The 55,074-nt window shown below is 36.6% G+C and overlaps 7 protein-coding genes across 11 annotated transcripts; 4 read left to right on the top strand and 3 right to left on the bottom strand.

The window, feature by feature from the left end:
* Nucleotides 1–11,343: 11,343 nt before the first annotated feature.
* LOC103943914 (protein IQ-domain 26-like) lies at nucleotides 11,344–13,366 on the top strand. Its single transcript, XM_048567123.1, has 3 exons — nucleotides 11,344–12,000; nucleotides 12,092–12,298; nucleotides 12,580–13,366. The coding sequence occupies exons 1-3, from the start codon at nucleotides 11,587–11,589 to the stop codon at nucleotides 13,252–13,254; spliced, it is 1,296 nt and encodes a 431-aa protein (XP_048423080.1). The 5' UTR covers nucleotides 11,344–11,586; the 3' UTR covers nucleotides 13,255–13,366.
* A 4,421-nt stretch (nucleotides 13,367–17,787) lies between these two features.
* Nucleotides 17,788–21,333, bottom strand: LOC125469606 (probable pectinesterase 53). Its single transcript, XM_048567157.1, has 5 exons — nucleotides 20,722–21,333; nucleotides 20,359–20,551; nucleotides 20,063–20,269; nucleotides 19,161–19,396; nucleotides 17,788–18,047 (listed from the first exon to the last, which is right to left on the bottom strand). Exons 1-5 carry the CDS (start codon nucleotides 21,084–21,086, stop codon nucleotides 17,900–17,902), a joined length of 1,149 nt encoding a protein of 382 aa, XP_048423114.1. The 5' UTR covers nucleotides 21,087–21,333; the 3' UTR covers nucleotides 17,788–17,899.
* Nucleotides 21,334–24,306: 2,973 nt separating this feature from the next.
* On the top strand, nucleotides 24,307–29,004 carry LOC125469704 (probable glutamate carboxypeptidase LAMP1). Of its 3 annotated transcripts, none has more exons than XM_048567418.1 (14): nucleotides 24,307–24,448; nucleotides 24,532–24,625; nucleotides 25,121–26,106; nucleotides 26,240–26,307; nucleotides 26,424–26,505; nucleotides 26,594–26,686; nucleotides 26,787–26,939; nucleotides 27,119–27,187; nucleotides 27,413–27,500; nucleotides 27,601–27,684; nucleotides 27,798–27,886; nucleotides 28,003–28,119; nucleotides 28,199–28,342; nucleotides 28,505–29,004. In XM_048567418.1, the coding sequence occupies exons 3-14, from the start codon at nucleotides 25,156–25,158 to the stop codon at nucleotides 28,685–28,687; spliced, it is 2,121 nt and encodes a 706-aa protein (XP_048423375.1). In that variant the 5' UTR covers nucleotides 24,307–24,448; nucleotides 24,532–24,625; nucleotides 25,121–25,155; the 3' UTR covers nucleotides 28,688–29,004. The 3 variants fall into 3 exon arrangements, with proteins under 3 accessions (XP_048423375.1, XP_048423376.1, XP_048423377.1); XM_048567419.1 differs by having other exon boundaries at nucleotides 25,079–26,106; XM_048567420.1 differs by having other exon boundaries at nucleotides 24,532–24,629; nucleotides 25,123–26,106.
* Nucleotides 29,005–30,700: 1,696 nt separating this feature from the next.
* LOC125469703 (probable glutamate carboxypeptidase LAMP1) lies at nucleotides 30,701–34,680 on the top strand. Its single transcript, XM_048567417.1, is given in 13 exon segments — nucleotides 30,701–31,398; nucleotides 31,401–31,702; nucleotides 31,938–32,005; nucleotides 32,211–32,292; nucleotides 32,380–32,472; nucleotides 32,555–32,707; nucleotides 32,888–32,956; nucleotides 33,087–33,174; nucleotides 33,276–33,359; nucleotides 33,455–33,543; nucleotides 33,697–33,813; nucleotides 33,895–34,038; nucleotides 34,139–34,680. Coding segments are annotated over 13 exon segments (2,127 nt in total). The 5' UTR covers nucleotides 30,701–30,743; the 3' UTR covers nucleotides 34,322–34,680.
* Nucleotides 34,681–36,592: 1,912 nt separating this feature from the next.
* LOC125469667 (arginine--tRNA ligase, chloroplastic/mitochondrial-like) lies at nucleotides 36,593–42,795 on the top strand. Of its 3 annotated transcripts, none has more exons than XM_048567310.1 (18): nucleotides 36,593–36,729; nucleotides 37,117–37,191; nucleotides 37,398–37,534; nucleotides 37,703–37,778; nucleotides 37,922–38,023; nucleotides 38,208–38,423; nucleotides 38,767–38,847; nucleotides 39,012–39,095; nucleotides 39,235–39,339; nucleotides 40,045–40,223; nucleotides 40,388–40,472; nucleotides 40,665–40,851; nucleotides 41,042–41,099; nucleotides 41,423–41,492; nucleotides 41,651–41,740; nucleotides 41,835–41,903; nucleotides 42,027–42,128; nucleotides 42,429–42,795. In XM_048567310.1, exons 2-18 carry the CDS (start codon nucleotides 37,183–37,185, stop codon nucleotides 42,537–42,539), a joined length of 1,761 nt encoding a protein of 586 aa, XP_048423267.1. In that variant the 5' UTR covers nucleotides 36,593–36,729; nucleotides 37,117–37,182; the 3' UTR covers nucleotides 42,540–42,795. The 3 variants fall into 3 exon arrangements, with proteins under 3 accessions (XP_048423267.1, XP_048423266.1, XP_048423265.1); XM_048567309.1 differs by having other exon boundaries at nucleotides 36,597–36,729; nucleotides 37,102–37,191; XM_048567308.1 differs by having other exon boundaries at nucleotides 36,600–36,729; nucleotides 37,121–37,191.
* A 463-nt stretch (nucleotides 42,796–43,258) lies between these two features.
* Nucleotides 43,259–44,179, bottom strand: LOC125469668 (protein OXIDATIVE STRESS 3 LIKE 2-like). Its single transcript, XM_048567311.1, has 2 exons — nucleotides 43,789–44,179; nucleotides 43,259–43,691 (listed from the first exon to the last, which is right to left on the bottom strand). The coding sequence occupies exons 1-2, from the start codon at nucleotides 44,073–44,075 to the stop codon at nucleotides 43,436–43,438; spliced, it is 543 nt and encodes a 180-aa protein (XP_048423268.1). The 5' UTR covers nucleotides 44,076–44,179; the 3' UTR covers nucleotides 43,259–43,435.
* A 1,920-nt stretch (nucleotides 44,180–46,099) lies between these two features.
* On the bottom strand, nucleotides 46,100–49,352 carry LOC125469701 (mitogen-activated protein kinase kinase 6). Its single transcript, XM_048567407.1, has 8 exons — nucleotides 49,145–49,352; nucleotides 48,677–48,761; nucleotides 47,925–48,065; nucleotides 47,073–47,297; nucleotides 46,816–46,998; nucleotides 46,510–46,733; nucleotides 46,377–46,422; nucleotides 46,100–46,282 (listed from the first exon to the last, which is right to left on the bottom strand). Exons 1-8 carry the CDS (start codon nucleotides 49,228–49,230, stop codon nucleotides 46,190–46,192), a joined length of 1,083 nt encoding a protein of 360 aa, XP_048423364.1. The 5' UTR covers nucleotides 49,231–49,352; the 3' UTR covers nucleotides 46,100–46,189.
* Between the last annotated feature and the right edge of the window lie 5,722 nt (nucleotides 49,353–55,074).

The raw sequence follows: 55,074 nt of genomic DNA, 5'->3' as shown, positions 1-55,074 counted from the left end.
GTAGTGTGTGCATTATCATGGTCCATGGATGATGAAAAAAAAAAATCAAATTTGCTAAATAAAATGAGATAAGTAGCATGCATTTTGCAAGGATTATATATTCCTTGTAAATTGAACTAATAAAGAAAGGAAAAGGCTGAAAAGCATGGAACGTGTAGTTGGTAGTTCTTATATCTTTGTGTCCATTAAGGTTGAGGCTAACTGTACCCTAACCCTAGCATGGTCCAAACTTCCTCAGACCTCATGGCGCGCCTGTCCCTTATGATGCACCTAGAGCTAGATGTTAATTACATAAAAATTTAATTAGTGACCCTAATCCTCTCTTAATCATGGTGGTATTGCTCGCAAAATGAAATAACAGTTGGATGCATGCCAAAACTTTATTGGTTGTGGTGGATATGATGAATGATCTTGAAGCAATAGCTATGGTTTTTCCAGATTTTCTTCAACTCTAAATCACATATTAATTTGATCTAAATAACATCTAAAAGGCTTTTTGAGATGAATAGAATCTTAAACTGTATATGTCAACTGGGTCATCCAGATATGTCCCAGCCTACGGTGATTGGGAAGACTCAAATATGTGGCAACCAAAATGCCAAATGAGTACTGCATGCAGTTTCTGTCAGTGATTGAAAACAGCCAAAGCATCAACTCCCACTTGGATTGTTACATGTTCCTGGCACAAAGCCAAAGTCTTTTACCCCACTCGACATATCTCGCTTTCACCGTAAATTGGAATTTGGAGTCTCGTACGTGGACGTTTACTGTGCCAAAAACTAAGCAGTAAAAGTGAATTATATTGGTTGGTTTTTCATGTTAAATGTACTTCCCGTTTCAACATATCCACATATGCAAGGAGCCTGTCATGCTACTAGAAATTAGGGTTTTGGCAACACTTCATAGACAGTAGAAAATTAGCAAAACTTCTACCAAAAATAAAAGAAAATTAGTGAAAAGGGTTGATAAACATCAGCACATACGCATTCTTGCACTTCCCTTTAATATGTAATTAGTGGCCCTATATACACTGAGAGATTATATATGTAGCTTCTAAGACAGGTTGTACTGCAATTTAATCAACTCGATCTCTAATCAATACTCTCTAGTACAGGATGAGAAATTATGATGTGGAAACGTTGGTCGTGAAAGAGTGTCAACAACATCATTCTATATTATCATGGAATTCTCATCACATGACAAATACAGGATGAGAAATTATTATGTGAAACTGAAGCATTACTCGTGAAAGAGTGCCAACAACATCATTCTATATTATCATGAAACTCTCATCACATGGCAAGTGCTTTATTTCTATGAGCAACCACCCCATTTCTTTTGAACAAGCTCTCATTCCTTTCTATCTTGTCTCCTTATCCAAAACTTCAAGTACTAAACAAGATACTTCTTGCTGGTATTGATCTCATTTCTAAATAGTAATATCCCAACAAAACAATTATGGAAAAATAAATATTTAATACACCAACTAAACCAACTCCATCATGCCTGTCTCTTTTGTACACATGAACGAAACCCCATTGCCCATTAGCTCTTACCCACATGAAACAGATAGCTTGTAGCTTAAATTAGGGCATAGATATAGCCTTTATCCACCTTATAAGCAACAAAGAGCTAGCTAGAGCTAGCACATTAGTGTCATGCACTTTCGAATATTCTAAAATTACAAGGCTTTTTGCATGAGATCTTACGGTCTTTATTTTGCAAAACTGCTTTCTAAGGCCATCTCCAACTGAGGGCTGGTCAGAGGGCTCATTTTAGCCCTCTGACTCTCCAAGATATTAATATTTTAATAAACAGTACATGGCCATATTTGCCTCCGTCTCCAACTGATGGCCAAATGACCATAGGGCTCGTTTTAGCCCTGTCACAAAAAACCTTCTCCAACCAAGAGTCATAGGGCCAAATATAATTTATTATTTAAATTTAAAAACTACAACAACTTAAATTCAAATCCAACAACAACTTAAATTTAATGAATGGTTTAGGTATTTATAGGGAAAAGAAAAATTAGAATTTTTAAGAATTAAAAAAAAAAAAAAAAAAAAAAAAACTGAATACAACGATTAGCTGACTAGCCGTTGTATTCAATTTTTTTGTAAGCAATCCTGTTGATTATAACCGATAGGATTGCTCTATTTTCTGGCCAGCCCCGGGCTGGCTGGCCCCTCCAGCCCTTTGGCTCTTTCAGATTCCGTGGGGCCCTTCAGATTCCACGAGCCCTCTGGCCTAGCCCTCGATTGGATACGGTTTTTGGGTTATTTTCGGCCCTTTGTCTCTCTGAACCCTTTGGTTGGAGATGGCCTAAGGTATTTTGAGGACCTTTAAGATCTCTTTTCATATGAGTCTTCAGATTAATTGCATAGTAAATTAAGCTATCAACTTAAATAATTCATGTTACAACAAAACACAATAGTTTTGCGAAGTAATTAAATTTGAAAAAAAATCTTGCTCGAAACCTTCCGTTTTCTTCCACTAATGTCTCTCTCCTCCACATCCCCATCATTTCTCTGTATCTCTCTCGATCGTCACTCTCCTTCTCTCTTCCGAGTTTTTTGTTTTTTCCTTTTCTCATATGAAAAAGAGAGAGGGACCTGTTTGGTCTGAAATTTCATACGAAAAGGGGTCACGCGTTCAAGAAAAAATGGATCTCAATTTTCGAAACCACACAATCTTAATCTTTTTGGTGCTTTAAACTAACCTGGTTTGAATATTATTGATAAAATATTGGATTTGAAAAGTTATTAGGGTTGTACACAATTGGATTTGTTGGGTTTAAATATTTGATGAGGAGACTAAATTTTGCAAATGAAAAAGATTCGACATGAGAGGAAACCCACTGTAAGAAAACATGCTATAGGACACCCTTCTTTGCACGCTGATGGGAGCCTCTGGGTTTTATAACTTGTCATTTGCCGAAGTTAGTTATTGGTGGGCTTCACAATTGGAACACGAACAAACGGTGTGGATTACACATATTTAATTTACAATTTAGATATTTGTATTCTTAATCTCTTTTCGGTGCCGACTTGGGATATATGAATTGGAGGTTGTGCCATTGCACACCATTTCTTTACAAATCTTTTCTTTTAGTGTTAGATTTGCTTATATATTGTAGATTTGTTATTTATAATTTACACACCGAAGAGTCCAAAGCTTGTATTTTCCTTTTCTAGGTTGAACTTTTTCTTTTCTAATTTGATAGGAGTTTGGAAATTAAAACCTTTCATTTACAAGGAGGGTCAAATGATGTGGATAATCGAGCGGGAGGAATTCCCACTTTTAAACATCAATTAGGGCAGCATAAAGTATACTGATATATTGAAAATTAGAAAATCAAAGTTTTAAGAGGTAAGTGGCAAAATGGTGCTTATCTTGTTAACTATATATCTAAATATCTCCTTAGCTTGCAGCCTGTGAACCAAAAGAAAAAAGGGATCTCGTTAGCAAAAAGAAAAGAAGTTGCTCTGCCAAAACAGAAGTTTCAGAATTGAGGACTACCAAGGTATTTGTTCTAATCCCTAAACCCCTTATCAAATGAAAATTGATTGTCAAACTAAATTGATGCAGAGGTTTATTTAACACATTTGTCTTATGTCCTCAGGAAGGACATTCAAGAACCAGAGAGTAGTTAACTTTGAAATTGTGGGACATGATAGAGCCTCCGAAGAGAGGAAAGGCAAATGAATATGTGCTAACACAGCTGAGGAAAGAGCAGACAATTCAGTGGTTGCATGAAGTGGAGACCACGCAAGATGGGAAATGCAGAAGAATTTTGGAAATGCTGATGGAGCTAGTGTTAAAGTCCCACATCCGTGGGTGCAAGAAAACCAAAGGGTTTAAATATGATTACCGCACTCTAACTAATACCGAGGCCTTTTGTGGTAAAACTCTACACCTAACGGATTGGATAGGTAGCAAAGTTGAGGACAGTATCAGTTTCGTTAGAGTGGGGCGAGCCCGATGATCCAAATATGCAACAGCTAGGCATGGCAAAACCAAATGGAGTTTGATGTCTAGCCGGCAAAAATATTAAATTGAACTAAGGGTTGCTGCAAATGGTCAAGCAAGTGGAGATGTTGAAGCTGAGGATGATAATGGTTGAGAGGATTAATGATGAAATTGATAGTATAATAATCTATTGATCATAAAACGTTTAATTATAAATACACCAAATGGAAATCTTATACTTGGATTGGTGTGCATATGAGTATGATAGACACTCATGTTAGTGAGAAATGTAGGCATTGATAAGACGGAGAATGAGTTTTAATTTGATAAATAACTACAAAATATAGAAAAGTTTTTACTATTCATATGCACACCAATCCAATAAGGGTTGCTTTTGTCACATGTACTCTTATTTACTATTCATAGGACATGTACTCCTATTTAGTGGTTGCATGGTGGCAATTGAGGTTTGCCACCAATGTTAGTGTTTAATCTTTGTAATAGACATCAATGGCAAAAGTGTCCTCTAGCCAAAATTCTAGTAGTGACATTCTTTTCTCTTTTTATTATTTTTTGTTTTATCAATTATTATTTTATTTCTGTGTGACAACTATATATGTTTGTTGCTTTGTTTCTCCAATTGGCATGGCATGTCTCCTCTCTGGATGTACTCAACTTCTATCCACACATGGGCCTGTGCCACCATCTAGGGTTTTGTAGCACTGTTCAGGGTCTCACCTCTCACCCTCCCAAACCCATCATTTTCTAACCCTTTGAGGTCACGCGGGTCCAATCTTAAGATGTTGGTGGCCATAAAAGTAAAAACATATAAACAATATTGTCAATATATTGAATCACTTCCAAAACATGCAAACATAGCCAGCTATGTTCACAGCTATGATATTTAGGAGAATTGGCAAATGCATGATATTATTAGGATTAAGATTTACATGGCACATATTTACTATTACTGTAGCATTTTATGTTAATAAAATAAAAACATGTATACGTTTTTATTTACATTTCATTATTTTATTGTACAGAACATCACGTGATTGTATATCCGTGTTTTATAAGTTGTTCTCGACTTTAGGGATGCTCATTTTTTGGAAGGGGGGTTTTCTACTAGGCACCAAAGTAAGAAATGCATGGGGATTTTTCTACCACGCTTCCGCTGCGTCACTTTGATTATCTTATTTATTTTATTAATATGTGTGACACATTGATTATAAATTTTTTTTGACTTGGTGCAAATTTTTGGGCCGAAAAACTCAGTCCTACGTTTTGCTTCTCATTGAACTCAAACGAGAAGAAGCCCAATCACAATCCTACCACTGAAGTAACTGGACCTGTTACCTGCCAAAATGGTTGGGCTTTCTGGGCTTAGTTTAAATAATATGAATCTACAGAAATTCTCTCATGTAGACTCTAATGTTGCGTATCAATTGGGAATATGAATGGCCGATCGACCACATAAAAAATAAGAAAAACTAATGAAAAGGGTTTGAAAACTTTAAGTTTTAATGATAAGGACAAAATAAAGGGTAAAGTGAATAGTACCAGGATTGACTTTTTAGTGTAAAAATGTGATTTTTCGTTAAAGTGAACAGTACCGTAGGCTTTTCGTTAAAACTCCCTAAAAAATATTGTATTTCTTTTTCTATTTTGCTCTTGAAATATCTTCGTCATCGACATAAAAAGTGCAGAAGTGTCAAATTTTGACTGGCCAAATTCAGCTTGTAAAATACATGAGTTTCTTTGAACCCATTCTGTTTTATATGGTCAGTCTATTTCACTCTTCTTCATAAGTACATTGCTCTCTGACTCTAGCCATACCCATCATTCATCATCATGGTTCCAAATTGGAAAGAGGATATAATGTTTATAAGCCAAAATAGGGTACCTTGACAACTCAAATGTTACCACAAACTTTCGTGTCTTGTTCATTTCGTTGTTCTCCTTCACAACAATGTATTATGAACCCGAGCCAAACATCGAGCCTCAACTTCAAAATAGTCAAAACATGTTTTCTTGGATGTGGACCTATCAAGTTGCTTCATAATTCAATCGGCTAGTTGTTCTACATGAAAGTACATCCATGCATTATTTACCACGTTATGCAGTAAAACGTGGTAGGTGTAGCATTGTCGATGCTTTTAGTCAACATCTAGCATTGTTCATTAGTTTGTTTAGTTTGCTATTCTCACTTCATGTCATTTCTTTTGGGAGAAGGCTATGATTTATGAAATCCATAACTAACCACTGTACAATGACAGACTGCATAATATTGAATGGTAAACCTACTTTGGGATTCAAATTGAAATTGAAATCTATATACATACATATTCTGCAGTTTCGTTCTCTTAGACTATGATTTAAGAAAAATGTGATCTCCTACCGTTTGATCAATCTTAATTCAACGGTAGATGGTCATTTATTTTTTGTTATACTACTTTCTCCTTTATCGTTACATTAAGATCGAACGATGAACGAACAAAATTTTCTTAGAACATTGAGTATAGAAGAAGAGGACTCTATATTCTGTTATGCAATTATATTTATGCAAAAGATTGGGTTGAGGAACTGCAGAACCATTAATTCTGAGCTGCAATCATAATTCATAACTGTTGTTTTCACTTTTCAGCATGATTTGCATAGCCCTATCTACTAGTTAGGCATCAACAGCTTATTGTAACTTGTGACACTTAAAAAACGGACAGGGATCGATGGTCCTATTAACTCATTCTACTGACCCATCTCAAACAAATCAACTACTCTAAATTTCACTTTCATACAAACAAAGTGCTCAGATTTCTTGATCCTTAAGCTCCAAATACTACAATTCGAAGAGAATTCAAATTCATTAAAAAGAAACTTTGTAGCTGCACAAGAATGTAATTTAAATGAAATAGGGCAACAAAAGGAAGGAATCAATAACCTTTTTTTTTTTGTGATGTAAGAAAAAGTGTATAAAATTTCAATTTTCCATGTAAATTCAAACAAAAACGTCACCCTTTGGTTCCCCACTTCCCTTCGTGATGCAGTTACGTACCGATCAAGTCAATCTCTTCATCCCGCCATTTGCATGATTAAACCTTAAAATCCATGAATTGAAAGTTGAAGGTTCAAGCACCATCGTAGACAAGATGATGAGCCTCAGCCAAATCCAATCCTATTTAACCTACGGCCTATAATTTTCTGTAGCATTTCTGAAATATACCAATTTCTTTACCTCACTTTGGATTTTGCTTTTTCATGGTACATATGTGTGGCTCCTACCAAACATTTCCAGCTAGAAACCTATGACATCTCAAATCAGCCACAGTTTACCATTTAACGCCATCAGGTGTCCAAAACCTTACCAGCGAGAGAAACGTACATGCAATTGCGATAGAAATGTGTCAGGATTCTGAACCAATTATTGTAAAAAGACTTACATTTGCCCCTTGGGATGAAGAGATGTTCTCTTATTACAAATTCAGCACATGACAAATGTTTATTGCACAAGTGTTTCACGTTTTGAACACATGATAAACATCTATTAGATGAATGACGCCACAAAGACTATGTTTTAGTTGCATAAAAGAATATTTCATTAGGATGCCACCGTGCGTCATGGAACAATAATTTGATGATATGTGTTTTCAGTTTTCCACAAAACTTTCTATTGTTGGTCTGAGACTCTGTTAACGAATGCACATAATTTCTCACATAACTATTTATGACTAGCGTGAGATGCCATCACACTGCCGTTTGAGTTGCAGTATGTTGTTTTCGTAATGGGGGGTTCCCCTACTATACTTAGAGGTCTCTAATTTAGCATATATTGACACCCAAAGGCTATTATTATTAGGTTTACCAATTTGTCTAATTATTGGTAATTAATTTGGTAGTGGACAAACTCTTTTTTAATCACTTTCATCTTAAAAACGCTATCACAAGTCTATTTGTAAATAATAAATATTCATACTCAAAACATGTTCGTGTTCTAAAAAGTTGTATTTCTAAGATAATTGTATCTCATGCATGAACATATATATGTATAAAGTTAAAGTATGAAATGACTCAACCCTGCATGGTACATTAACTATGATCCATAATCTGTGCATGGTCAGAAGAGAAGTTGCAGAGAAAAGGGTAAAAACAGATTGACAGAGAAGTTCAATGCATGCACGAATAATTGAAAGAAACAGGGTAAAAAGAATTCTGGATTCTCTGCAAATGCAACTGGCCGAATCATCTTTTTGATCCATCATACAGAGTTAAAAAAAGGGTGGCAGGCAGCACAATCCCTTGTCTATTCAAAAGAGAAATCATTCCGAATTTCATCTTCTAGAGATTAAGGACTAACAAATTCGGATCATTCAAGTTGAATTATGTGGTTTTTATTAACTTATTTCATTAGACCACCTCGTACAAAATAATTGCCGGAATCTCTTTTTCTCTCCTTTGAACAGCCATAATTTATTAGTCCCCGCATTCCGAATAGGAGATTCAAAGAAGATATCAACTTTATTCTAAACAACATTGGCCCAGAGAAACAAGAAGAAAGAAGAACAAAATCCACATGATCAAACAATCCCATTAAATTTCAATCGACCATGCATTCGTTGACGATCAGAATTTAACAAAAAAAAAAACAAGGAAATGAAATGATTTGCTTCACTTGTAAATGTTACTAGAAATTGGAACGAAGATAGAATATTTATACGAGAGAAAACTGTCATGCAATATGATATATGTTGAAAATGTATCTAATAATATGTCTAGGAGTTTTGTTTGACGTTGATATCCGTACATTCATTGCCGATTAGAGAATTAACAACATAGAACCGTGATGATTTGCTTCACTTGTATATATTACTAGGAAAGTAAAAGAACAAAAAATTTATATACATAACAAAGAGTAGTCATACAGTCAATATTATTGAAAACGCATTGATACGATACCTATACATTTAGTTTTCAAAATTGATATCACTATTAATAACGACGTACATTTTATAGGCAGACTAATTGAAATTTGTTTTTGACACTGATACCATTATATAACTGATTACGTTGGTTTCATAGGCGGAATAATTAAATGAAAGGTACAAAATGAGTTTACTTAAAAAGATGCATATGTTTTTACAAGTAAGAATGTATTGTTTATAGTTAGGGCATCACGAGGGTGTCAGAAGATGAAGACATTGAGGTATCTTTTCCTTTTTAGGACACGTCACTCCAGAAAGTTGAGAGAGAAGAAACGGACTTATTCTGCAGATAAAGAATAAGAGGTGTTTTTCGGACGGATCGACTTGTTCAATTTTTAATCCAAATTTATGGAATTGGGTTGGATTGGAACATAATTTAAAAAAAAAAAACAAAATTTTTGAAATAAAAAAGTAAATATAAAAATTTTAAAACAATTTGAAAATTGATGTATTGTGTCCGTGTTTTGCATATTCTTGATTTTTTTTATTGCATCTAATTGATTACATGTCATTTATTTGGTGTTATACTTGTATAATTAGCCATCTTAATATAGGAGTGTGATATCCACACACCTATTTTTCATTCTCACTCACCCCTTATTAATTTATGTCATTTGATTTTATTCAATTCATTCGATTCGACGCCCGAGATTGAAGAGGGTGTGTGAGAAGTTAAAAAATGAACAAATATATTTAAAACTAGGCTAAATGCCAAAATGGTACTTATTAGATCTAATAGAATTATTTTGTTGTGTTCAGCATGTACGTTCATCAATAAATATTTCTAGATCCCAATACACCTAATGCCAGAGCTGCCAAAAAGCACAAGTTCAAAAACACAATATGTTCCCCGGCCACACCTTTGTAACTCCAAATATTAATTATAGCCTCATGGCCAATTTAGTCCCCATATTTTTTTTTTTGGCTAATTTGGTCATCGTGTTTGTCTCTGTTGGGCAATTAAGGACATTTCATTCCATCATTTTTAAAAAAATCATAAGAAAAATTATATGAGATATAATTACCCTTTCTCTTTACACAAACATAAAAATCAATGAGAAATTACACATATAAGAGACAAAACTTCTAATTTGAAAAATGATTAAGGTTGTGACATAGAAAAGAGATGGGGTAATGTTAGGGAGGAGGTCCCGGGGGGGGGGGGGGTTGAGAGATGAGAATAATTTTTCTTTTAATTTTAAAATATTTTAAATCAAATAAATATTTTCATAAATAAGTTATAATAATTTATAATTTTTGTTTTTTACAGAAATTAGATGGAAATGTCCTTAATTGGTTAACGAAGATAAACAAGAACCAAGTTGGCCAAATTGAAAACACAGGGACTAAATTGACTCAATGACTAAAACACAAGGATCATTTCAACATCTAAGCCTTAAAACTAACACTAAAATACAAAAATACATAATTTGAGTACATAATTATTAGAAATCTGAATATTTCAAAAGAAAAAATGTCTGAATAAATTCAAATTCGGATTCAAAATTTTTACTATTGGAACCATTTCAACTTCACCCCTAGAATAAGACTTTCTTCTTCTTTTTCTTTTGTTTTTCAGAAGAAAAATAAGACAGAAACTTTTTTCCCAGAATTTGAGTTGTTCATTGGAGCAGTGAAAATCCCTTTCCCTTTGCCACTAGTGTTTTCATCGTACTTCTCATATCAACATTATAATACATCATGCAAAATACATAAAGTGATAGATAATCTCCTTAACATTTCTTTCTTTTTTTTAGTCACTTTTCTGGTGGGAATATGATTCTACCAAGGTGAGAGACTTCCTCTGTTTTATTATTATTTTAGTCTTTATTTTTTTGGATTATCTGCTGGATGTAGCTCCCTCAATTCATATTTTACTTGATTGGCTCAAAACTCCTCCTCTGTCTATATTCGGTTCAAATAAATTTAAAAACAAAAAATAATTTTGAACTTGAGATTTAGAATTAAATACATTTCACAATCTTTAAATTTAAAGTGATTTTTAAAGAGTAACGAAGTTTTAATTTTCTCATATTCTACTTTAAGGTTTTAAAATTGTATAAGTTCAAACATCCTATTTATTTGAGTGTCTAACTTTTCTAACGAGTTCTCTTGTTGCAATGTCGTAGAAAAAATGTAGCTTATAAGCTAACACATATAAGAATCTCGTTCTCACCATGCGTCAATTTAATGAGGATTAAAGAATCAATTAGACTGATGGCATAAGTTAATATAATTTCAATACTTTATGACAAGAAATTTTAATGAAATGTGGATAATTATGTCGTGTAAAATTAATGATTTATAATAAATTAGAGGAGAAAATCAGTAAAAATATAAGTCCCAAGGGATAAAACCGACAGTGGAGTAAAAGTTGGGAGGGAAATCCTTGAGAATTGAGAACTTGAGACCCATAAAGCAGCGGAAAGAGGGGAGAAAATTCCCCTGTTTTTTCAAAACATTTTTTTACGTATTTCCAAAGATGTTATTCTTTTAACAACTCTGTTTCACGACTTTCTGCAACAAGGAAACAAAGTAGCTACCATTTTCTCTCTGAAACTTCAACTGGGTTTTAATCCCTTTCACATTCAGTTTCTTCAAACCATTCTCTCTCTCCTCTCTCGGTGCCTAGAGTGAGAAAATGGGCAGAATAATTAGGTGGCTCAAAGGTTTGTTTGGAATAAAGACCAAAGACAAACACCAAAAACCAATTTCTGATTCCGGCGACTTCAAAGACAAGAAAGGCTCGAGCTTTGGGAGGGAGGATGCAGCCGCAACCCTGCTCTGCCACAGCCCCGCCACCATCCCGCCCAACATTTCGCCGTCCGAGGTGGCTTGGCTGAGATCCCACTACACAGAAACAGAGAAGGAGCAGAACAAGCAGGCAATTGCCGTGGCGGCAGCCACGGCCGCTGCTGCCGACGCTGCGGTTGCAGCGGCAAACGCCGCCGTGGCGGTTGTCCGCCTCACGAGTCATGGTAGAGGCACCATGTTCGGCGGCGGGAGAGAGAGATGGGCCGCTGTCAAAGTTCAAACTTGTTTCAGAGGCTATTTGGTAAGTGGGGTTTTGCTCATTTATTGCTCAAAGTTTCCAACTTTTTTGAAAAAAAGCACTTATTTCGGCTTTTGAATTGTGAAAAACGCAGGCTAGAAAAGCTCTAAGAGCTCTGAAAGGACTGGTGAAGTTGCAGGCATTAGTGAGAGGGTACTTAGTGAGGAAGCAGGCGACTGCAACTCTCCACAGTATGCAAGCTCTAATCCGAGCTCAAGCAACTGTTCGTTCTCATAAAAATCTGGGGCTGATCAGCATTGAATCCAGCAACAGATTTGAAATCCGTGCACGAAAATCCATGGTAATAATTACAATCAAGTACAAACTTTCCGGTGCATTGGAGATGCCCGAAAGACTTACGTTTGAAACTGGGAAGCGCTTTCCGCACAACCCTTTACCACCCTGCCCTCCTGTTTATTTCTGGCTTTCGAATTGAATGAATCGAAGAACATAAATAAACAGGAGTCCGCAGAAGGAGAAAGTGGATGTGCAGAAATTATTTTCCTTCGAAATAATAGATTTTTCTGTTTTTTATTGGCAATTAAATAATTTAAATCTATGGGAAATAATTGAATGTTGCAGGAGAGATTTGGTGACAGCAGGAGTGAGCATACAGCTCCATCCCACAGCAGAAGGCTCTCTGCTTCTAATTTGGGTGACAATAATTTCAACGACATTGATGAAAGTCCCAAGATTGTTGAGGTTGATACAGGCAGCAGGCCGAAATCCAGGTCCCGGAGAACAAACACTGGTTCCGCATCCGGATTCTCCGACGATACGACTTATCAACGAGCATTGTCTTCTCCAATCCCGTATCCGGGTACTCCTGCCCGGCTATCAATCCCCGACAGCCGGAACTACCAAGACTACGACTGGGCGCTTTCCGTGGAGGAATGCAGGATGATCTCTTCGGCACAAGGCACGCCACGGTTAGTGAATTCCTGTGGCGGAGGGGCTACCAGCAATGCCTCCGGCACGCCTTCAAAGAGTGTTTGTAACGAGAATTATTTTAGAGGGTATTCGCCGAATTACATGGCGAGCACTCAGTCGTTCAAGGCGAAGTTGCGGTCTCATTCTGCTCCGAAACAGAGGCCGGAGCCGGGGGCGAAAAAGCGGCTTTCGCTGAACGAAATGTTGGCGTCAAGGAATAGTTTGAGTGGGGTTAGGATGCAGAGGTCCTGCTCGCAAGTGCAGGACGCCATTGTTTTCAAGAATGCTGTGATGGGGAAGCTTGAGAGGTCCTCTGGATTTTGGTAGTTGCAGGCATGTAATGATCGGAAACAGGGGATGTAATACTAGAAAATGTGATTGTAGATTAAAAAAAAGGTTAACTGTTATTAATGATATATTATGGCAGGGTTTGATCTGATTTTGATGTTTGGTTATGATGAATCATGATGGTTTGATGATTAATATTAATTAATGATATGAATCAAATGCTTGAAATTGTGTAATATGATTGAAATTGTAATTTTGAGTCGTTCATGTCAAAGGCCAAGTCTCTTGAAAGATACTTAGTAATGTTTTCAATATATGTTTTCGATTTATAGAATATTTTCTGGCCCATATTTAATAAGGTATGTCTTGGGTTTGATTCCTGATACTGGTGAATCACACGATGGTGATCAAGAGAGGCTGAAATGACTTTCTGTGAGTCTTTTTTTTCTCCAAAAGATGAACTGCTATGATAAAATCATCAGTTAATCCCCTTTAAATATATATATATATATATATATATATATATATATTTATATGAGAAAGTGGCGATGATGGTGGTGGTTTGATGGCGGAAATTGTTGTAGTTGTTGGATGACTCAAGTTTTTGTATTTTCTGAAAATGGGGAAAACGGTAATTTAAAGTATTTGGCGTTTTCACAATTATAACGTGAAGTTTGATCTGATTTCATTTCTAAGAACGTTTTTTGTGTTTTAAAGAAAAGTGCAAATAATGATACAAATATGTGATAAAAATAGTATTTTTAAAAAGCAAATGAGGCTCTAAAAGTGTCACTAGACGAGACCTTGCATCTTCACCATAGATGAGAAAGTGGCGATGATGGTGGTGGTTTAATGGCGGAGGTTGTTGTAGTTGTTGGATGACTCAAGTTTTTGTATTTTCTAAAAATGGGGAAAACGGTAATTTAACGCATTTGGCATTTTCACAATTATAACGTGAAGTTTGATATAATTTTATTTCCAAAAACGTTCTTTGTGTTTTAAAGAAAAGTGTAAATAATGGTACAAATATATAGTAAAAGTAGTATTTTTAAAAAGCAAATGAGGCTCTAAAAGCGTCACTAGACGTGACCTTGCATCTTCACTCCTACTATAAATAGAAAACTTAAATCATTTAATGCTCAATCGAGTGTCATAACATGAAACTATCAATCCAAAAATATCAAATCATTAGTTGCCAATCAATTAGCTTCCAACCTTGGGATAGAAAATGTTGACAATAATTCTTCCATGATACAATATGTTGGCTGGAGAAGTTAGTCATTTCCAACTACGGTGCTCTGCAAAGATTTTGAAGACGTGCTTTATCAATTTCGGACAACAGAGCTCGACACTCTTCACATCACACGTACGATTCAAAATAATCATTTTGTATTGTTGTCATGTGAATCACATTGCAAAGTGCAAGTAAATGTTTGATATATATATATATATGTCTTTGATATGGATTCTCTAAATGAAAGAAAAAATGTTGAAGCTTTTTCAAACTAGTACAATTATTGACAACAAAAATGGAAAAAGTTTGAACCATGAAGCAATATGTGTCCCTTGTGATTTTCCTAGGTATGAGAATTGATTTTGGTTTGCTTGATCGTCAAACTCTCTTGAAAAATATGACACACTTGTTTTTAATTTTGTGCGCACTCTTCATTTACGGGATGACTTTATGGAATGAGTTTACTACTATTGTGGCATTGTGGTTCAATAATATAATCTCACATGTAAGTTTCTTTCTTTATGAAATTGCAGTATCAGATTGGGACGTCGCTTGAAGCTGTTTCATGTAAGTTACTTTCAAATTACAAAGCTAAAAGAGAAAGTAAACCAATTACACATTTCTTGGTTGCTAAAAAGTCTCTAATGTGAAGATAAGGACCAAGACTTCTACAGTAGTGAGTTACATGCTTCCATTTTGGCCAATATTTGAAAATTCTATTCTACTGTCCTTGTTTCTTCTCCCCTGTCCTTATCAATTATTCATTAAAAAAGACAAATAGTCTCACGTAATTTTCTAGTTCCTTCACCAGCTCAAACTTGTCTGCAAAAGAAGAACAATTAATAAAAATTCATGTATATAGTTTGTTAAGTACTATGCAAGTAATTTATCAAAGTGTCAAAAGATGATCTTGGTCCTTGTAGTTTTACCAAAGTAGCAATTTAACCTATGTAAATTTACCAAGGTTGTTGTCATTCAAGGAAATTTTCAACGGAATTAGCACGTGAAATGTGTATATTTGGTTTTTTTTTTTCTTTTCACCTCAATTTACCCTAACACACATATTATTCGCAAGCTAATTATTGTCGAAGAAATTGACAAAACCAAGTCATTGGTATTTCTTGTTTGAAAACATGATATTCTAAACAACACAAATGAAGATTCGAACTTGAGTACAAGGTAGGCGTAAAGAAAATTAAAGTTCCATTAGACTAATTGACAATTGTGTCCTGATAAGTACATACAAAAGTTTGATAAACTTCTAATGCGAGAGATTTCTTCACATCCTCACAAAGCAGGCACACTATGCAATCTAAATCATTGTTCTAAAAATAGCAAGAGTTAATAAACTATGAAGTTTAAATCGCGACAATTAAAGTTAATCAGCTGAACTAAACCCTAAATTGAATCTCCATGATATGTCATTCGCTCAAACTACATATATAGACCTAAAAATCATAATATTTGCCTTTTATTTTTTTACACTTTCCGAGGGGGATAATAAGCCAATGAGGACTCCCCTTCGACTTGTCGCGACTAGTATTTGGATTGGAAGGCCGAAGTCACATTCTTTTCAAGCTCTGTTGGTGCAGGTAAGTTTTGCAGAAACAAAGCTTAGCTGGGAGCTACGTCCTTTTGCTTGGGTTTTCATGAAAGGGGGCTTTCAAAGTTTGTTAGGTCAAGCAGAGAGCCTCAGTCATCACAGAGATCAGACAGAATGCTTCCCCACCAACAATTACATTGGTGACTGCTTCCTCCTCCTCCTCCTCCTCTCCCCACAGTTCTTGGGGGAAAGAATATTACAAAAAAAAAAAAATTCAAAAGTAAAAATGTGGTCCTTATTGTTATTTGTTATAACTTATAAGTCCAAAATGTGTAATAACATGCCTTGTAGATTTTCAAGCCCGGTCTAAAGGCTTTGGTCAATTGAAGACCCAGCTTCTAGGTTATGTAGCTCAAAAGCCAAGTCCAACTGAATTTTCTACCCAAAGTGGAAAGGAAAAAGCTTATAGCTTTGGATCAACACTACACCCTTTTCTTTTCTCATGCCAAAATTGCACATATCATTCATGTGGTGTGAGTCACATGCCAATATCGATCAATCATGTATTCATGTGATAGAAAGTTCTTAATATAATACTTTGTGGTTAAGTATGTTATCAATCTCAGTATAAATTGAACGTTCTATTCAAATTCTGTCTAATTTCACCAATTTAAATGTGCTTTTAAGACATTTATGTTAGTTTGATCCTTAAATTAGGCTTAAAAGTAACCCTTTACTTTTTAAAGTGATGCGTACATTGGTTCAAATTGAAGGAAATTTGGATAAAAAGAATGAGCTGGATCAAGGTTGTGACGAACATAACCACATCACTACTAACAAGAATTTTGCCAAAGAGTAACAATGACAAGTGACCTACACCACTTCATAACTTGTGTAACTTAGCCTGCCGTTTTCTTGTGACAATCATATTTTGCATCAATAGCACCTGGTTTCTTTTCTTTTGTCTTAATTTCTGTCGTTGCAGGACATGGACGGATCCATATAGGGACCCGAGAGGTCCCGGACCCTCCGGAAGCCTGAAAAAACACTTGTGATCGACTTTGGGATCCTCCAACAATTTGAGCAGGTGCAGCGGAGAGGCTTGTTGCCTTCATGGATGTGCATGTAGCAGTGCTTATAACGAAGAAGAAGAGGTTTCTAATTTTTGTTCCACCACCTTTAGCTGCCTAAATTTATTTCTTCCAAATTCATTTAAGTTTTTTAATCCTAGACTCTAGTCTCAACTCCTAATTGTAATATATATATATATATTACATTGAACAAATTTCCTCTTTGTAGAGTCATTAATTGATGTGTTATGTTGCTGAGGAGAATTTGTTGGTTTTATTATTAATCTTGATTATTATTATTTTATTTTATTAAAGGAGGGACAACTAGTGGCAATCCATGGTTATCCACCTCTTCTAGGGGCCTAGAAGACTCACAGAGGCATTTTAGCTTTCTCTTGGCCACAGTCAAGTAGACTCACCAACTTGGAACCTTGAACCCAGGACCTCTTTGTTTTTTGTATTTTGATAGCCAAAATCCGCGCCCTTACCACTGGGCCACTTGATGTGGTTGATTAATTTTGATTATTCAATGAACCAAATTCAATAAAAAATAGTGCTATGGAACCAAACTAGTATAATATTTTTTTTTTTTTGAACTTTTATCTTGGGATCCCCCAATCTTGAAATCCTAAATCCGCTACTGATTGCGGATAGGGAAGTTAAAGCAAGTTGCAATGATCATATAAAAGCCTTAGTTTGTGTGTTGAGTTACTCCTTGACATAGCAGTTATCTCAATCATATATATTAAGCAGGACATCACTAACATGGATTTTTGCAAACATTTTTTCTTTTTCTTTTGTTTGGATAAAAATTGTTGGTATTATATTTGATCATCATCATATTTTGATCCACTCAGAGCCATCAATGAAGGTAAGGGAAATAAAGGGCTTGGCTTCCTCATCAGTGAGTTCTCTGCTCCACGAAACCCTCCCTGCAAAGCGAGCTCCTGGTCCTGTGCACTTGTATTGCCCATAAAACACAGTCCTGCAACAACCAAAAACACCATATCCAACTATATCATCACAAAGCCCTACTCATCAATCTTCATGCGCATGCCACTACGACCAAATTGAACAATGCCAAAAGCATCGAAACCAAACCTAACTCACCAAACTATACACACACAGACATAAAATATATATATATATATGTATATATATTAAGCACACATATATAGGGACCAAGGACTAGTAAGTGGCTTATATGACGTTGGTTTTCTTAAAATATGCCAACATGAATGGCGTAATGCATGAGTAGGTAGATAGGGTTTTTAGGGTTTTTATATACATGCACTGGTGTTATGGTGTATTACACGTAGGGTTTGCAGCAGAAAAAGGCAAAAGGACATACAGGCATGTTTAGGTCGTCTGTGTAACCGTCCGTTTTGTGTTATCAAATGCCAAAGGTGCCCTACTTCTAATAATAATGAGCTAGCTAGAACACAACTTTGCTTAAGTTTTGTCTCATAGGAGCATGATCTATTTACATCTAAATCCACCTACTATACTCTACCTTATTGGTTGTGATGAGGCTTTATGGTTTTACAAGGGTACGTTAATGTATTGAAGAAGAACACCTAATAGAAATATCATCATTTGAGAAACCATTTGACCCACTGAATGGTGTATCTACCGCTTAAAGGGTCTACAACACCATATGATGGGTTTTAGTAAGTTTTCGTACTAAATATGCCAAAATTAATACCCTAGTAAAATTGAAAGTTTTAGAACATGGTTTTTGCTTAAGTTGGCTCATATGGACATGATCTAGATGCACCTTTACCACTTGCCACTAATTCATTGGTTGCGGTGAAGTTATAGGTGTGGTGCACGTACTATCACTTGAAGTCTTCAACATTTTACTACATTACCTGAGGGGTTATTTGTAGATGCTTTCTATTTAATACGTCAAAACACCCTAGAAAAAAATGAAGTTTTAGTTCTAAAAACTATCTCATGATCCTACTTTGAAAAATGAAAACTATTGTGTGTGAATGACACCATGTACCAAATGCACTATGCGACGTACATGTCACGTTGATATGATGTATTGAATCCAACAAGATAAAAGAAAAGTAAGGGAGAGAGAGAGAGTTACATTTCACGATTAGGGTCACCCCAGTTGTACCAGCCTTTAGGGATGATAATGTCGTCCATGTACGTGTAGGCAAAGACCACCCTGGAGAAGGGACCCCAAGCCCTACCAAGATAGAGAGCTCCTGAACCCGTGACCTTACAGTTTACAAATGAGAAGCCCGTTTCCTCCAACATACTGCTTCTGCCTTGCGCCGTGAGTGCTCCTGTGTTCTGTGCTATTGCATGCACGTGACATCCCTGTACAGTTGCACTTAGCAATTTCAACATTTACATATTCATGTGGCTATATGATATGAGACTGCAAGGTCAAGACATATAGAAGACGCCAATAAATAGAAAATGCTTTGATTTAACTTCATGATTTGACAACATCCACAGTTTTTTTTTTAGCATGCCAAGCAGTGAGCTGTAAGAAATGAAAATTAACAAAGAAATGAAAAGAGTAAGGGCATTGTTATTTGCAATTCGAAAATGTCGTTCAGTATTCGTTTCAGTGCAATTTTTCTCGTGTTTTGTAAGGGAAGATTTCACGATGACTTTTATGTGTAATTTTGGGAATAGAATTAAAATACATACGAAAATCAATCAACATGAGAAATGCAGAGTTTTGCATGTGGAGTGAGACTTATTTACACCCCGGTACATTACTATGTCATCCTGAGCCAATATGCAAGCTATGTGGGAAAGATTAACGCATCACATACAATTATTCATTCAGGATGCTATGATGGTGTACAAGAGTGTAGGTAAGTCCTTCTCGTCCATGTGTCATTGTACAAATTCTTACGATTATGCAATGATGCAAGAAGACGGTAAATTATAGGATTCTGGAATGAATAACTTTATTATATTTTTGGATCAAAAGCTAAAAGAACCCAAAAATAAGGTGAGAATTGATCTAACCTGAAATAGGGAGAGTCCATTTCCAAAGATGAAATCCACAGAACCTTCAATATAGCAATCCTTGTAATAATGCCTTCCCAAATGATCATAGAGTGTGTCTTGTGCCCCCAAAAAACTACACCCCCAGAAAGCTGCTGTATCAGCTGATATTCTAAACGCCACTGCCTGCTTCCCAATTGCTCCTGGTTTGGGGACTGGTGTAGTGTTCTGCACATTAATCGTACAATCATATATCGTAACAAGAAAGTTCTCTGTTCAGGACGTCCATAAAAAGAGACTGAGATTGAGAAAATTACCTTAAATGTAATGTTTCTGGCAATAAAATAAGGGGAATTGACAGCAAAAGTTGCAGAATTAAAAGTCCCCATGGGTTGTTTTTTTGGACCAGATGGTGTTTGAGCTGTGTCTCCCCATTGAACAATGGTTTTATCTGCCCCTGCTCCTTCTATGGTTATAAATGATTTCAATGGAGGTATATTTACCTTCTCCCTGAAAATTTTTACCATTCCACAACTTCGTTAGTTACCAATTCACCACATGACAAGAATGTATGACAATTAACAACATATGAAAAAGTGCAAAAAAATAAATAAAAAAGAGTATTTTTAGTCGGTAATGATTTTTACACTCTCGTGTTCTTCTTCCAAAGATATACTTACGTGTATATTCCGGCATGTACTTTGATGACAACTCTCACGAGATTGATGAAGGGAAGAGAATCAATGGCGTCTTGGATTTTTGTGAAGTCTCCTGCATTAGGATTCTTGTCCACATGCAGAGTAAAAGAAGGAGAGAGCTTGTTCTTTGCTGCTTTGAAAACAGAGTGTTTGAGGCTTCCAACAAACTTAACCCACTTCATGAATTGCTGTTCTGATAATTGGGCTCGAGTCATGTTCTTCGTTAAGTGCACGTTTCCGGCCGGATTTCCCGGTCGGAGTCCCTTCGAGTGGCACTGTGATGGGGTTGAATAGAGGAGGAGAAGAAGAATAAGAACATAGAAAATGTGTTGGAATAACGTTGACATCTAATTTTATGGCAGGAGGTAAAGTGAGACGCAAAATAAAAATTAGGAATGAGAATGAGAATGAGAATGAAAGGAGTATAGAGACTAGGGACTATGTTATTATTAGGGAATGGAATTCCAAGTGCATTATATATAGAGAGAACGAAGGGGTTTGATTTGGTTTGGTTTATATACAAGTTGGTAGCTTTTGTTTTTAGGTGGAAAGTGATGCTTAATTGGAATCAAAGACTGAGAGTCAGTCACGGGTGCTTCTATGGACATTCATGTAATGAGAGAGAGAGAGAGAGGGAGGGAGGGAGAATTTAAGCACTTTCTGCGTATAAAAATTGTTGTCAAATGTTTTTGCCCCTTTTTGTGTTGTAGTTGCTTGGTGGTGCCCGTGAGTGTCTCTCTTTCTGTTTGTGTGTGAGTGTGAATATATTCTTGTGACTTGTGAGGGGGAAATGGGTTGTTTTATGTGACTACAAATATTAAGATAATGTTTTGTGAGTTATAAAACCCACTTCCTAGCTTCTACCGACCTCTTAATCATGGCCGTCAATAGAACATGGGGTCCAGTTATGCACCGATTCGATTACTATCTAAATATGTGGTTATGGTTAATCAACGTTTTAAAAGACATTAAGAGCTAGTTGAGCGACATGTTAAGACCTAGCGTCTAGGCAGTTAAGGCTATCTCCAACTGACCCGGTCAAAGGGTCATAGGGCTAAAAATAGTTTAAAATGACACGAAAACCATCTCCAACCGAAGGCTAGGTCAAAAGGCTTGTGGGCCCCACCGCGCCAAAACCTTCAAATTAGGCCAACGAGCTGGCCATTTCTAGCCAGCCCTCCAGCTGCAGAATGTCAAGCTTGACTTTATGGCAAGTGCAACAATACCACGCTTTCTTCGTTATTGTGGCAAGTGGCACTCAAAATATGTTTGAAAATCTTATTTTAATATGATAGTTTAATTTAATTAACCTTATTAATTCAATTAAAATAATAAATTATTGAGGGGGTTATGTTTGGCCTATGACCCTTTGACCCCATCGGTTGGAGATTAGTTTTTTTTTTTTTTTTTTTTTTTTTTTGTTGGGCATGGCCCTTTGGCCCCTTTGGTTGGAGATGATATAAAATATGGTATGTCATTGTTTATTAAAATATAATTTCTTGCAAGGCTATAGAGCTAAACATGGTCCTTTGGCCCTCCTTCAGTTGGAGATTGCCTAAGCAGATTTAAGTAAATTTATTATATCAAATAAATAAGTGTCTGCTTATACTTAAAAAATACATAATTTCATTAAGATACAAAAACTGTAAAATAGAATGACATATATATTATAAAGTATTATAACATAATGAAAACATGGATAACAAACATGTAATGTGTGTTCATCTAAGAATTCAACAAGTCTCTTACCAAAAAAAATGCAATATATTTTTTTGTCGAAGTGAGAGTCGCGACCTGGGCAGGTTTGAGCAGACTAGACAAGCACCTAAGTAGGGTTAGGCGCTATTTCTTAATTTTTCAAATGCTTAGGGATTAATTGGGGCAGTAGTGAGCTGCCTAGGTGAGGATTTTTATAACAGTTCAGGAGTAGTTGATGGTGTGTTGAGGAGAAAAACTTACTTACAACATGAATAATTGAATTGGCTGTAGACTGCTCTAAAGGAAAATATTATTTTGAATGAGAGAAATACTGTGGGATTCTCTCAAAAGTGGAACTCTCTATTGATTCTCCCAAAATTGCAACTTATGCTTTTGCCATAATATTTTATAATTTTAACACATGAATTAACGTTAAACTGAAAAGTGGTAGATAATTTATTTGAGAATTTCACTTTCAAAGAGTCCCGTAACGTTTCTCTTTGAATGCTCATCATATTGATATTCTAAATCAATAATGTAATATACTATCATTCATTTTAACATTTAGCATGATAGTGTATTCGTGACTCAACATACCGTCACAATTAAAAGAAAATTCTTACCGAGCTGAGAGGATCGCTAGGCCCACATGCAGAAGTAGACAAACTGACTCCCTCAAACTTAAGGCCCTCTTGGAAGCATGCCACGTAAACAAACTTGTGTGGGGGAATTTTGGTGATGTGCAAGAATTTTATCTGCTCAACTTTTGTTTCTGGTCTTCTTTAGTACTTGCACTACAAGTTGGCTCTCCTTATTCGTGTCCAAAATTAATTTAGCTGCTTTCTATTGTTTGTTGATAGAATAAGACACTGTTTTAAAAATTTCCGGCTAACGGGGCCTAAGTTATGTTTAGATGTTAGGCAATTTACCACAGTTCTGATTAGTTTTTAGGTGTTTAAAATTAATAAAGTGCATCTAGATTCGTTTAGGTATCGTCTAACCCACCCGGTGGTCGTGGGTTGCCTAGCTTGAGGGACTTATCTAGGTCACAACTTTCATTTAAACAAAAAATATATAACTTTCATTTTGTATTTTATTAGTCAATAAAATGAAGAGACTTGTTAAATATTTGGATGAACACTCATTATATGTTTGTTCCCCAAGTTTTTAAAATGTTCTAATACTTTATAATCTTTATTTTATTTTATTTTACAATTTATATTTCTTAAAACAATTATGTATTTCTTTAAACATAAATAAGCACGTATTGATATAAACAATTTGTTTCTTCAATAATCTGTCTGTCATATCCTTTGTTCATAATCTATGTATTCATTCGGCAAGGTATGAGACAATAAGAAGGTTAAAAATTAGTATCAAATAATTCAAAAGGAATAAAGTAACAACATCGTATCATAGCAAGAGGCATTTTAGTCCAATTGTAATTTAAGTTGTAGACGAGCATTACTAAAGTTCTATGAACATTGATAATAATTCACAACTTTACAGTAATTCTTAATGATAGACATGTTACGCTATCAGACAATCGTTTTGTTGTTAGATTTAAACGTCAGTAACTTATTGTTAACCTCTCTCAACAGTTTGTAATCGTTGATGCAATCGGTCCTTGTGTTTCTGATGTTGTTGCCTCCATTAACACCGTAACTTTGAGATTTTGTGGTCTTGGATAATGGTACCAGTCCTGTGACTGTGATTATTGTTAAAGTGTTTTTGGATCTAAAAAATATTTTCTCTAAAATCTGTTTAGTCGTTTTAAAAACAGGAACTAGTTGTGAGGAACCTTTGACGGGGGAGACCTAGATTTACCCTTATTTACTAATTGACCCCACGGTTGTTTGCATGATTGCATTTACTTCACTCCAAACTATTTGAAAATTGCGTTTTAGTGCTTTTGCAGTTGAGAGGACATATTTAACACACTACTGTCAGTAAAGTCTTCGGCCTTGTTCGTCTTCTTCAGCTCCTCCTCCCAGCTTTCTTCTGCTCAAAGGTTTAATTTTTCTCGTATATTTTAGTAAATTTTGGTTCTTTAATTTTTTGTGAAAATAATTTGGGCTTTGTTTTTCTTGACAGGAAAAGAAAAATCATGCACTAGAGTCAGAGATGGAAACTGAATCATTAGCAGCAAGTTGAAGGGAAGAGAAGAGGTTGTGCTTTCTGTAAAAAAAAAGGTAATTAAACTTTGATCAATCAATTTGCAGAGATTTGTATTATAATTAAAGTAACAAGATGATATTAGTGAGAGATACTCTTAGTGTTAGTGTAACCAGTGCTTAAAATATCGTTATCGGTAGAAATGTTGATATGCAAATTTGTGGAAATAAGATGGATATATCGATATGATATCGATTTCAGTTGCCTTTGATAGAAATGATGGAAATTTGCTAAAGAAAGTGGAAATTTAAAATGAAACTTTAGGGATTGTCAAACTCTAGTTTAGACGAAATATAAGAGTTTTTTTGATATTTGACTGATATGTTAGAAATATCGACGAAATCTATTGATTTAAGAGTTTCTCCCATATAGGAACTGAAAGATAGCATTTTTCTCATTAATTATATAAAATGTTAACCTTTTCTGGATGATTATCTTGTTCTTGTCGTGAATTTCGATTCGAACTAGGAGGATCATTGTCTCATGAATGTGTATACTGATATACACTAGGACCTCTAACTTTGTACTGAAAGATTGGATTCCATGGTGAAGAAAACAGCCAAAGCCAATTTGCTAGCAATAGCCACCTCCTTCACTTTCCTTCTCTTTTATCCTACTCCAAAATCCTCCTACCACTCTCTCTTCATCTCCAATTCGCTTTCAGACAATGCCTCCATATCTCACCACCTCTACACCCTCACCCGCCGGCCCCATGTGGCAGGCCTTGAAGCCAACGCCGAGGCTGCAGCTTATGTCCTCTCCGTTTTCGCTTCCTCCAATATCAAATCCCACATTGCCTCTTACCGTGTGGCCTTGCATTATCCGGTGTCACGCTCCTTAACACTCACGCCGTCACCACAAGAATCCCCTATCAGTTTCCGTCTTGAGCAAGAAATCTATGAGGGTGATCCTTATGCTGATGTAGCACATGAAGTCCTGCCCACTTTTCATGCTTATGCAAAGTCAGGAAATGTCACTGCCCCTGTGGTTTATGCCAATTACGGACGTTCAGAGGACTATGCAAGATTAGAACAAATGGGAGTAAATGTTTCGGGTTCGATTGTGTTGGCAAAGTATGGAAAAATTTATAGAGGGGGCATTGTGCAGATTGCATATGAGGCAGGTGCTATAGGGGTTCTAGTGTATTCAGATAGGAAGGACTATGGCGGTGGTGGATGTGGGGCAAAGTGGTTTCCAGATGATAAGTGGTTGCCACCAAGCGGGGTTCAAGTGGGAACAGTTTACAATGGACTTGGTGACCCAACCACACCAGGATGGGCAAGTACTGAAGAGTGTGAGAGGCTTTCAGATGAGGAGGTGGAGAAGTCAGGGGATGTTCCATTGATTCCTTCACTTCCGATTTCAGCAGTAGATGGAGAAACCATTTTGAGGTCTATCGGAGGGCCAGTTGCAGATGAGGATTGGCAAGGGAGTGAAGATGCCCCAACTTATAACGTTGGACCAGGTCCCGGGATTGTTCATCTCAGTTACACAGTAAGTCTCAAATCAAGTTTTAAGTGAAGCAATTTCATGTGTTTTGTATATTCTTACACGCATTGTATGTATATATGACTGAATATATGATACAGCGTGCTATATTTGTATTAATTTTGGATATTGGTTTCAGGGGAAGCAAGTCATAGGGAGAATTGAGAATGTGATTGGTGTCATAGAAGGAGCAGAGGAACCTGACCGGTATGTTGAAAAAAATTCAGCTAGAAGTCTTGAATTTTAGTATCAGCATCATTCTGATTTGAACGTGAGCACTTCTACCTTAGCATGATTATTACTCCTTTTCCAAAACTATGTAGATTGGTCATTCTGGGTAATCACCGGGATGCATGGACATTTGGAGCCGTTGACCCAAATAGTGGCACTGCAGCACTGCTAGAGGTAATTGTCGATTTGAATTATGTATCATCATCAAGTTCCTTCATAACAAGGAAAACTTAGCAGAAGCTACTTCTGATGTGTGATGTAGGTTGCCCAAAGATTAGGGAAGCTGCAGAAAAAAGGGTGGAAACCTCGACGTACGATTGTCTTGTGCAATTGGGATGCAGAGGAATACGGCCTGGTCTCTCATTTTCTCCCTCTTTCTTTCTTTGTGTGTGCGTGTGTGTATCAAATTTATATCTTATTTTCTATATCTGAAGTTTTAAACTAAACACAAACAGATAGGATCAACTGAATGGGTAGAAGAAAACAGGGAAATGCTAGCTTCAAGGGCTATTGCTTACTTGAATGTTGACAGTGGAGTACACGGTCCAGGATTCTTCGCCTCCGCAACTCCGCATCTTGATGAACTGCTTAAACAAGCTACTCAACAGGTACGGCGAAATATTATTGATATGCTCACCCTACTTGTGCATATGGTAATGGGGTAGCAAAATATGGTGTGCTACATATACGTGGATGCTTAATATGATTTAGAGTTCCAATTTTTTCTTCTGATTTCTGTCATAAATTTCTCACCCATCTCAATCGTATTCAATATTGGCTGTTGAAGGTTAAAGACCCAGATAACTCATCACAAACTCTTTACCAATCGTGGGTTGGTTCCAGAACTTCGCCTAAGGTAAGAAATTGCTTCACCGAACTCCTCCATATAGAATTTCAATGAAATTCCAGAAGGGCATCATACCGGTGATAAAAAAAAAACAGTACAATTTCTGTCTAACCAGTAAGCAGAAGTATTGCACTAATTTACCATAGAAAAATGTTGGAAGATGATTTTCAACAAATGGATTTTAAAAACTTGATGAGTATGATACTGCTAAAAATCTGTATTTTGCATACAAAGATTGGCAGGTTGGGAAGTGCAGGATCAGATTTTGCAGCTTTTGTTCACCATCTTGGAATTCCGGCAACTCACATGGCCTTCGGCGAAGGTAACATATTAGACGTGACCTAAGCTCTCAAACCATGTTGCCACTGAAAAAATAGGAAAATTATGCTTTTAATTACTAAGAAACATATCTAACATTGCAGGATACCCGGTGTACCATTCAATGTATGATGACTTTATATGGGTGCAGAAATTTGGTGATCCGATGTTTCATAGGCATGTTGCAGGTCAGCCTTTACGATTTCTTTCTTAACTGAACACATCTCAGACAATTCTACTTACATCCCCCTTGACAATTTAATTCAAGCACCTAGATTGAATTGATTGGTGTCGATCACAGTTGCAAGTGTATGGGGTTTGGTAACTCTTTGGCTCGCAGATGCAGAACTTTTGCCTTTTAATTATCTCTCGTACGCAATGGAGCTACAGGTACGGAAAACATTTTCTTCTAATCAACCACTACATGCACTCTCGAATTATAAAATGTATCGGTTATGGGAGACACTTGTGCAATACAAAATAATATATTGAACTCTGAATGCCAGACTTATGCGAATGACTTGGAAGATGATATTTCGGACACAAACATAAACCTAACTCCTCTGTTGAAGTCCATTGAAGAGCTTAAAAGAGCAGCCACAGAAATAAACAACCAAAGAAGGGTATCGATTGAGTTTCCTATTACTCGTGATCAAACACTTTCATTTCTTATGATTACAGAACTGAACCATGATTCTCCAGGAAATAGAACAAAACAAAGGTTGGCAGTTGACATGGAAGAAACATCATTTGAAGGTGAGAGAGCTGAATGACAGACTAATGATAGCAGAGCGTGCATTTACAGATCAAGACGGACTATTTGGAAGGTCGTGGTATAAGCATTTGGTATGTTCCTTACAAATCGTCATGTAAATTGTACTAAAGTTTTGTTTCCGTTGCTCTTTCATTTGCGTTCAACCATCTCTCAAAAGCGTTTTGTTTTCCTCACATAGTAATCTCGGATTTTGATTGTTACAAGATGGACTAATTGGTATGGTACTTTTGCAGATTTATGGGCCTTCGAAGTATGACGACTATGCGTCGGAATCCTTCCCTGGCATATATGATGCTATTGCAAAGGCGAAAATTTCGAACACCGCAGAGTCATGGAAATTTGTACAGCATGAAGTTTATAGGGTCTCCAGAGCTGTGAAACATGCATCACAAGTCATCAATGGCGAACTAACATGACAAACATCAGTAACAAACAACTACATGTATTTCCCCTACTTCCAATCAAACACGTGTGAAGTTTTCGTATTTTGTAAATGTGTTCGATGTGTTTGTCACTGAAATATTGCAAACATCTTGTGAAAAATAATGAGAGGAGAGAGAGAGAGAGTACCACGCACTTTGAAGTGAGATAAAATGAAAATGCTACAGATCAATGTAAATATGTCGGTTGGAGTAGTAGTTGGCCTCCAATAAATATTGAGAGTTAAATATCTCAACCACACAACATCTTGATAGTTGGTTGTCTTCAATTGGAAAAGAGACTTTTCAGTGTATCTAGAACGAGTCAATGCATCATATTTTATAATACAAATAGAAGAGCACGAAAAAATATATTCTTTTTTCACTTATAATATAACTTGTGAAGTACTTACTATTACTATAACACGTAGAGCACCAGTTAGTGTTCTGTCATTGAGAACCAAATAACACGTGACATACCAGCTTGTGTTTTGCTAGGGAAAATATTACAAGGCACCCTCTGTCAGCCTTTCAGCATGCACATGCATGTAACAATGCATAATTTGCAACCAGTTTATTCTCTCATTCTCTTAGCGTAAATATATTGTTTTATAAAAAAAAAATTAGGAAAAAGTCAGTAGGTGCTATATGTTGTAAGGATTATGAATTGAATGAAGTGTAATTTTCTTTCTTTTATGTTAGTATCATATCACAATGTTTCTCTGTAACCCATATTACTTTACAACAATTCTCTAGACACCAAAATAATTTACCGATCTTTTGGGAATACCGTTGCTTAAGTTTGGAGTCGAACCTAAAACTATTTCATTTCTAATACGAATAAATGGAATACTCATTAACAATTAAACATGGTTTTCAAGCAGCTTTCCTGCATTTTGGAGCCCAAAAGAGTCAGCAAGTTTTTGTTTTGACAAAAAAACTATACAAGTTTTTGCTTTTATCGTCTAACTTTCATCTATTTGACCATCTCCGAATTCCAGCAACTCACATCAAGTTTGTAAGGTCTCGTGGCATGCGCACTTGTGCTTGGAGATTGATCGAACCATTATTTTGATCATTTATTTTTAAATTCATTCTTAACATTTATTAAAACAGGTTAATTTGATATTTTCTCTTAAATTCCATCAACTATTATGTTAGTGTATTGAAGTGGCACAAATGTAGAAATCACAAATTCAATAAAATGAAGCCACAAAAATTACACCAAAGGGACAACAGTTTATTGAATTTAATAAATAAAGGGCTAAAATGATTTAATAAAATTGAGAGTATTAATGTCATTTTCTCTTTATTTAACGGAAAATTTAAACGGAATGACTAAAGCGATTAACAGTGGAGAAACTAAAGAATCACGTATATATATTTTAAATCTCAGAACCAACATAAAAAATTATGTCAATTTGAATGATTATTTTAACTGATAAGCCATTATCTAATGTTGAGATTGTTGTGTTAATCTTAAAGGTTTTCGAATGAGGATCCTCTCTGTATCTTCTTTGTGAGGATCCGAGGATCTTCCAATCGTGTACATTCATCGTATATCGTGTAGTCAAAAATTATTTTATTTAAAATTGAATATAAATAGTACTTGACGAAAACTGACAGCACGATATACGATTAACAGGTACGATTAGAGAATCCCTAGAATTCAAGAGAATTCAAAGAGGATACTCATTCACATCACCAGTAGCCTATGAGATTGATTGAACCGATCCTTACTTTTAAAATCGATCATGCTTATCATTTTGGTCCCCTTACTTTTTATCGCCATGGTTTAGTCCCTTTTTTTTCTTTTTTCTTTTTTTTTTTTTTTTTTGAAAAATGGTTTAGTCCTTTTGCTGTTGACAAATCCAGCAGCAAACCACCGGCTTCCAAATCCCCGTTTCGCCACTAATGTAATTAAAAATTAAACCTTTCTCTAATCACTATCTAATACACGACTGCCCAGTGATTAATCCAATGCCATCATCCGCATACAGGATTATTACAGATTAAACTCCAGGATTATCCGTTGACTAAAAAATAATACTCCATGATTATCCAAACTGCTGCAGCAGCCACTCTGCTGGCCGCCATAGCCACCACTTTCACCTTCCTTCTCATTTCTCCAACCCCAAAATCCTCCTACCACTCTCTCTTCACATCCCCCTCACTTTCAGACAATGCTTCTATCTCTCACCACCTCCACACCCTCACTCGTCGCCCCCACGTGGCCGGCCAAGAAGCCAACGCCGAGGCCGCCGCCTACGTCCTCTCCGTCTTCACCTCCTCCAACATCAAAACCCACATCGCCCCATACCAAGTTGCCCTTACTTACCCTGTCTCACGCTCCCTAAAGCTCACACCTTTACCGCAAGACCCACAAACCCAAATCGAGTTCGACCTCCGGCAAGTAGTCTACGGCGGCGATCCCTACGCCGACGTGGCAGATGAAGTCCTGCCCACTTTCCATGCCTATGCAAAGTCGGGAACTGTGGAAGCGCCGGTGGTATTTGTAAATTATGGAACTTTGGAGGACTATTGGACTTTGGAAAAAATGGGAGTTAACGTTTCTGGAAAAATTGTGTTGGCGAAGTATGGGAGTATTTACAGAGGGAGTATTGTGCAAATTGCGTATGAAGCGGGGGCTGTTGGGGTTCTGGTGTATACAGATAGGAAGGACTACGGCGGAGGCGGCGGAGCAAAGTGGTTCCAGACGAGAAATGGCTGCCGCCAAGTGGGGTCCAGGTGGGGTCAGTTTACAATGCGTATGGTGATCCTACGACGCCGGGGTGGGCTAGTAGTGAAGAGTGTGAGAGGCTTTCGGATGAGGAGGTGGAGGAGGCAGGGGATGTTGGGAAGATACCGTCACTGCCCATTTCCGCGGCGGACGGCGAAACCATTTTGAGGGCTATTGGAGGGCAGGTGGCAAATGATGATTGGCAGGGAAGTGATGATGCTCCGGTTTATAGGGTTGGTCCTGGTCCTGGGATTGTGCATCTCAGTTACACTGTAAGTGAATGAATTTCTTGTGTTCTAAGATTTCGAAACTTGAAATACATATTATTGTCGAGCGAGGATCGTTGTGGTCAGTTTTTACGAAAAATGCACGACGGGAGGTATGAAAACGTAAAAAATCTGCGTAAAATGCAAAACCGGAAATTTAAGCATTCCTATAGTAGCATGAAGTGGGTCTAATTATGCAGAAAGTTGCTATTATTGCATTAATTCTGGATGTTTGTATCAGGGGAAGCAAGTCATAGGGAGAATTGAGAATGTGATTGGTGTCATAGAAGGAGAAGAGGAACCTGACCGGTACGTTTGAAATCTTTTTGCAACTAGAAGTTCGGATTTTAAGCATCAGTAGCGTTCATACGGATTCGAGTGTGCATTCAAGAAGAGAATTAGGACATGTTAAGAGAAGAAACTGACACTAGCTAGTATTGATCGTATTGGACTTTTATCGATGAAGGAAACAAAATTTCGGATGAGTAGTCACTCTGTTGCTAAATTTATGTAGATTTGTCATTTTGGGCAATCACCGGGATGCATGGACATTTGGAGCCGTTGATCCAAATAGTGGAACTGCAGCATTGCTTGAGGTATTGTGGATTTGAATGATGTATCCTCATCCAGTTCCTTCTGTACGAGGAAAAATTAATACAAGCTGCTTTCGATGTGTAATGTAGATTGCCCAAAGATTAGGGAAGCTGCAGAAAAGAGGGTGGAAGCCTCGGCGTACAATTGTCTTGTGTAATTGGGATGCTGAGGAATATGGCCTGGTCTCTATTCCTCTCTCTCTGTCTGTGTGTGTGATATCTATCTCTCTCTATTTCTCTCTGAAATTTTCAAAGCTGTCGACAGATAGGATCAACTGAATGGGTAGAAGAAAACAGGCACATGCTAGCTTCAAAGGCCATTGCTTACTTGAATGTTGACAGTGCGGTATACGGCCCAGGATTCTGGGCCGCGTCAACTCCACAGCTTGATGAACTGCTTAAACAAGCTACTCAACAGGTATTGCAAACTAGTATAGAGATACTAACAGTACTTGAATACGGTGCAGCATTGGAAAGCAACAAAGATCCTGCATACAATGGGCCTTCGAGCCATAATATGATTAGGAATTTCAAATTATTTCTTGTTTCTGCCATAGTTTCTAACTCATGTCAATCATATCCAAATTTTTTATTGAAGGTTAAAGACCCAGATAACTCATCCCAAACCCTTTACCAATCATGGGTTGGTTCAAGCAGCTCGCCTATGGTAAGCAATTGCTTCATAGATCCTCTGTTCTAGAATTCAAGGACAAGTCTGCCATTTTTTATTGAATGGGTTTCTGAAAACTTTAGTGAAACTACTAGTGCTCAAACAATGCAGTATTTTGCATACAAAGATTGGCAGGTTGGGAAGCGGAGAATCGGATTTTGCAGCTTTTGTTCATCATATTGGAATTCCAGCAGCTGACATGGCTTTCGGTAAAGGTAACACATTTGACGCGACTTAAACTCTCACAATATTGTTACCACTGAAAAATAGGAAGCATTACGCTTTGAGATAATAACAAATGATTTTGGAATCACAGGATACCCAGTATACCATTCAATGTATGACGACTTTATATGGATGCAAAGGTTCGGTGATCCATTGTTTCAAAGGCATGTTGCAGGTCAGCCATAAGTTTTCTTTCTTAACAATTCTGGTCAGCATCCCCTTGAAAGTTTATTCAAACACCTCAATAGATTTCATTGGTCTTGAACGCAGTGGCAAGTTTATGGGGTTTGGTAGCTCTTTGGCTAGCTGATGCAGAAGTCTTGCCTTTTAATTATCTCTCCTATGCACTGGAGCTACAGGTACAAGAACGTTATCTTCTGTTCACCACTTCATGAGCTCTTGAAATAATCAAATGTATCGTTTGCATGCAACCCTTTACAATTAAAAGGATTTTGCACAGGCATTTAGTGACAAATATATTTGCAATCAACCTGAATAATATTGAATGACAGAGTTACGTGAACGACCTGGAAGATGAGCTTTCAGGTAAGAACATAAACCTAACTCCTCTGTTCAAGTCCATTGAGGAGCTCGAGAAAGCAGCTGCAAATATAAACAGCCAGAGAGAGGTATCATTTGTGTTCTTAGAAACAATAAACTACACTTCCATTTCTCGTGTGTCCCAAATTCTGAAGCATGTAATTCTACAGGAAATAGAACAATGCAAAGCTAATCTATTTACCAGAAAGAAAGATCACCTTAAGGTGAGAGAGCTGAATGACAGACTTATGATGGCGGAGCGTGCATTTACAGATCAAGACGGACTCTTAGGAAGGTCATGGTTTAAGCATATGGTATGTTTGCGAATTTGGGTACCTAGTTTCCTAGACAAAAAATAAACAAGTTTTCCCAGCCTGGTGATCTCAGATTGTGATTAGTTAATTGTTTTTCCAGATTTATGGGCCCTCAAAGCATGATGATTATGGATCTGTATCCTTCCCGGGCATAGGTGAAGCCATCGAAAAGGCAAAGAGTTTGAAGACAGCAGAGTCATGGAAAATTGTACAACATGAAGTTTATAGAGTCTCTAGAGCTGTTAAACATGCATCACAAATCATCAACGGCAAATTAACATGACAACTTGATGACTGGAAATACCATGAAGGTCTATCTCGAATGATAGTTTGTGGACTGCAGTAAACAGGCATCAAAATGTGTTTCCAGAGCCGATTCTTGTCAGACCAAGAACCAAACAGCCCAAGAGGTGGAGATTTGTGAAGAAAAGTTCGACCAGCATGGTAAAAAAGTACAATTACAGCAAGCATATCGGTTTGGTTTGGCCTTTGTAACCTCTTCTGCATGTCCTTGATTTCATATCCCACGTTATCCCTTGCGCTCGTTATGTAATTGTTGTGCTTCTGTCAAGGGATGCTGCTTTCTGTATACATAATCTGTGAGTTATTCACATCTTATAATCTTTTGCTTTTCGCATCCTATTCCCCCGAATTCAAGGATATTGCTTTTGTTGCAGAGGAATGCTAACTAAGAACAACTTTCGAACTTGTTCCACCGCGAATCTCATGCCACGCTTCTTAATTGTTTCTTGAATAGGCTGATAAATGTGAATCTATTAGCATCTAGCTACTTGATGCCTCAGAAAAATAACATGTATAGCCAAATGGGCAGATTCGGATCCTCCCCTCTCCTTTCAAGAGAGACTTAAAAAGGAGGAAGACAGCGGAAGAAACAAATTGAAGCGACGCATGGCTAAATCTCATTGAATTAGACAAATTAAAGCGACGCATGGCTAAATCTCACTGAATCGCGACAGAATGTAAAGATAAACATCATCAGATGATGCGCAAACAAAAAGAAGACAATCAAACCTCATTACTTAATCAAACCTCATTACTTAATTTAAAAACTTGTACACAATGTAAGGATCATCGCCCCCATTTGGCTTTATCTATGTACATCTCATTTCCTCAACTGAAAAACTACATTAACATCGAAGATCATAATCAACATCATCAATGATGATGATCAGACGGTTGTGATCTCTTCTGGGTCTTCAAAGTTGGGATCTTTCGCATCGAAAACCTCCTTCTGCAACCCCATCTCGGCCGGAGAGTAGGCAACATCTCCAGCCCAAGTGTACTTACCTCCACGCCCTCCCTTCTTTGGCGATCCATTCATTCCAGTCCCCGACTTTCTGTCCTTCCTCACCTCCCCAGGTTTCCATTCCCTTCTGCCCCTGTTTCCCATTCCCACTGTATTTCTTCATCTCTCTCTTCAACTCAACCTTTTGGACTCCGATCTCTCTCGCTGTAAATCCGTGAACTTGTAAGAAGACTTGCCCTCTATTTATACAGGAGGAGAGGAAAGGTGGAGGTTTTTGACTGGTTTGAGGCCATCGGATAAGAACAACCAAATTTCATCTAAAATTACATTAACGAAACTCTCTTTGTCAGTCAAAAGAGAACGAAAAAACATTTTCATCTTTAATTTAAAAAAAAACCAATCTCTCGCCATCTCTCATCACTACACGTTCTCTCTCATATATTTAATGTTTATTTGGAATTGCTTCTTTAAAAACACTTCTAATCATAAGTACTTTCAGTAAAAAAAAAATTTCTATTTGACGTGCATTAAAACTTGAGTAATGCTAGGTAACCCAATTTTTTAAATTAAATTTGCAAATTATATGATATGTCAATGAGTATGAAATAAACACATTAATCAATATTTAAGTAATAATCCAATCATCAGCTACCACGTTATATAATTAACAAAATTTGGTCTAAATAGTTGATCTCACTATCATTACATTTAAAATTTATAACAAAAATGAAAGTGTCCCTAGTAAAACACTTAGGCTTGTTTGTAAGTGCATTCAAAATAACTAAAAACTCTTTTAGTGAAAATATTTTTGAAACCAATTCTTAATACAAGTTCAAGTGGATCATGGAACAACTTAAGTGCTTCTTGCAAATGCACTTTCAGCTATTTTACAAGTATTTCCAGATGCGCTCTTAAAATTCTTCTGGAAAGAATCACACAACAAAATTGAATTTAGAAACACTTTTAACTTTTTTTTATCAAACGTGATTGGTCGCTTATGATTAAAACGCTTATAGTTATTTTAAAATACGAACATTGTACTTGGGCTACAAGCATACATAAACACATGTGAACTTGGGCTTTTTCTAAGATTGCCGTGTACTGCAAGTCCAAAATTTCAAAGTCCACCCTCCAGTCCAAACATATTTGCTTGTCAAAGCCCTTCGACGTGTGGGACCCCTATCAACTTTTGGATGACATGGCATCGTCCCATTGGCCAATCAAATGGAACTTTTATTCCAACCTGTAAAAATTGGGCAACGAAAAAGACGAATATATAAATAGAGAAAAATTTCGAGGGAAAACAGAAATAAAAAGAGAAGAAAGTAACATGCTAGGTTCCCACTTAAACCTGATAGCGCCGATTTCTCCTTCCCTCTGTCGACTCTCTTCCCTCCACCCCTCTCCTTCCCTCCCCGCCGCCGGTGAGCCCTCTTCTCTCTCTCTCTCTCTCTCTCTCTCCTCTATTTCTCTCTCTAGTTATATATATATATATGTATGTATGTAAAGGTTGATTCTTTCAGGAAATATATGTAAAGATTGATGCTTTTTACTGCTCACTCTCGATATTGAAATGGGTTGTTTCTGTGGGTTCCTTTTATGTATTCTACTCTTTCAGAAGTTCATGAATGCAACTCAGTTTTATGCTTATATTTTTTTGTAATTATCTCAAGGTTTATGCTTTTAGTTTTTCTAATTAACTGAACTTTTATTCAGTTTTTTTTTTTTTTTTTGGGTTTTTATTAATTTGATTTGAGAAGTTCGAAATTCATAATTTTTGTTGTAATTTAATGTAGTAATTGTGAAACTAGACAGACTTGTTGAAGGCGGCATCTAGGAAGCTTATTTTTGCAGCAAAGTCCCACTCAGTATCCACAATGGCGACTGTAAGTTATTCCTTTACACATAACTTTTACTTTTTACCAACTTGGTTTAGCTTTTTGTGTGTGTGTGTGTGTGTGTGTGTGTTTGACTGTGAGAATATTCCTGCAATGTGTAGCTTATGGTGCCGCACATTATGTTTTGAGCAGGTAATCTTCGGGACAATTGAGTTGTATGCTTGTATCTGATTTGTGGCTGTTGTTTGGCACAGGAAGAAGAGAATGTGGGAAATACAAAGCGACAGTTAGCGAAATTGTTTGAAGTCTCGCTCAGAAGAATAGTCCCCGATGAGCCTGATGTTGAGCCAGTGATTGCTGCTTGCACTGGGAAGTTTGGCGATTATCAATGGTACATTATAGTCTTTTATTCTAAATTGTAAACTTTTGGATTTTTCTTGCAACTGTAAAAGAATGTATTTTTTTTTTTTTTGTTGCTGTCACTTAAAATATATTTCAATCTGTAATTCATGCCTTGTACGGACTTCTTTCTGAACTCGCAAGTCTTTCTTTGGTGCAGTAACAATGCCATGGGTCTATGGTCTAAAGTAAAAGGAAAGGGCAGTGAGTTTAGGGGTCCTCCATCTGTGGGACAGGTACTAACGTTCACCTTTACTGTACTTCTCTACATTGAACTTGTTTTATCTATATTTTCTATAATTGTGGCTTAGACGGTTATGGTTTCTATTTAGGCGTTGAGTTGATAGCATTGAATAATGACTGATGTTTCATTTTGTAGGCAATCATGAAAAATCTTCCTGATTCAGAGATCATAGAATCGTGTTCTGTAGCAGGACCTGGATTTGTGAATGTTGTCTTGTCAAAGAAATGGTTGGCTAAGGTATTGTTTGAACTTTTATGCGACTGAAAATTATACTGATAACTTCTTTATTCAATTGTTAATTTTTTTTGTGTGGCTTCTTTGTTCAATTATTAATTTTCGTTGGTGTGGACATAGTAGATTATTTAGGGATATAAAGTTCTTACTTAAATGGACTTGTAACTGAGAATAATTGTTGGTGCAGAGCATACAAAAGATGCTTATTGATGGCATCGATAAATGGGCGCCACAGCTTCCGATCAAAAGGGCTGTGGTTGACTTTTCCTCGCCTAATATAGCTAAAGAAATGCATGTGGGCCACTTAAGGTCAACTATTATTGGGGACACACTAGCTCGTATTCTGGAGTTTTCAAATGTTGAAGTTCTTCGACGAAATCATGTTGGTGACTGGGGGACACAGGTGATGTAGTTTTTGCATTTTTATAGCATATGTAACTAATCCAGATTCCAAAAGAGAAACTATTGGTAAACTTGGACATTTCAGGTTTCCCTACCATTTAACATGTAGGTACTTGCCTTTTACACACATGTTATGTTTACATACATGCATACTATAGGCATTTTTTATTTGTGTTTGTGATTATACCCTTTGTTAGTGTAACGATCACACCCTTCTGACCCTAGGAATACAGCGATAGGCAGATAGTTGTCTTCCTAGCTCATTGGTCGATATGCTTGATAGAGAAGCACTCCTTTTTTTCATCAGTAAGATATGGCTCTAATAAGTTCTATGTCTATTGCAGTTTGGTATGTTGATTGAGTTTCTTTTTGAAAAGTTCCCAAACATAGAAGATGTTAATGAAACGGCCATTGGTGATCTGCAGGTGAGTGAAAGTATTCTCCTTACCTTTTAGTCGTTTAAATGCTTTTATTGTATTATTTATCGTGTGCATTCTGTTTTAGTAAACTTCCTTTGGCATGATATGATGAATCAGAAAATAAAATAAAAATGATTGTTAGTGACTTTAATCGAATGATGTTTTGTTAGACATTCTATAAAGCATCAAAACAGAGATTCGATGATGATCCTGCTTTTAAGGAGAGAGCACACCGGGCAGTGGTTTCCCTTCAGGTGAGTTATGCATTTTTTAGTTGTACAAAGAACATGAGGTTTATCTCTCTGTCCACGATGTTAGTAAAAATTTAAAAGTATGTGAGAATGTCTTTTATGTTTCTCTTAATAATTGGTTATGATTCAACTCAATTTGTAGGGTGGCGAACCGAGGTACCGAAATGCATGGCTGAAAATCTGTGAAATCAGTCGTAAAGAATTTCACAAGGTCTATGAGCGCCTTGGAGTTCATTTAGAGGAAAAGGTATGTTCTAACTTTGCAGGATACTCTTACAGCAGGCTATTGATATTCTTGTATCCCTTTGAATAAGACAAAAAGTTTACCTGAAATTAGGCGCAATGTAAAATAATATGAGATGGCCATGTCCATCCTATGCATACAGAAGCTTTTATATTATACACTTCATCTTATGCACGTAATCTTTTCTTATGAGTGGGACATTAGAAGATTAAGTACTATTCCTTTCCTCCTAGATTGTGCATTACAGGAAAACCTGGTTTTGTCCAGCAAGTTGGTTGGTACTTGGTAGTACTCTGTGATTACAAGTTACGCCAAGATGATGCCATGTTGAAACATTATTATTGCAAGACAATAAATTAGTTTGTATACGATTGGATTGGATATAAAGGTTTGTGATGAGATCATGATAACAATAATTTAAAGTTTGCCTGTATCTGTGCATTTGCATATGCAGTGTTGATTATAAAGTGTGCATTGCTTATATAATCTACTTCTGATATAACGTTTACTTTTGTCGCCTGTGATCTTATTGTTTACTTTTGTGCCCTGAAATATATTGCAATGTGGTCAAAATGTAACATGGATTCTTTTTGTTTGTAATAACTGTATATAGTATAGAATATTTGTTGGATTTAATTTTGCACTTTTAGTTGGTGAAAGTAAGCAGTGAAGTTATATGCGTTTGTTGTTACTTTTTATTTCTGACAGGGTGAGAGTTTTTATAACCCATATATTCCTGGGGTTTTAAAAGAATTGAGTGATAAAGGGTTAATTGAGGACAGCCAGGGTGCTCGTGTAATCTTTCTGGAAGGGTTTAACATCCCCCTTATTGTCGTCAAGAGCGATGGTGGTTTCAACTATGCTTCAACTGATTTAGCAGCTCTTTGGTATGGGTTTTTTTTTTTTTTTTTTTTTTTTATTTATTTTTTAATAATTTTCCTGGATTTTTGGATTTTACAAGTCAAACCCGTTACTTTATGGTCAGTCAGTTAGCCTTGAGAGTAAGTTGTCATTCTTACTGACGTCTTTCTACTTGTAATGTATTGTATAGGTATCGCCTGAATGAGGAGAAAGCTGATTGGATCATATATGTTACCGATGTTGGCCAGCAGCAGCATTTTAATATGTTTTTCGAGGTATGATGCTAAAACTGTGACCTTCTCTGCATACCCTGATTTGGGGTGTTTTGTGCATTTTGTGGTCTATCTTCTTGTTGTAATTATTTATCTCGTAGCATAAATCTTCTTTCAAGCTCATGTTCTCGCTTCTAAGGCATAGGGTAATACGATGTGGTATATAATTGAACATAATTTGATGTTTGGTTTCAGGCAGCTAAACGTGCAGGTTGGCTCCCAACTGATGGCGCCTTGAAACCAAAAGTTACCCATGTTGGTTTTGGTCTTGTTCTTGGAGAAGATGGAAAACGCTTTCGCACTCGCTCTAGTGAGGTGGTCCGATTGGTTGATTTGCTTGATGAAGCCAAGGAACGTAGCAAAAAGGTTCTTGTTGAACGTGGTATGATATCCTATACCTATCTTCGAAAGTCTATAAATGTGGTATAACTGTATATCTTCCTTTTATTCACAGAGATGTATAATATATTCTGAAGGGAATTGTATTTGTTATCTTAGCATAGATTAGTCTTCTGTACCTCCTAACCTCTGAATCTTCTCAATTGGGTAATTATTCTTTAAATCATAATCAGGCTGGACAGAGCAGGAGCTTAATCAAATTGCAGAGGCTGTTGGTTACGGTGCTGTTAAGTAAGACGTCTAAACCTTGATAAGTTTCTTGTGGTTATGTTGTAATTATCTCATCGTCATAATGGATGGGTTCGGTTAGCCTAGGTAAATTTTACGAGAACATATAAACTGTGACCACTGCCCCAGATTTTCTGCATCCTGAACGTGAATGGATGTATCAATGTAGTAGTTCTTGAAGAACCTTAGGAATGGTTAAAAACTCCATGGTATCCAGATTATAAAAACAATTAGAGAGAATGTATATGAGTAATTGCATACTTAGTCCAGCCTATAGATTTCCTAGAACGGGACTTGATTTTTATATATTCTTAATTTTTTGACAGGTATGCTGATCTGAAGAACAACAGATTGACCAATTACACGTTTGATTTTGATCAAATGCTAAGTGACAAGGTGCGTCAACTAGTATTTGGCCAAGGCTTTGCATTAATATTGTTTCAAGATTTTGTTGTAGACTCTTGTTTCTGACGTTGTTCTAATTACTTGTCCTATATGTATTAAACTATGTTACTAATGCTTTCTGTCCTACTGCTCGAATACTACTTGAGCAGGGAAACACTGCTGTTTACTTGCTCTACGCTCATGCTCGGATCTGTTCCATCATAAGGAAATCTGGCAAAAACATAGAGGAATTGAAAAAGGTAAGTTCAGCTGCATTTTTCCACATTGTTAGCTTCCTATGCGCCACTGGAAACCGGGGGATGAGGTCTGATGCTATTTTTTTATTTGAAACAGACGGGGGAAATTGTGTTGGATCATGACGGTGAGCGTGAATTGGGGCTTCATTTGCTACAGTTTTCAGAGGTATTTGCATGCAATAACTGAACTGATTGTTGCTTTCCTTGTGTCCCTAGCTTGAGTCTTCGTTGATTACTGCCGCAATACATGTGGAACTCACAGTTATATTTTTTTCTCTTCACTTTTCAGAACGTTGAGGAGACCTGCACCAATCTATTACCGAATGTTTTGTGCGAATACCTATACAATTTATCAGAAGTCTTCACCAAAAAATTCTACTCCAATTGCCAGGTACACCCGTCATTGCTTGTCTCATGCTTTACGTAGATGAGTATTGACAATGTGACATTTTCTGGGATGAACCGAAGCCAACTATAAACTCAATGATGGCTTTTGATCTTCTACTTAATAACAGAATCAAGTAACCAAATTGTTGTTCATTTCCAATTTTACCTTACCTTACTAGGCGAATGCTAGGAAAATCGCAATGCCTTGGCGTATACAATGGAATTTGGTGAATATACATGATGTTTTGTTGAATATGATCGCAACAATCTTAATGAATCTTCATTGCTTTCCGAAACTGGGCAGGTTGTCGGGTCTCCTGAGGAAACGAGCAGACTCTTGCTTTGTGAAGCAACAGCCGTTGTGATGAGGAAATGTTTTAATCTTCTCGGAATCGAACCGGTTTACAAGATATGATGGTGGACAAATACAGTGTTGTAACCCATCTTAGCAGAGATGTTTGAATGCTTGTTTTCCCTTGCACTGTAAAATTGTAATCCGACTCTTCTCATACACGACTCGTCGTGTTCGTATCTCCCTCATTCGAAGTTTTGCATCAACAGATAGATAAAAGTAGATAAAAATCAATGGCTATGGTTTTGCAAACAGAAGAATCATGTGAGTTCCATAATTAACCTAGGAAGTAAGTTTCATGCTTCCATTTTTGTTCTTCTGCATTTCTCTTATTACTTCTGTCCAATTTTTATTTGATTTGTTCAGTTTGAAAACCGCAAAAATAAAGGTGTAAGATGAGAAAGAGAGCGAGTATAACTTCTTTTAAACCTATTGGAACGCCTCATTCTTTCTGTGAAAGCCTCCATACCGGTGTACAAAAAATTGTCACCTAAAAGTCCGTTCGATAACTATTTAGTTTGATTTTATTTGCTTACACTATTTTGATCCGTATATTCTCCTCCATTTCTCCCTTCTCTTTCTTACCACCCTCCATCCATCCTTCCCCCATTTCTACTTTCTTAATATGCCTTGACCTCTAACACAAAAAAACGAAAACTAAAAATTATCGCGATGAGAAAGGTGATCGGATTATGAATTATAGTTACCAAAATGTGCAGTTTATGTACAGAATTCTATAATTACATATTCAAAACAATAGAGCTCTGTAAAATAACAACTAATTAGCATGCAAAAAATACCCAGATCGAAATCTAAATCTTTTTTTTTTTTCTCGGTTACAAGATTAAATCCTAACTCTGCAATACAAAACCATGCCAAATTTCTAATGTGTTTACGCATAACTAGATTTTTTTTTTCTGTACAGGGATGGATAAATTAAAGCTTAATTAGCTAATTAATTAACCCAATAATTTTCCTCTGTTACTTAAGGAATACAAGAAAGATCCTTCTCCTCTCGAAGTTTTCTTTGAAATAATGGCTTTTGGAGAAAGATATGGTGATTTGTGACCGTCAAAAGCGCCACCAAAGCTCTTGCATGGCTTCATCTTCTTCCTGTAAGGTGCCACCTTTTTTCCCAGATCCTCCAAGCTCGTCGCACTTGCTAAGGTTGTGAACGATTGTGACTTTCCTTCGTAATATTTTGATAAACCTCTCCTGCATATACATAACAAACCCTAATCAGAAACCCTATAATAATAACGGAAACATAAATCATCAACCTAAACAGAAAGAACATTGCCCGGCTCCGTACTTGATAGGAAGATGGATCATTAGGTCAGATAGTTCGAAGAGCGGCCCGTTCGACGACAACGACGTCGTAGAAGAAGAAGAAGAAGCATCTTCTACCAAGTCAGATGAAGATGATGATTCCGCGGAGCTCATAGAGTTTTCCATGGAGGATTCAACAGATCTCGAGTCACAGATATCTTCTTCATGTTCTTCCTCGAAAACCCAACATTCCTTTTTGACTTGGTGAGCATGATTTTCTTCTTTATTTCGATTCCCAGAAACTCTCTTTTCTTCTGCACGACGACCCATTTCCTGCTATCTTAACGTTGAAGATTTTGCAGAACATACAATACAATTTCCCAATAGGTTTCTGTTTAAGGGAGCGCATATATATATGTGTGGATCAGTGGATATATATTAATGAGGAGATGGATAACACTCAGTTCTGTTATATTTTTATATTAATTTTAATTTACCTATATAACGCTTTATCCCAGATTTTGTCGTCATCACATTCTTATGGTCTGAATTTATTTGCTTTCCCATACTACTAGAAATAGATAAGCTCATTGCTCCAACTTGGAAGACATCCATATCTGAGTCATCATCTTTAGGGCAACTTTTGCCTCATAAAGTCATGACAGATTTCCTTATCGTGGTGATAATCTACACAACATTTGTTACTGTATACATACATTTTGTTATTTTTATTGTTTGATTTTTTTTTTAATTCATTCGATTGATTGTCAAAAATTAAAAAAGATACGTACATAATAGAAAAATGATGTGAGAATATCACTACCTTTTATGAATGGTTAACTTTAAGTTTATCTTCAACAATCCAAAGAGATGATTTAAAATTTAACATTTTAATAAAAAGGTGAAAACATAAAGAAAAAGTGTTGAAGTTTTTTTCAAGACAAAGTGAGAAATTTTTTTAGAATTGTTATTGGCACTCTAAAAATCTCATTCTACACTACAAATTTTCTATATTTGGAATGAAAAATACATTTATGAGGAGTATAAAATAAAATTTTTGGAGTGCCAATAACATTTTTTTTTTTTAATTTAACATAACTTTTAGGCTGAATTTAGAGATGATTTTTTATGTGTGTTTTAGTGGTTGTAGAGTTCAATTGTCACACTTCCATAACTAAAAATTGCAAGCGTACAAAATTTCATGCGTAAAAACAATACTTATTTGTTTTTAAACGATGAGAAATATTATTGTAGTTTTTGTCACGTAAATTCACATGATAAAAATTGTAAGTATAACTGTCTTATCTGATTTAATTGCAGATAAGTGCTTTTGTTTTTTTGATTATTTTATATATTAAAATTCGTAAATTTAGAAAAGTCTATAAAAAAATAATTCAAAACGTGTTGTACTTAAAATTATATATTATAAAAATAAAATACGATGTTTTAACCAACTTTATAACACTTTTTTCAGTTGTGGGGTTTAGTAAAGAAAGGAAATGAGGATAAGAACCAAGGGAGGGTTGACTTAGTATTAGTCCAGCTCATGGTGATTGGATGTGTGTTTCGATGGGCAATCTCCCACCACATGCTTTCTTCTGCTTCTGCTTCTGCTTCTGCTGCCATTTCCATGTTTATTATTCTTTTTTTTTTTTTTTTTGAAGAAATGTTTATTATTCTTACAAAGCAAAAAAAAATTGAAAAACTTGAAAAAAAAATCTTTTATTTATTTATTTTGGGTCAGGATTGCCAAATCTGCTGGACTTAAAAAAAAACCCCTATATAATATAATTTGATGGTTTTTTTTTTTTAATACAAAATCCCACAGAAAACCCTAGCTTGATGCCCTTCACTGACCTATCCCTATCCCTATCCCCACCACCTCCTGTTGTCTCACTTATTCACCTTTTCTTGTGTAACCTCATCCACACCCCATTCTTCTGATTTTTTTTTTCTATTTATAGAAAAGATATTTATTATTTAAATATGGAAAATAAATACCAATAGGCAATAGGATTGCTGTGAAATATGGAGCATTGTCTCCTTTTGTTCATCAGTCCACCTACTCATGCTTAGGGTTTTTAAATTATTTGGCAAGATCGTATTGGATATAGGAGAAGATTTTTAATAGAACAGTTTGTCTGAATACGTCATTCTTGAAATCACTCTCACAAGCGTTCAATAGGTGAGGCCATGAAACCCAATTGCAAGGATTCCTAAGTTTTTTGAAAAAGTTGTCTTACGAATAACGTTGTCAGCTTTTCATGTTGAAGATTCTTTTGATAGGCCTCACAAGAATGTGAATTTTAAAACGGCGAGCAAAGTATCTGCCAACCGAACATTACGCCCCTCAATTTTTAAGAACAAATACTTCGAATGAAAAGCTGCAGTTACTACAAGAGAATACATATGGGGAAAAACATTGTTACATTGCATGCGACAAACTATCTTGGAAAATTTACAGGAGGTTCTAAGCTGCCAACCAGAATCCCGAGATCGATGTCTTTGTTTTCGAATTTCTTGATGAAGGGGTGACTCTGAAAGGGATAACATGAATTCGTTATCAAGTTGATGACTGAAACAAAATCCAGAGCGTTCAAAACCGAAAAAGAAAATCACCGGATTACTAACCAAAAGGTCCAAAGATGATGATCTGCGTTGAGGGTCCTTCTGTATGCTGCAGATCGAATAAGAAAATATAGACAGTCAGCATTGCAGTGCATTGATATGAAAAGGTGAACAATGCATGTAAATATGCGATTACCAGGAAGACACGAAAGAACAGAACTCGGGGGAGAACTGATCTGGAGGAGCTGAAGGTGGTGGACTTTCCACAATTGCCTCCAAAAGCTCATAAAAGCTTGGCCAGCTTTGTTGATCTTCAGATTGCATGTAAGGAAACCTACCGATAGCACACTCGAGTACCACCAAGCCTAAACTCCAAATATCACTGCTATAGTCATAAGTACTCCCGCTAATCCTCTCCGGCTGAAAGACAAATGCATCATAGTTTCATGAGTCTTGTTTGATGTTTTCGGGTAATTACATGTGAAAAAAGATCATTACTTACCGACATGTAATTGTAAGTACCAACGAATGTGTCTCTTTGACCCATAGAGCTAGCTAGCGAAGCACTCACGCCAAAATCGGTGATCTTCACTTGCCCTTCATGGTTTACTAGCAGATTGGATGGTTTTATGTCTCTATGTATCACATGTCTTTCATTATGCAAGTACACAAGGCCTTGTAAAACCTGATGCACAAGTAAAGATCTTTAGCTAAGGGTAAAACAGACTTGAATTTCATTAATAACATAAGCTCGTATACCTGTTTACAAACGACTGCAAGATATGGTTCAAGAATTGTATTAACTTGTCTGATCACATCTGCAAGGGACCCCCGGTCCATATATTCTAACACAAGAGAAATGGCCCCGTTGTGATAGAATGAGTGGTGACAAACCACCACATGTGGACATTGTGCTGCTTGATTTATTTTTAGCTCCTGCACAATCTGTTTACGAATTTCCTCTTGTATGTTCATCTGAATCACCTGGAGAACAGAACAAAAAAGAAATCCTAGTCAAACAGAACGAACTAAGAGCCGCAATGTCCTAATTGCATCAGATACTCATCACAGAGACTTTTTACTCAGAAAGACACAGTTCTAACAAGCAATAACTAAGAGGTGGATATAACTGGACGGTATGCTACTGAAGAATCTCATGCTCTTCTTTCTGGGAAGGGAGGATTAGGAAAATCATATTGGTTGCAATCCCCCCATGTCTTTGCTAAACGATTTCATAACCTCCATCAGATTTTTTTTGTTTATTTAAAAGAATTACCAAAATAAGTATATGAACTATAAAGTGCTTCTTTTCCCTCCTTTCATCACTACCTTGTTCTGGTATGCATAACACGTCAACTCTCTTAATATCCATTCCGCTTGAATCCTTAACTAAATCAAACCTTAGGTTACAAAGCAATGTTAAAAAATCCTATTACAATTGTAATTTGCACATAGGCCCTATGGTTCAAGAAGAAAACTTCATCTCATACCTCGCTTAAGACGACACTAAATCAATTATCATCACATAAGAAACAGAGAAAATACGACATAACACGATAAAGGCAAGTACACAAAAAATAAGAGAACAGTTGTCATTGCTAGCGCACTGACCTTCAAGGCAAATAGTTTTCCGACCCATTTATGACGAACAAGTTGTACTACACCACCACTTCCCTTCCCGATAACTTTAATAGTCTCAAGATCTTCCAATGTAATTTCAAAGTTGAGCTCCTTACTGTCAGAAGTTTGATCCTACATACCAAATAGGCAATTGTAATATTGAGTCTATAGACCATATAGTAAACAGGAAAATATATCTATTAAAAAAGCATTCACAAGGACATTTCTGTGCAGAAAATAGAAAATATGCACATCAAAAGACAAGAACAGCCGAGCATGTGTTCATGGAAGGATGCAAAAACAGACACAAACACAAGCAGTAAACCCTTCTAACTTAAGATCAGAAGTCAATCCCCAGAGGTTTAAATCATAAGCATAGGATTTAAGCACTTCAATGGAGTTTGATACACATTCGAGACACGTTTTAAATGAAATCAAAATCTTCATCCAAGAATACTAAAGGTCAAATGATGATGTTGAAATAACTTGGAATTCAAAAGCAACTCTTTTCATGGTCTGTAGAAGTTTACTGGTCATGCTTCTGCGGTGGGAAGCTTAACCAAATTGAGCCTAAATTTCAGGGTGGAAACCATTACGGTCTACAAATTCCATCACTCCTAACTACCTCATTTGGGATGAGAAACATATTAAATTATCATTTGCAACTTACAACTGAACACTTCAAGATCAATGTAAGATCAGAAATAAATAATAAAAAGATGGAAACCTTAAATTAAACTTACTGGGGTCTCCTTTTCTTCAGAGATAAGCCGCAATCCTTTCTGGTTCAGACGCAGATTGCCGTCATGAAATGTGCCACTGGCAGTCCTGAAATTCAAGAAAAGAAAGCATGACAAAGCTGGAAATTTTCATAAGAAACCTAAATACAAAGGGGGATTTTCCTTCAAAGGAGGACTTGTTAAGGACACTAATTATATCAATCATAAATCCCAAAGTATGAAATTTCCATATAAATCCAGAAACCCAAATTATAGATATTCCCAGCTGGTAGTGAACGACCTAAATTTTGTTTAAGTGCCAAAGAAAAATCCAAAATTTCTTTTCTTTCTTGAAAAGCAACTTTCTTTGCAATTCCATCCATTCTCTCAGAACCCCAATGAAAAACCTAATCAAGAATTGAAATTTGGGACAAAGAAAATGAAAGATGCAATCTGTACATTCAGTAGAGATAGAGAGAGGGAGTTACTCACAGAAAGGACTTGATGTTGGCTTCTTGAGCAGGTACATTGAGCTTGAGCTGCTTCAAGTTCAAATTCAATGGCGTCTTCGTCTTCATCTTTCGTCCTGCTGGATTTTGAACTGGTCGCTGGGGTTTCAAAGCACAGAGAGAGAGAGAGAGAGAGAGAGAGAGGGGCAGAGACTGAGTTTTTCAATTTTTTGGAGAATGGATGGGTTTGACTGACTGAAAGTAGTAGACAGATTCAAACGAGCAGACCGCGAAAATTATATAAAATATTTGTTTTTTTTCTTCTTCTTTCCGTTGTAAATAGTCTTGGAAATGGAAATTCTATGGTTTGTTTGTTTGGCCTCATTAAGGTCATCTCCAACCGATGACTAGTTAGATGGTTCGTTTTAGCTCTTTGATCTTCCAAGAAATTCATATTTTAATAAACAGTACATGACCATATTTGCCTTCATCTCCAACCGAGGGTCATAGGACCAAATTTTGTAAAATATAAGTTATAGGAAAAAAATGAAATTTCAAAAAAATATGAAACTAATTTTGAAGGGAAAAAAAAAGGTTTAAATTCATTAAAAAAAATTTGAATACAACGGCTAGTCAGCTAGTCGTGGGTTTCAAATTTTTGTTTAAGCATTCCTATCGGTTATAACCGACATGAATATATTTATATTAAATATGAATACATTCATGTCGGTTATATCCGACAAGATTGGTGATATTTCTGGCCAGTCCTTTGGCCCTTTCAGATTCCGTGGGGCCAACGAGCCATCTGGCCTAGTCCTCGATTGAAGACGATTTTCGGGCTATTTTCGGTCATCTGGCCCTCTGGACCCTTCGGTTAGAGATGGCTTAACCTTTCTTAGACTAGACTGGACTACCTATGAATCTAATCCTGAGTTTAGTAGGTGCTGAGATTATGTTTAATGAGACTAGGGTACGTTTGTTGCACTGGACTATCTTGGATTAGACTAGCTTCGGGAATTAAGCTGGACTGGCTTAGATTACACTAAGCTGGATTGACTTAGTGAAGCGTTTGGTGTAGTGTCGGACTAACAAGAAAAATAATATTTATTTATTTATTTCCTTTTTCTTTTTCCTATTCCTTTTCATTTTTTCAAGAATTCTCTTCCTTTTTCCAGACTCTCTCAAGAACCAGAGCTCTCCCTCTTATTTTATCCTTTTTGGAGTTTTTTCACTTTCTCTTGAGAACCAAAGCACACTCTCTCTCTTTATCCCCTTCCTTTTTGCAAAAAACTATCTTGAATGAATGAAAGCTCTCATTGTTTTTCTCCTTTTTTATTTTTGAAAAGTTGTTCTGCGTAAATCTATGTTTGGCGATTGAAAGATGTGCACAACTTCTAACGAATTTGGTTTTGCAATTCGAGTCTGGGATTTGCGATGGAATCTGGGTTTCGTGATTCAAATGTAGGTTGCAATTTCAGTGAATATGGACTCTATCCACTGGCTTTCAGGACTGGGTTTTGCGATTTGAATCGGAGTGAATCAAACAACGGTGAGAGCGGAGAGAGAATGCAACGGGTTCTGGGTTCTGCAAGATTCGAAACGAGCAGATGATGCGATTCGGGGTTGGCGAGTGTTGACGATGTTGGCAACGCGAGCAGACGAGAGAGGAGATGAAGGATGATGAGGAGAGAGAACGTGATAAGATGAAGACGCAATGAAGGTCTTAGCAGTCCCATGGTTATTGGGGGTCTCGCTAAGACCTCTTAGTAAAGGGTTTTGTCCATACGAGTCCCCTTTAGTCTCATTAATGTTAATCTCAGCACAAAACAAACACAGTATTAGATTAACAGCTAGTCCAATCTAATCCAATCCCACTTAGTGAAGACAAACAAACGCCCCAAGGGACTCAAATGGATAAACTCCTTCTCTAGGAGGTCTTAGTGAGACCCCCCAAATTGAAGCGGACTGCTAAGACCATCGCAGCCTGTCTGCTCTGAAGGGACTCGCATTGAAACATTAGCTCCGTTTCTGGTATCACCCTTATGTTTGCAGGCATATATGTTCGTTTTGTTTCAAAAGATTGCTGGCTGTCTAGTTGCGGAACCAATAAAAGAAGCACACAAAGTTCATGTGTAGTTGATGGAAGTTCTGATAAAAAGTCCAAAGCTTTTGTTGATGCTTTGCCCTCATGGTAGCTTAACAACTCTGCTGAAAAAAGCATTGCCAATATGAAATTGAGGACGATGATCAACTATTTCAGAACAAATTGTCAAATTCTCATCTGAATTTCTCCAATTTTGCAGGAGAGAGAGGATAGAGAAAGTGGTGTTGTACTAGATGTGAAGTTCACTATTTATTTTTATTTTTTTAAGTTTTAGATTTTCCTTTTTTAAAACAAGTGTGGATTAAAATGTGAATTAAAAAGGATAAGAAAATGAATTTGGGTCCTAAAAATATTCTAGTCCATAGTCTAGTCCGGCACTGCACAAAACACTTAAATATTCTTATCCTGCTTAGTCCAAGCTAAGCCTGTCTAACTTAGTCCAAGCTAAGCCTGTCCAACACTTCAATATTCTTATCCTGCAACAAACGCGCCTTTATAATGCTGGGATGGTATTAGCTTGAAAACGAAAGCTATATTACGGCTAGTCGTTCACGTGTTATGTACGAGTGAGTTTTATTTCAAACGCCGCCTTCATCATGCCTTTATTATAGGTTAATTTTTTCCGTTTTATGTATGAGTCTTGCTAAATTCTTTCAGAGCTACATTAAGATCAATCGTTCACGTGTTATGTATGAATGAGTCTTATTCTAAACATAATCTTAATTATGTGTTTATTACATGGTTAATCGTTCACGTTTTATGTACGAGTCTTACTAAATTCTCTCAATCCAAGAAAAAAAAGTGTTTTGTAATAATCAACAAAGTACAATTAAAATTTAGCTTATACGATATTATAATATCATATTATCGTCAGTTGTTCACGAACTTCACGTACATTTTTGGTGATAATTTTTGCAGCATGCTCATTTTGCCGAACAAACAATAACAGTAATACCTTAATGAGTTGAGTTTGTTGACCGAACTTATAACCAACCAGTTCAGTAAAACAATACAAACTACAAGGATAACTGATAAAAGATCATTTCTACATTTTTTTTTTACACGTGTTTGACTTTAAAATTTATCACATGTGGGAGAGCATCTGGAGATGTGAAAAGGGAAACCTTGCAAGGGTTTAGGTTGGACTACTCTTTATATTATTAATTGATATTATGGTGAAACATTATCTTTCTTCAAAAGTTTTTAAAAATGTACAATTTAAAGAATCATTAACATGTGTAAGTTTTTTATAATAAAAAGATGTCCGTACGTATATAATATGCATATTATACACTAATTTACTAACTATGATTTTTAGAAGGGTGGCCTTCTGTTTGAAAGATCGTAACTAGATTTGAAGAAGTACTATTTACATTCGCAACTTCAGTTTATATATAAAGAGAAATACCTAATTAATTAAATCAAACAATCGACGGCAGATTTTGATGTGTAAAAAAACAACATGTATCATTGTGGATCGATCCACTCAAAGGGATGGACACGATGATTCCATTCATATGGTATCCAGAGTACATAATAATAATTATATATATATATATATATAATTTTTTTTTTTTGGGGGAAGAGTTAATCTTTATCAAGATTCATCTATCAAGAAAAGAAACTATTTAGAAAACTCGTAGACGAAACAACGAAGCTTGAAGATGGCGATGAAATTATACAGTTTCTTGTTCTCTCTTTTCTCCTTCAATTCATTCAGTTCAAAAACTAAAAATAAAAGAAATGTAACACAATCACCAATTCTTCGTTATGATATTTTGTCTTCCGTAGCTTTAAACTCAACTCTTGTTTTTCATTCTTGGATTAACCATATGAATACGGACTATCATTTTGTTCGAGAAAGGGTTCAAAAGGCTGATTGTGGGTACATTATATTCCCACCGATGATGAGGATGCAGATGTATTAAGAAAGGGCTTGCATAGTCTTGTTTTTGTTCATCGTTGCACGACGATGAGGGTGATTTGGTCGTACTATATAAACTCAATTGTTATGAGAATTGCAGATTCAGTTTTCAGTTCTACCAGAATGGGAAGAAAAAGACTCAAGTCCTTATACAAGACAAAACAGATCCTTTCAAAGTCACAAAAAGAAGAGCTCGAACTGGTTACATTCCAGCCTTCCATCGAAGGATAAATTAGAGTACATAACGAACTAACTTAATATAAAAATTTATTAAACAAAGAAATATGGAATTGTCAAGAATGCTATATGAACCAAAGATACTACATCTTGACTTCAGTAATTCGGATGGAAGAGGCCCAAACCCAAACAATACACCTGAATCTAATTATTATTATTTTCCAACACGAGATTCATCTCCTCTCAAGATTCTGTGACACTGTTGTGAAGCTTAAGGGGGATGATGCTATCTTCATAACTGGTAATCAACTTCATTGGTTCTTCTGGATCGTCATAGACAGAAGGCAACCCTGTAGGAAAAGTAAAATCAAGTGTCCCCTCATGTTTGCTCTTCATATTATAAAGATAATATTCAGGTGGGGAGTCATCACATCCTGGTGAAAATCCAAACAAAGTGACCTCAATCAGTAGGTCATCACCTGCGCCAATTGTACCAAAACAATCAAGTTTCCACCTGTACCAAAACAATCAAGTTTCCACCTTAGGTTCATATCATGGTATTGTCTCACTGTCGACAGTAAGGGAATAGTCTCCTTAACCCACACATGGTTTTGGTAGTCCTTCAAAATCCATAACGCTATGTCTTGTTTCCGCGAGTTGTCAACAAACACCCCCAGACATCCTCCCACTTCAACTATATATGTAAAGGACAGCATAACACCCATGTCACATCCCAGTCCGGGCGGAACTACTTTCTGGACCCCACTTCACCGTAGCATGGTATTGTCAGTTTTGGGCCCCGACCATGTCCTCATGGTTTTGTTTTTGGGAACTCACACGAGAACTTTCCGATGGGTCACCCATCTTGGGAGTGCTCTCGCGCGCTACTCGCTTAACTTCAGAGTTTCCATAGAACCCGAAGCCAGTGAGCTCCCAAAAGGCCTCGTGCTAGGTAAGGATAAGAATATACATATAAGAATCACTCCCCTAGGCGATGTGGGATGTAACAATCCACCCCCCTTAGGGGCCCGACGTCCTTGTCGGCACACCACGGCCAGGGTTAGGCTCTAATACCAATCTAATACGCCGCGACCCCGATATTCCCTGAATACCAGGATAGACACGTGCTGGCTTTCGTCACCTTCGGACGTCGGCCAACACATGCCTATCCTGGTATTCGGGGAATATCGGAACCGGAGCGTGTCAACCCATATCCCATTCTCTAGTATAATCATATTCCTGAGGGAGTGCAATAACTCTGAATGCCTTGTCGCCAAGGTCAAATACTAATATACTTTGATTCTCCTCGTGTAGCGAATGGATAGCCCCATGAAGACACACTTGTGACAGTTCTGTCACAGGGGGCATCTTGGAGATCAAAAGGAAGATCGCCAACGTCTACTTTTATTGGCCTCCATGAGTAATCCATACCAAGTGTAAAAATATTCAACGTGATATTAGGATCCCCTTTTTCATCAGAACCAAATAAGATTTGGAGAACCTTATACTCGTTTGTAAATGGAGTGAACCCAATGTAATATGTCGGGCATATCTTGAGGTCGATTTTTTCATGTGGCGGTTGGATAGACTCTCCAGTGGAAGGATTAGATATGGTGACAGGGTCATCACCATAGGATCCAATAACCAGTAAGCCACCCAAACTTATTACCCAGAAGAAGTCATGATATTGCGGATTAATATAAATGGTGGAAAGGCGGGTGACGGGTGTTTGATTCCCTTCTTGGTTTAGTTGGGAGGAGAATAAATA

This window comes from the organism of the source record quoted next, unplaced genomic scaffold, assembly GCF_019419815.1.
Source record: "Pyrus x bretschneideri cultivar Hongxiangsu unplaced genomic scaffold, Pyrus_bretschneideri_v1 Contig44, whole genome shotgun sequence".
In the NCBI taxonomy this organism is placed as follows: Eukaryota; Viridiplantae; Streptophyta; class Magnoliopsida; order Rosales; family Rosaceae; genus Pyrus; species Pyrus x bretschneideri.
This window is presented reverse-complemented; position numbering and strand designations above follow the sequence as displayed.

Bases quoted from the DNA above. Each gene is read 5' to 3' on its own strand.
- LOC125469606 (XM_048567157.1), bottom strand. From the start codon at position 21,086: ATGTCAACGTTATTCCAACACATTTTCTATGTTCTTATTCTTCTTCTC. The intron at 20,552-20,721 runs GTAAGTATATCT...AAAAATTTTCAG, and splicing joins GTACATGCCGGAATATACAC to GGAGAAGGTAAATATACCTC. The intron at 20,270-20,358 runs GTAATTTTCTCA...ATTAATGTGCAG, and splicing joins CCAGAAACATTACATTTAAG to AACACTACACCAGTCCCCAA.
- LOC125469667 (XM_048567308.1), top strand. From the start codon at position 36,636: ATGCTAGGTTCCCACTTAAACCTGATAGCGCCGATTTCTCCTTCCCTC. The intron at 40,473-40,664 runs GTATGATGCTAA...GTTTGGTTTCAG, and splicing joins ATTTTAATATGTTTTTCGAG to GCAGCTAAACGTGCAGGTTG. The intron at 42,129-42,428 runs GTACACCCGTCA...GAAACTGGGCAG, and splicing joins AATTCTACTCCAATTGCCAG to GTTGTCGGGTCTCCTGAGGA.
- LOC125469701 (XM_048567407.1), bottom strand. From the start codon at position 49,230: ATGAAGACGAAGACGCCATTGAATTTGAACTTGAAGCAGCTCAAGCTC. The intron at 48,066-48,676 runs GTAAGTTTAATT...TTTGGTATGTAG, and splicing joins CTGAAGAAAAGGAGACCCCA to GATCAAACTTCTGACAGTAA. The intron at 46,734-46,815 runs GTAAGTAATGAT...TTTGTCTTTCAG, and splicing joins GTACTTACAATTACATGTCG to CCGGAGAGGATTAGCGGGAG.
- LOC125469668 (XM_048567311.1), bottom strand. From the start codon at position 44,075: ATGGGTCGTCGTGCAGAAGAAAAGAGAGTTTCTGGGAATCGAAATAAA. The intron at 43,692-43,788 runs GTACGGAGCCGG...ATGTATATGCAG, and splicing joins ATGATCCATCTTCCTATCAA to GAGAGGTTTATCAAAATATT.
- LOC103943914 (XM_048567123.1), top strand. From the start codon at position 11,587: ATGGGCAGAATAATTAGGTGGCTCAAAGGTTTGTTTGGAATAAAGACC. The intron at 12,001-12,091 runs GTAAGTGGGGTT...TGAAAAACGCAG, and splicing joins CTTGTTTCAGAGGCTATTTG to GCTAGAAAAGCTCTAAGAGC. The intron at 12,299-12,579 runs GTAATAATTACA...TGAATGTTGCAG, and splicing joins TCCGTGCACGAAAATCCATG to GAGAGATTTGGTGACAGCAG.
- LOC125469704 (XM_048567418.1), top strand. From the start codon at position 25,156: ATGGTGAAGAAAACAGCCAAAGCCAATTTGCTAGCAATAGCCACCTCC. The intron at 26,308-26,423 runs GTATGTTGAAAA...AAAACTATGTAG, and splicing joins GGAGCAGAGGAACCTGACCG to ATTGGTCATTCTGGGTAATC. The intron at 27,685-27,797 runs GTCAGCCTTTAC...TGTCGATCACAG, and splicing joins GTTTCATAGGCATGTTGCAG to TTGCAAGTGTATGGGGTTTG.